At 39.9% G+C, this 72089-nt stretch overlaps 1 pseudogene; it reads right to left on the bottom strand.

Moving 5' to 3' along the window:
- Positions 1 to 34137: 34137 nt before the first annotated feature.
- Positions 34138 to 56142, bottom strand: LOC139165391 (mucolipin-3-like; annotated as a pseudogene).
- Between the last annotated feature and the right edge of the window lie 15947 nt (positions 56143 to 72089).

Genomic DNA, 72089 nt, shown 5'->3' with positions numbered 1-72089 from the left:
AGACGCCAATCTTGGGTGGCTGTTGACCCTAGCAACTGAACGACGCCTGAGCTTGAAGAGCCGAAAGAGGAAAAAGAAAAAAGAAAGAAAAGGCCAGTGTTAAAAGACGGACAACAACTTCGTAAGCGGTAAGTAGTGATCTCTGAGAGAAGGAAAAGTGGCGTACTCAGGGCCACCGATAGGGCGGTACTACTGGGAGTGGCGTACCGGGCCCGGGCAAATTGGAAAATGGGGGGGGGCGGTGCCCGCCAAAAACTCCCCAATCCAGATTGCGATGGGGAAAAGCGCGCCAAGGAAAGCAAAAGGACCAAGACACCTCACCATAGGCTATTTCAGGAACTGGGTTAAGCCGATTGTGTGGACTCGTCCAGGAGAAAGAAAGAAGCGGGAGTGACAATGGAAAGAAAGATCCTCCTGGCATCGGTCAGGCAGAGCGAGGCTTATTTACGGCTCCTTGGCACTTCTCCCTTCTTGTTGACAAAAAACCATGTGCTTTCTAGCGAGGGGAGGGGGATCCCACACCCGGCAGCCACCGGCGAGGAGCTGGAAAGGACGAGAGAAGAGAAAAAGCAGGCTACCAGCAGTCAGGCGGGTGTCTTGAGGGGGCACTCCCATCTGGAATGAAGGGAAGAAAGGCGAGGGCGAGCTAGGAAGGAAGGAAGGAAGGAAGGAAGGAAGGAAGGAAAGAGGGAAGGGACAGGAACAGAGGAAGGGTGCAAAGGAAGCAAGGAAAGGTGAAAGGGGAGAGTAAGAGAGGAAGGAGTGAAAGAAGGGAGTGAGGGAGGAAAGAAGGGAGGAAGGAGAAGGAAAGCAAGAAATGGAGGGAAGGAAGGAAGGAAAGAAAGGGGGAAGGGACAGGAACAGAGGAAGGAAGCAAGGAAACTTATGAAAGGGGAGAGTAAGAGAGGAAGGACTGAAGGAAGGGAGGGAGGGAAGAAGGTAGGAAAGAAAGAAAAAGAAAGAAAGAAAAGGAGAAAGAAAAGAAGAAATAGAGGAAGGGAAGGTAAAAGAGGGAAAGAAAAAGAGCAATAAAGAAAGAAAGAGAATGAAAGAGAAATAAAAATAGGTAGGGGGAATGAAAGAAATGGAAGGAGGGAAGGAAGGAGAGAAAGAAAGAAAGAAAGAGAAAGAAAGAAAAAAGAATGAAAGAGCAAGAGAGCAAGAAAGAAAAAGAAACAAAAGAAAGAAGGAAAGAAAGAAAGAAGGAAGGAAAGAAAGATAAGAAAGAAAGAGAATGAAAGAGAAATAAAAAGAGAGAGGGGGAATGAAAGAAATGGAAGGAGGGAAGGAAGGAGAGAAAGAAAGAGAAAGAAAGAAAGCAAGAGAAAGAAAAAAGAATGAAAGAGCAAGAGAGAAAGAGAGAAAGAAAGAAAAAGAAAGAAAAGAAAGAAAGAAGGAAAGAAAGAAAGAGAAAAGAAAGAAAGAGAATGAATGAGAAATAAAAATAGAGAGGGGGAATGAAAGAAATGGAAGGAGGGAAGGAAGGAGAGGCTCACTGAGCGGATGTGTGAAAAGAGGGACCTTGCCTCCCCCTCACACCTCGTTCTTCCCACCCGGCCGGCCACGCGCACTTACCTGCTCCCAGCGCCAGCAGCAGGAAGGCGATTGGCTCCGGGCGGCGGGCGGTGTTCATGCCCCCCCTGAATCCCCGGCCCAGCACCTCCGGAGGCCGAAAGGCGCTGCTCTCTTGCCCTCGCAATCCTTGGGGGACACACAAGGTTGGCGGAGAAGCCGGCCAGGCTCAGCCCTCTCCCGGCTTCCCCAGCAGCGCGGCTTGGCTTCCAGAGGGCCAAGTCACCCCCGCGCTTTCTTCCGCGGCTGCGATCGGGGCTCCCTGCCTGTATGCCGGCCTCCCTGCCTTCTTTCCTTGCAGGCGTGGGAAGAAGGTGCGGGCCTCAGTCAGAGAAGCTCCACAGAGGCATGGGGAATTCTGGCTGGGGAATTCTGGGAGTTAAAGTCCAGATATCTTCAAGTTGCCAAGGTTGGGAAACACTGGCCTATGGGACCGTCTCGCTTGGCGTGAAGCGGGAAATGATCCCCAGGGGATGGAGTGGCTTGGCGACTTAAAATAGTTTTAAAATGGCGGGGGGGGGGGGCGCCAGACATTTAGGCTGTATGGGGCCCCAAAATTCCTGATGGTGGCCCTGGGCGTACTGTGAAAGAAGCCCCCTCGGGAGTTATGAAACCACAAACAAACTTGTGCAGAAGTGAAGCATCCTTTCCCCTCTCGAAAACGACACGTTCACAAGCTGCCTTAACTGGGAATTGTGAGCGTTGTAGCCCTGTTCCAAAGGAAGGGACTCAAGACTGGCAAGCATGCTTTCAACATTTTATTTCCGTTGTGCCAGCACTGAACCTAGATATTTATTCATGTACCCATTGCATAGATAGGGAAATTGTGACTTCCTTCCACCTTAAAACAGTGTCAAACAGCTGAATGAACCCTGAGACTCGCTGGTAGTATTTTTGCAGCATTGCTAGCTTTTTGTCAATGGGACCCTAGGGCAGTGTTTCCCAACCTTGGCAACTTGAAGATATTTGGACTTCAACTCCCAGAATTCCCCAGGCAGCGAATGCTGGCTGGGGAATTCTGGGAGTTGAAGTCCATCTATCTTCAAGTTGCCAAGGTTGGGAATCACTGCCCTAGGGCATATAAACTGCTCAAAAAATAAATAAATAAAGGGAACACTCAAATAACACATCCTAGATCTGAATGAATGAAATATTCTCATTGAATATTTCATTTGCACAACTATTCCATTTGCACAACAGCATTTGAAATTGATTGCCAATCACTGTTGCTTCCTAAGTGGACAGTTTGATCTCACAGAAGTTTGATTTACTTGGAGTTATATTCTGTTATTTAAGTGTTCCCTTTATTTATTTATTTTTTGAGCAGTGCATAAGAAGCTGAAACAAAAGAGTTGGTTCACCTTGATCAGGACCATCCTAAGTCATTTTGCTACCTAAAGTAGAGCCTATTTGCTATCTAAAGTAGAGCCTATATGTCCTTCCTTTGCCGATGGAAGGAAGGAAGGATTATAATTATTATTTATTAGATTTGTATGCTGCCCCTCTCCGAAGACTTGATTATTATTATTATTATTATTATTATTATTATTATTATTATTATTAATAATAAACTGAGATTTCAAATTCCTGACTTAAAAGTGTTTCTTAACCACGGCAACTTCAAAGTAAATAAACTTCAATTCCCAGAATTCCCTAGCCAGTATATTCTGGGAACTGAAGACCATCAAGCTTAAAGTTGCAAATATTGAAAACCACTGATTTAGTGTGATGTGTGAACCCAGGTGTTATCTGACTCTGACGGAGTTGAATAAACTGACAATCAAGTGGCAATATTTAGCTGACTTGGGGCCTGGTGCGTATTTGGATGGTAGCCCACTGGAAAATCCCAGGGCTATATGTTTTTTCTAGGAGGTGGGAAAATATCTTGGAGAAGACAGGAACAAATCACTTCTCTATTACTGATGAGACCATTATATAGACATTTTCCTGGAATCATCAGGAGTCAAATGTGACTCAAAGATGACTTTACATTTTCCTTAATCGAATGCAATTGATTGTATTAAAAGTCCTTTCCTTCTGATTGCTTATTACCTCCAGGATGGAAAGGATTTGTGCAATTTCTAGATTATACTTTCATCTTCTTGAGGAAATATCTGGAGACACAGATGAGGGAAGAAATATGAGGAATTGGGCAAATTCTGCAGCATTTTATAGCATATTGAAAGCTACATATAATGAGAAGGAACAGTAATTTTAAGGTAGGAGACTAGAGTAGCATCCATAGGAGGGGTGGGTTCAGGGGCGGGCTACCAACCACAGTCCTACCGGAACACGCCGGGAGTGCACCACTGCAAGCGCACCCGGCGTGCACCCATGCCCGGTTCACGATTTGGCTCCTGTGCATGTGCAGAAGCTAAATATTGTGCAAAGACGTGTTCACGATTTCCGGGGGTTTTTGCTTCCACACATGCTCCCCTCGCTGCACCGCTTGTCCTCACTCCCTCCGCCGTGCCCCTTGCCCTCACTCCCCTCCCCTGCACAGGGAGCAGGGTGGGTGGCCCCAATTCTGGCCGCATGGCCTGTTCTGCGCTCTCCCACACTGCAGGCATCTCTCCTGTAAGCCAGGAGATCAAAGAGCAGGCCACGTGGCCAGAGGGACGCTTTTGCTGCTGGCCCCAGCTGTTGCTCTAGGTGTGGCAGCGAGAAATCTCTTTCTGCATGCAAAAAAACCCGTTAATTTTTACCGGAATCGCGCCATTGCGCATGCACACGCATGCGCATCCGACGGCAATGGAGCGAGCCTACACACTCCATTACAGTCAACGGAACGGCATGCCCCCCATTCCGCCTGGGTGGGTTTTTCCCGGTTCGGACCAGATCACCCAAACCGTTAGCAACCTGCTGGTAATGTAATTTAGGCGTCATAGATCAGATTCTGCCTCTGCCGGTCTCTGCTTTCCACCATCTCTCTTTTTGTGGAATTTTTGGTGATTTTTTGGTTTTTGTTTGCATGGCTTCTTCTCCTCTACTGTGGAAAAAATCCCCCCTCCTGCCCGCACATTAATACCCACCTATATTTCTTCATCCGAAGCACAGCTGAGTGGGTCCACAGTTGTGTTTCGGCCTGAAACCACCTTCTGAGCATGTCCGGAAGAGAAATTGCAGGAAGGGACACACGTGTACGAGTGTGGCACCTGCATTCATGCAACATCACGATGCGCACCGGTAGCGAAGGTAAGTAGAACCCGCCCCTGATCCATAGATATTCTTAGTTTTCCCTTAAAAAAATAATACAATGGTACCTCTATTTAAGAACTTAATTCGTTCCGTGACCAGGTTCTTAAATATAAAAGTTTGTAAGTAGAACATTTTTCCCCCATAGGAATAAATGTAAAAGCAAATAATACGTGCAAACCCATTAGGAAAGAAAGAAAAGTTCAGAATTTGGATGGGAGGAGGAGGAAGAAGAGGAGGAGGACAGCCACTGCCCAGAGTGAAGGGAGCATTTCTTTTCTCTGGGCGCTGGCAGAGGTTTATTCCCTGTCCAAGCGCCCAGAGAAAGGAAAATGCTTCTTTCACTCTGGACTGCCAAAGCCTCCTTAACCGCCACCGAAAGGCTCCTCTGGCAATCCAGAAAAGCCCGAGATGGCCAGGATTAAAGGGGGAAAGGCAGGAAAGTGGCCAGGCCTTCGTGCCGCTCTCAAATTTCCTGGGCAACTTTTCCAGGGTCGCGTTCTTAAGTAGAAAATGGTTCTTAAGAAGAGGCAAAAAAATCTTGAACATCCGGTTCTTATCTAGAAAAGTTCTTAAGTAGAGGCGTTCTTAAATAGAGGTACCACTGTACTTAAATGTTGGCATTTACTGAACGCCCTGGTAACCTCTACAGAACAGTTAAAGTGAACCCACTTACAAAATTGCCACCATTTAGAAGCAAAGTAAAAAAGTTTTTTAAAAATGTAAATGTAACAAAAAGCAATAATTAAAAGAACTTAATACTAGACCCTTTTTAGATTTGGCCCAAGAGCAGGTGGCATCTATCCAGTGGAACAAACAGGGAACCCTAAAGGCTGAAACATCTTTTTTTCCCTGAAGTTCTGTTGTTGTTGTAACTGGCTTTTAGGGTTAAGACAGGATTTATTTTACACCTGTGTCTTTTGATGATTCAGGGTTTTTTTTTTGCCCCAAAACAAATTGCAATCCTTAATCTTTAATGAGTAAAGTGCCTACATGGGACATTAAAACAGTTTAATCTCAGTGCTAATTTATCATTCTTCCTTCCTGGAACAAACAACATTCATGTCTTTGTTGTTAACTAATTAACTATCCCCATCCTTGCATACTTAGCAACATGCTGGTTCAGTTTTGTAAGGTTAAATATTTTACCCCATTAGCTCATTACAAGAATGTGCTCTTACTCTATTTCTCCCCCCTCTTTTTGGCCTCAGATAACTGTCAATTTTCTAGCACAACAACCATCTGTCAGTCATTTTTCAATACTGGAATGAGGGAAGTTGAGTGCACAAATCAGTCCATACAACTTTACAAAGAAAACAAAAAAGATTGGGTCAAATAAATGGTGATTGGAAAAGTGGAATTATATATTTGTTGTTCCAAAACATGAAATGTTGGCTTATAGCTGATGTGGAAATTGCCAGGAATTGCCATGAGCTTAACGATCATATATTTATTCAGTTTGTATAGTAGTGTAGCTCAACAAATCACTCTTGATGGTGAACAAAATTAAAATAAAAACGTTGCAAAAATTAAAATACAAAGCAGTTGAAAAACATCCAACCCAAATTATTAGTACAACAAAGAAGCTGGTTCCCTGAGCCCAGAACCAGGCTTTCATTGCTTTATAAAAGGCCAACAGGGTGTGGGGCCATCCTGATTTCTGGAAGAAGAATGTCCACAAGGTGGATGCTATGGCAGAAAAGGAATGTCCTCTAGGTCCAGCGATGGGCTACGAGCCGGAACGCTAAATTGCGCTCACCGCTGCAGCTTGTAAGTTCTTGCGGGGCCAGTGTAATCTTGCTGCTGCACCTGTGGAGGTAGCAAAATTGTGCACGGAGCTGCAGATGTACCTGTGTTTCGGCCAGGTTTTCTTGCTTCCACGCATGCCGAAACACAGACGCATGCACGATTTCCCCTCTCACAATTACTGTTTTTGAGCCAGGTTTCACCTAGTCTGTACTTGTACCTTTGGGGGTTTTTGTTGACATTAGCAGTGGTGGGTTCTAAATGGTTTTGTTACCAGTTCACATGCTCACTCACGTGCACAATCCTGGGTGGGTGGGCAGAGTCTCCCACTGCCACTGCTACCGGTTCAGACAACCAGGCCATTCTTTCCCTACCGTATCAATCCCGGATGCCGATGTGGGTGCACACACTCCCGTGCAAGAATTTGCTTCTGTGCATGCGCAGAAGCAAAGAAATCTGGGAAAATTGCCGAAATCTCGGGTGAGGACATTCACATGTGTGAGATTTCAGCTTTTTCTTTGCTTCCGCACATGCGCAGAAGCAAAGAAAGGTTGAAAATCGCCAAAACTCGCCGATTTTTGCCAATTTATTTTGTGCTTCAATGTGACGGTCTTTGGAAAAAGCAACTTTGAAAGGCAACTTTATCCTGAATAAATAAGAGTAGAAGGCAATCAAAAGAGAGATAAATATAGTCATAGAGGGGGAAAATCAACTAATGACTTATTTTTGTAATGACTACATAAAACCTCCAGGATTAGAAGAAATGGGATTTCAAATATGGGTATGGATTGCAAATATGGATTGATGGAGAATATCAGCAGATGGAACCTGTTGCTTCTGTGTGCTGCTTGCACAATACATTGAGAGGCTTCTGACTGGCCATAATGGAAACATGATCCTGGGATAAAAGTGCTTTTAGTCAGATCAAACAGGGCTCTTACGATTCTTTTTCATTTTCTATCTGTCTGCCTCACAGTACTGTAATATAGAGCAGGTCTTCAACCAGAGGTAGTATTCAGATGTGAGCGTTCTTCCAACATTTATTTACTATTTCCCCTTTTTCTGTTGTTTGCATGACTGTGACTTAAGTCTCGACTCAGACTGAATTTATTAATTGCACAAAAATCTGCCCTATTCTGTGTACCTAACCTGGGTACATCACTGGAAGACATTCTTGACCTTTTAAATTCTTCTCTTCTCTCCTCTTCCTCTATCTCAGGCTCCCTTATCTTCCCTGCATCCTCTTCCCTTTTTCCTGCACACAGAACAGCAAAACAAAACAACAACAACAACAAAACAACTCCATTCCTTTCCTATGCAAAGACACTGTTGCACATAATTCTTGTTTCAAAACCATTGTTGCACATGACGGTGACCCCAGGGTTGCTGGGTTTACTTTGAGACCACAAGTTGCACACAAATGCAGAGCATTGTATGTGTGGAGAAAGTAGCAGATGTTTGAAAATCACATGTACATGATCATATATCTTAGAGACTCCAGGTGCAGTCTATGGTGTGCTTTGTGATAGGAGTACACCTATTTTTGTTAAATACGTAAGCAAAACGTTCCAATGCAGAAAAGTAGATATATGTTGTGGCACGCACACACCCAGCAGCTTGTGCAGCTGGTAGCAGATCCCATCCGAGATGACGCCAATGAGGTGATGCGCAAGGGGCCTGTACAGCTGGCACCCGAGTTGGATAGTGAGGAGGCTGTTGACTAAATGGTGGCAAAATGAGATATTAGTAGAGGTACAAGAAATGGAAAATATAGTAGAAGATATAAGGAAAACTAAAAATACAAGAATTAGGGAAATGAGAAGGAAAATATTACATAAGTGGTATTTCACTCCCGTTCAATTCGCACATTTTCAGCAGAATGTCAAGGGGAATTGTTGGCATGGTTGTCAAGACAAAGGAGTGTTTATGCATATGTTTTGGGAATGCCCGATAGTGCAGGAATTTTGGCAAAAAGTGAAAGAGGATATCAATAGAATGTTAAATATACAATGGACAATCACTAAGGAAATGGCAGTACTAGTAAAAAGTAATGCGATGGGAGAATTTAGAGAAATAAAAAAAGCAGCAATAGAAAGCGCTCAGGCAGTAATAGTTCTGGGTTGGAAGGATGCGACAAAATGGACAATGGAAAATTGGTATAGGTACATGGTGGACCTTATTCAATTTGAAATTATGGAAAAAAGGATAAATTTGGATAATGAAACTGAGTTGGGACAGCTGATGGGACGGTGGGACAAGGTAAGATGATATATGACGAGCAGAATCCAAGACCAAGCTACAAGAAATAAACTGGAATCACTCTATAATATGTAAACAGATATATTGCTCTTGGGTTAAGTGGACTTTACAAGAAATACCCCCAATTTGGTGGTGGGGAATGTGTGTATGTCAGGGTGGTGGGCACAATTCACTACGCACTGTTTTATGTTGTGTGATGTTAAATCGTTAAAAATCAATAAAAAAATATATATATAAAAAAAAAGATAGTGAGGAGGCTGGTAAGGATTCGGTGCCAGTGGCAGAGGTTCAGCCAGGCCTTCAGAACCTCCAGCACCTCACAGCAGAGATGAGGAAGAAGAGGAGGAATCCCTTCTTAATGCACATGTGCTAAGTTTTCTCTGGTCTGTAGTTGAGGCGGAGCAGGATATTGGGAGCATTGAGAATCACCAGATTGAGAGCGTTGAAAATCACCAGATTGAAAGCGTTGAAAATCTGTTCTTCTAGGCTGATTGTGCCGTGGATATCTTGGAGTGTAGCCCCTTTGTTGGTAGCTGTGACTCATTGTAGGTTTGTAACCAGGTCCTGTAGTTTTGAGTCTACTTTGCATAATCACTTCTTCTTCTGTTAACAGCTTACATACTCTGGACGTAGTTCTTTGAGCTAAAGGTATGTTATTATACTTTGTTTTGCATCTTTCCATTCATAATTTAAAGACGTTATTATTGCGGTTGTCATCTGTATGTCGTGTATTTGATAGCCTCTCTCTATCAGATCCTTTTGCATTGCTAGAAGTTTAGATAAGTGTGGAGCAATTTTCTCTTCAGGCTTTAATTTTGAAGTAAAAAATTCAGTAAACAATAAGCATGTTCCTTCAGCTGAAACTGGTCTATAAAGTTCATCTAGAGCTGTGATCAGGTCATTTGCAGTGATATCATGTGGAAATCAAACTGATAGATCTGTGTCGAGAGACCTAAGTATCAAGATGGTCGCTCTAGTATTAAAAGCTTTCTTCTTCAGTCCACTGTCTATAGGGTGGATTAAAAGCCATATGATCTACCCCTTCAGCAAGTAAAATCAGTCTTATTTCGTGCAACCAAGTTTTATAATTTTGTCCATTATTTTTTAATCTTGACTCACCTTTCAATGGTGATAGAGTAACGGCTTGCCTTTGAGCTGCAGCTAGTACTGCTGCTGGTTGTGGCATCTGGGGTGCTTGGACCGGTGGCGGTTGAATCTGAAGAACTGGAACTTGTTGTTGGTCCTTTTGCATCTGCGCACCTTGGTTTGCTTGCGGTACTTGTGGCTTAATTGAAGGATAATGATGAACAACGTGTTGTCCATATTTCAAAGATTGATCTGGAATAAAACATGGTATTTGTTTGAGATGAGAAACAGTTTTATATTTAATATCTTGTATTCCACTAGGTGGTGCTGCAGGATAACTTTTAGATTTCTCTGAACTTATTTTCTGAACAGGCTGCATTTTTTTTATTTGGCCACCAGATGGTGCTGCAGGATACCTTTTGAGATTTTCTTCTTTGTTTATAAACGTGGCACTTAGACTTTCGATTTCTGGTTTGTTTACATTTACTGGTGGCTTGACAGAGAGAATTTCCAGCTCTCTCTCTAATAGGGTTATTTGAATATCTCTTAGTTTATTTAATTGTTTTCTATATTTACAAATGTCATGCAGACAACTGTGCATTGTTTGCTTTTCTTTTTCATCTAGATTAATTCCTCTCTGCTGATAAAAATCTGAGACACAGGCTTGGGTATCTTGGAGAGATTGTTCTAAGCGTGCTATTATGCTATTACTTTGTCAATATCATTGATTGAATCCAGACTGCTAGCTAAACTTCTTACAGACTCTCGGTCATCGGAATGTCTCAGTTTCATCTTTGCTTTTAGCGAGGCGCCATGGGACGCACTGCTTTCGGAAATTGCCTGGCTACATGACTCAGAAGGGATCATTACAGCCTGTAAGTTGCTTGGGTCATAAATCGGCTGACCTGAACTATCTCCTAGTTTTTCAGCATTCACAATAGCAGTTGAAATTGGGTTATAAATCTTACGCTTTGGAGTGTTTCACTTTCTTCGTCTCCTGCAGAGAAAAGTTCTTGTTCGGCTTCAGTTTCCTTTTCATCAGAGTTAAAGTCTGTTTGAACCTTAAATCATTCTGGAGGTGATGGATTGAGAGAGCAGACATTTGTTGTCAGAGCAAGATTTCTTTTTATCATAAAAGTAGAAAATTAAATATGTCATGAGAGACAAATAAAAAATACATCTTCACATTATGGCTGCTAACACAGGACTGACTTAATTAAAATGGAGAGGAGGATAAAGACGGGTGTGAGCTATAATGATGTGGCAGGATTTTACATCATAGTAGTAGGAGCTAATAAAACACACACGCAGTTAACTATTTAATTACTGAATGTCTCTGAATGTCTTTGGGGCTGTCAATATTCAGCGTGACAAAAAGGGAGAGGCTATGACTCCACGGGTAATAAATTCTTTCCTGGGGTATACAATCAATGGCAATGGGGGGGGGCAGACCAGATGGATCATCCTCACCCACTTCCAGAAAATAAAAATCAGGCTCTGGTTCAAGAGGTAAAAAATAAGTAAGGCCAGGGGTCATCATAGACACAGTTTCAGAAGCATAGAGACCAAAAGAAAGAAGCATACGCCCAAAATCAAAAATTTCAGCCTTTGGTGCGGGGCTAGCTGAATGCCCCCACTCTAGTTTCCCTGGTCCTGGGGCTGAGGTTGAGGCTGTATTTTACATTGATTTGCCCAATGATACCGTTTCTTGAATTTGGGACAAAGAGTGCGTGGTTTGGCTGTGCTAGGGTTAAAGCGTTGCTTTTGGGCGGCCCCCCCTCCTAGGGTCTGGATTGGTTTTTGAAATGACCATATTTACTGCAATTATAACAGTTGCCAGATCGTGGATTGGGGTTAAACCTTTGTAATGCCATATACAGTAATTGGTTCCGGACGGAGGTTCGTAAGGCGAAACGTTCGTAACACAAAACAATGTTTCCCATTGGAAACAATGTAAAAGCGATTAATGTGTGCAAGGGAAAAAAAATATCCCCAAATGGTGCTCCGCTTGGCGCCGCTGCCCAGCTGTCACCTTTTAAAACAGTCATTATTTCTACAATATTTTCTTCTTTATTTTCCTGTATGTTCTGGAACCTCAGAAAGAAAGCAGCGTTTTCAAGTTCCATGCTAAGTAAAGCTTCTTCCATATTTTTAATACTTGTCAACCTGTTAGTTTCTGTTTCTTGGATTCTTCTCTTCTATTTCTTTTATTTTTTGCTCACTTTGATAATGTTTATTGAATAGACTCTATTTTCCCATCCATTTTGACTACTCTATCCTCTACTCTTTTAATATTACCCCTCATATCTTTCTGTCATCTTTTCGTAATTTTGATTGATTGATTGCTGCATCCTTACCATGGATTGGAATGTAGTCGCTGAAGACATCGACATTTTACTATATTCTAATCCAAAACTGGCAAAAAGCCAGTTTTAAATTAAATATTTTAATTTAAATATAACCAGAATATAACTCCAATTAACCATATACGTCTACTATATTTATTTAAACTATTTCAAAAAAGAGTTGCTATGTGTCAGGTTTGTCTATTAATATCTCTGCCTCTCTAATATTGAATAGTTAATGTAATTAAAAATTAAAGATCTAATAATTAATAATAATAACAAGCAAGCAATCTATCACTATACTAAGTAATAAAGCAAATCAATCAATGACAGTTCATTTACAAAGCAATGTTAAATAAAGTAGCCAATAAATAGTTAAGTAATTTTGATTAATCAGGTTTGATCAGTACTGTATTTATATTAACTCTATATTTAATAGGGAGTCAATTTTAAATGAATATCAGAAGAGGAAAGAGAGAAATAGGAATTAGGATATACCTAGACAGTTTTATATTGATTATTAAATAAGATCAGTTTTGAACTCTTAATGTTATTAAGTTAGTTAAGAACCCAATTGTCTTCTAATTAATGTATCAGTCTGACCCAATCCTAAATTAATTCAACAATGTTCCTTATTGGTCATCAAGTTGATTATAGTTCTAATCCGTTTATATCCAAATTAATAAACCCGCTGAACTGGTGATACTCCCTTTATTTTCAGCGTGGGGCTTTGCCTAGTCACTTCCAAGTCTTCTGTTCTTTCAACTTGCACAAAACTTCATATACATTCAAAAAAACCACCTTGCCCTTTGCTATTCAAACAGCTCATCCGGAATGATTCCCAAGTAGGTCTAAATCTGGTATTAGGAGGAGGGAGTCTGTGACTGGTCTCCTATCTCCGAGCTCCGATCTCCAATCACCCGTCCGCCACTTCAACTCTTTCTCCTCACCCATCTTTCAAGTCCTCACTGTTCCTGATGAAATGCCATGACTGCTGCGTTGCCCCTTGGAACTCCCGATCAAATCAAATACAATCAAATCAATCCAACCAGACAGCATCAAGGGCTCCTCTCTCCAAGTCATTCTACTATTACCACCTCTCACTCGGAACCTTTCCACAAATCCACAATCCCCATCCGTTTTAGTCCCTTATTTAGCTTATTTTGGCTGTTATTTCTTGTTTCCCTTTTAAGTGTCAGGCAGCTGCATCAGCTGTGGTCCTGAGGGTATTTCTCGCTTTCTGGGGGATCACCTTAATGCCACAGATACACAGGAAGTTCCTCTTTAACTTGTGGAGGCTCTCCAAGCTGCAACCAAAAAAGCTCAAAAGCAGAGAACAGACCTGGAGTTCACTGGAGGCTGCCCTGCCATGATGCGATTTCAAGTTGGAAGTAAAAAAAAAAATCAGGACTTTTAAAAAATGCTGCGGGATGTGGGACAAATTGTTAAAAATTGGGACTGTCCTGCCCAAAAGTGGGACATCTGGTCACCTTACCTAAAGGTGACAGTAAATGTGTGATGGAACATATAGAAATTTTAGGTAGGTAGGTAGGTAGCTAGGTAGGGATAGATAGATAGGATAGATAGATGGATAGATAGATAGATACAGACAGTCAATCAGACAGACATATAGATAGAAAGAACAGTAGGTAGTTGGAGAAACACAGATAGACAGATAGATAAAATATGAATTGTGATTTCTGTTTATCCCCAGTTGAGTTTAGGTTTTTGTTTTCACCTTTGAAATGTATGTATGTATGTATGTATGTATGTATGTATGTATGGATTGATTGGATTTGTATGCCGCCCCTCTCCAGAGACTCGAGGCAGCTAACAGCAACAATAAAACAGTGTACAATAGTAATTCAATATTAAAAACGATTAAAAACCCATTAATATAAAAACCAAACATACATACATACATACATACATACATACATACATACATACATACATACCATGCATAGAATTGTAAAGGCCTAGGGGGAAAGAGGATCTCAATTCCCCCATGCCTGACGGCAGAGGTGGGTTTTAAGTAGCTTACGAAAGGCAAGGAGGGTGGGGGCAATTCCAATCTCTGGGGGGAGTTGGTTCCAGAGGATCAGGGTAGCCACAGAGAAGGTTCTTCCCCTGGCTCCCGCCAAACGACATTGTTTAGTTGACGGGACCCGGAGATGATCCACTCTGTGGGACCTAACTGGTTGCTGGGATTCGTGCAGCAGAAGGCAGTCCCTAAGATAATCTGGTCCGGTGCCATGAAGGGCTTTATAGGTCATAACCAACACTCCAACACTTTGAATTGTGACCGGAAACTGATCGGCAACCAATGCAGACTGCGGAGTGTTGGTGTAACATGGGCATATTTGGGAAAGCCCATGATTGCTCTCGCAGCTGCATTCTGCACGATCTGAAGTTTCCGAACATTTTTCAAAGGTAGCCCCATGTAGAGAGCATTACAGCAGTCGAGCCTCGAGGTGATGAGGGCATGAGTGACTGTGAGCAGTGACTCCCGGTCCAAGTAGGGTCGCAACTGGTGCACAAGGCGAACCTGGGCGAACGCCCCCCTCGCCACAGCTGAAAGATGTTTTTTTATTGTGAGCTGTGGATCGAGGAGGACGCCCAAGTTGCGAACCTTCTCTGAGGAGGTCAATGATTCTCCCCCCAGGGTAATGGACGGACAGATGGAATTGTCCTTGGGAGGCAAGACCCACAGCCACTCCGTCTTGTCTGGGTTTTTTTTTTTTAATATAATTTTTATTGATTTTTATAAAAAGATTACATAAAACAAACATATAACAGTGCACAGTGCATGTGCCCATCACCTAACAAACAAAACACCCCCCTTCACCCCCACCACCCATTACAAGGGGTTCAAAATGTTTCTGGTTTATTTGTCTGTATTTCCTTGGCTCTACCTTGCATTAGATATTACTGAAAGAGTGATTGCAGTTTATTTTTCACATTTACATCACAGATTCTACTCAACATATAACCTTTCACCTTATTCCATCGTACCATCAGCTTCTCCAATTTGTTTTCATCAAAATTGTTTAATCTTATTTCCAATTCTGTAATGTCCATTTTGTAGAGTCTTTCCAGCCCAATACCACTACTGCTTGAGCACTTTGCAATGCTGCAGTTTTTATTTCCTTGGATTCTCCTAATTTTCTTTGTTTAATTAAAATCACTATTTCTTTTGTAATTATCCAGTTAATATTTAACATTTTATTAATTTCATTCTGTACTTCTTTCCAAAATGTCTGAATTTCTACACACTCCCAGAACATATGCATAAAAATTCCCTTCTTTTGGCAACCATGCCAACAATTACCCTTCTCTTTCCCCTGGAAGTGTGCAAGTTGTGCCGGTGTGTAATACCATTTATGTAAGATTTTCCTTCTCATCTCTTTAACTCTTGTATTTTTAATCTTATATATATTTTCTACCATTTCTTTCATTTCACTTTCATCTATTTGTAAATCATTTTGCCAGCATCTTATCAAACTTTTAGTTACTTCCTCTTCCACCTGCAATAACATTCTATATATATTACTGGCTTGGGCTTTTATCTCATTAATCTTTTCTTTTATTATTTTTTCTAAACAATTTTCTTCTCGTAAAAAAGCTTCTTTATTCTCACTTTTATTTAAGTATTTACTTATTGCATTAATCTGCAGCCATTTCTGTTGACCAAGCCACCATTCCAACCGAGTTCTGCTAACTCTTCCGTCCTTCTCATATAATTGTTCAATTCTCATTATCCCTTTGCTATTTAATACTTTTATAATTCTGCTTAAATTAACATCATAACCTGTATTCAATACATGTAATGTTGATAATTTGGAATTTCTAGTTCCACATTTTCCCTGCCATTTGGACCATATTTCTAAGCATGCTTTCAGAGGGTCGGTTAAATTACTGATTTCTATTCTACTCCAATTTTTAAATAATAGCTCTTTATTATTTATATTATTAATTTCCGTTTCCAATTTCACCCACTTCTTTTCCCCCCGTAACTGTAATTCCATTAATCTTTCTATTTGAAATGCTTCTCTATATAGTACTAAGCACGGGCTCCCCCACCCTCCCTCTTTCTCGTGGGCAAACTGCCATTTTTTTCTTATTCTAGGCCTTTTGTTTCCTTCAATCCAAAAATTCAATTTACTATCCCATTCTCTCAGTTTTGCCCCAGGAAAGGTGCCTGGTAGAACCTGAAATAAATACATCATTTTTGATATTATCATCATTTTAAGGGCTCTGATCTTAGCAATTCTTCCCAACCTTTTTCCCCTCCAATTTTTTATCTGCTTCTGAATTCTCTTCCATATTAAATTATAGTTGACTGTCGCAATTTTAATCGGATTTTTAAACAACCAAATTCCTAAATATTTCATTTTTTTACATCCTAGTTTCAATCCTGATACTTTTTGTATCTCAATTTGCTCTTTAGGGCCTATATTTAAACAAATTATCTCCGATTTCTCTATATTAACCATAAGTCCCGATTGGTCTTTAAATTCCTGGAGCAAGATCATTATTCTTTTCATCATTTCAATAGGGGTTTCAGACATCACTATAGCATCATCTGCAAACAGATTTAATTTCAATTCGAGTTTTCCTAGTTGATAACCTCTCCATTCCTTGTCATTTCTAATCTTATTTGCTAAGACTTCAATTGCCAATGCGAATAACATTGGGGATAATGGGCAGCCCTGCTTAGTTCCATTCTGAATTTTAATCGTCTCTGTTCTGTTGCCATTTACTCTAATATGAGCTATATTGTCTTTATAAATTGTTTCTATAATTCTACAAAATGAATCTCCCATATTTAAATCTTTACATAATTGAAACAGGTAATTATGGTTAACTTTATCAAAGGCTTTGTACACATCTAACTTTAAAATACCTAGTTTTCTTTTGGTATTGGTAGCATGGTGTATAACATTAACCACGTTTCTAATTGGTTCATAAATCTTTCTTCCTTTAACAAATCCATATTGGTCTTCTCCAATTACCTTTGGTAAGATATTCTCTACCCTGTTTGCCAATATTTTCATAAATATTTTGTAATCCTGATTAAGTAAGCTGATAAGGTGATAGGAACTTGGGTCCATTAAATCACAATCTGGCTTTGGGATAGTTATAATTTCTGAGATTTTCCACGACTGTGGAGTTTCAAAAGTCTCAATTACATTATTAAACAATTTTTCCAAATGCGGTAATAATTCATTCTTATAAGTCTTATAATATTCACCAGTAAAACCATCTGGGCCTGGGGCTTTAGCAGGTTTCAACCCTTTAATAACTCTGGATATCTCATCATTTGTTATTTTTGCATTTAAAATTTGTCTATCTTCCGTTAATTTCTCATAGTTTGCAATGTAATATGTTCTTTTTTGTATAAATTCCGATAAAAATCACTCATTATTTTTTCCATTTCTACATTACTACGTTTTATTGCACCTTCCTTATCCTTAAAAGCAGAGATATGGGATTTCTCTTTTCTTTTTTTCAAGTAATATACCATTTGTTTCATTGATTTGTTCCCCCATCCCATGATTCTCTGTTTTACAATAATCTTCATTTTATTCCATCTCTCTTCATCAAGAGATTGTAATTTCTTTTTCTTGAATGATAATAATGTATTCCAAGCTCTATTTCTTGTAATTTTCAAAGTTTCTTGAATTAAATCTATTTCTTTTAAAAGGCTTTCTCTTTTAGCTTCCCAGGATTTCCTAATAAAAGCTTCAGTGCTAATACAATTACCTCTCATAACAGCCTTGTGTGCATCCCAAACTATTGTTTGCTTAGTTTCACCTGTTGCGTTAATACTAAAAAATTCACTCAATTCCTTTTGTAATTTGAGTCTATTTTTCTCACTAGCCGAAACCACAGGGTTATATCTCCAAATCCTTTGTTGCCTAGCAACATCCATTTCAATCACTGCTAACAATGGGTCATGGTCTGATAACCAAATACTTTTAACTTCTGCTTTCTTAAGCTGTACCTCCCGTTTTGTTAATTAATATATAATCTATGCAGCTAAATTTATTGTGTCTTGCCGAATAAAATGTATCGCTGTTTACTATATTTTCATGGAGGTCCATCATATTAATTTTATTTAAGTGTAACTTTTTCTTTTCTCCCCTCCCTGCTGTTAATTCCAAGTTGAAATCGCCTGCTAAAATCACTGTGCCTTCCGCAAAGTTATCTAATTTACACTTTACATTCATTATAAATTGTTTTGCATTTACATTGGGGACATAAATTACTGCTAAAGTTACTGGCTTATTATTTATTTTCCCCTTAATAAATAGCATTCTACCGTCTTTGTCTCTTTTAATATTAATTAATTGAAATAAAATTCTTTGGTTAATCAAGATGGCAACTCCTCTGCTTTTTACCGTCCCTCTCGACTCATAGGCCCGTTGCCACTCGCTATTGGTAACTAATTTATCTGATTTTTTCCTCCCTTTATGAGTTTCTGATAAAAATAAGACATGAGCTCTACTATCCCTAGCCAGCTTCATAATTCTATAGCGTTTTTCCTGTGATGAGAGACCATTTACGTTTAACGACAATATCACTGTTTCACCCATTTTACATAATTTTAAATGTATTTCCCCCTCCTGCAAAACAGAGCCTGTTGGAAAAGTATTTATTAATTGACATGAACCCCCACCCTAGTGCCCCTTCCCTTGCACCCCCCCCAAGGGGAGGCAATGAAAAGAATTTTCGTTATCCAAGAGGCACTCCTGAATTTGCGTTCCACTAGAGAACCCCCCATCTCTCCCCTTTTAATACAATAAAGAAAGATCCCCCCTCCTTCCCTCTTTTCCCCTTGTTGGTTAGCGTAAAATACACAAAGAAGAAGTTAGTTAAGAACAATAATACCATGTTGGCAAATCAGCTCAGTTCAGTTCAGTTCTTTATTTCTTCTTCTGGCGGGTGATTCTTGGTTCCTCTCTTTTTTCCTTTTGCTGGAGTAATTCAAGTTCCTTTTGAAGAGCTGCAATTTTTTCCTCTTTCCTTTGTTCTGCTGCACGAATTGGTTGGAGCGTAAACAAATCATCTTCTCCTCTTCCGTTTCTTCCCTCTCCATCTCCTGCTTCTGGCTTGCCCTTCGATGTTGATGCCTGGGAAATTACCTTCGAATCGATACCCAGCTGTTGAAGCAGTTTCTTCCCCTCATCCAGAGATCTCGCCTGGAAAACTTTGGAATCTTTGAAAACAACTACTGTAGCAGGATAACGCCATGTGAAACGGATTCCATTTTCATATAGCTGGGACGTGACGTCTCTCATTTGATTTCTCATCTTAAGTGTCTCTGCAGACAAGTCTTTTAAAATGCGTATTGGAATGGCTTTATAATGTAAGTTTGAAATCTGCTTTAGTTCTCTGAAAATTTCTGCTGCTCTCCGTTCCGAGTTGAATCTTACAATAACATCTTTTTGATCTCCTTGACTCCGAGAGCCGAATGCCCAATGTACTCTTTCAAATTCGCCTGGGTCACACTTAATGTTTTCACCCGTCTTGTCTGGGTTGAGTTTGAGTTTGTTGACACTCATCCAGGCCCCAACATCCTCCAGGCACCGGCCCATCACTTCCACTGCTTCGTTGGCTGGACATGGGGTGGAGATGTATAACTGGGTATCATCGGTGTATTGATGATACCTCACCCCATACCCTTGGATGATCTCACCCAGCGGTTTCATGTAGATATTAAATAGTAGGGGGAGAGGACCGACCCCTGAGGCACCCCACAAGGGAGAGACCTAGAGGTCGACCTCTGACCCCCCACTAACACCGACTGCGACCGACCGGAGAGGTAGGAGGAGACCCACTGAAGAACAGTGCCTCCCACTCCCAAATACATTGTTAGCTTGCATTAGCAACCCAAGAAAGCCAGTTTGGTATCGTGGTTAAGGCATCACCCTGCGCACCCAGAGACCGACATTCCTTGCCCCACTTTAGGTACAAAGCCAAGTGGGTGACCCTGACCCAGTCACCTTTTCTTCCCCTAGAAAGGAGGCAACACCAAACCACTTCTGAAAAATCTTGTTAGGAAAACAGCAGGAACTCATCCAACCGAGAAGAAACTACTTTCCTTTTTGTTTGTTTGGGGTTTTTTCGAAAATTTTTAGACCGTAATCCAAGAGGTTTCTTCAGTTTTGGAAGAATAGTAAAATGTTATTTTTTCAGTAGAGTGAATTTCCAGGCATGTGTCAAAGATTAGATGGCAGAGATATAGTTGGTACCCCAGATTTGAAGAGGAAACAATGTTTGACATCAACCCAAGTCATTTAGAATTGTTGTTAGAAAAATTAGTGTCTTTAATCACTGTCAATTTGCTTTTTAAAAATAGGGTATTTTGTCTCCGGAAGGAGAAAGTTCGAGACTTCCTCTTCTGGCACAAAGACATGCTGAGGTATATAATGTATACTTGTAGCTCACCTTAGAATATAATTATGAGAAAAATGAAAATAAATGATTTTATTCACAATTGGTAATGGTTAATAATGCATGTGCAGCATATTTTATGTAGTATATATGTTCGCTTTATATTTCTATTGCATATATGAAATCCATACAAACATCTATACAGACTAGTTTATTTGTAATTTCTGTGAAAGAATGGCAATTATTAGAGCTGATGCTAATTCTTGGTCAGTTCCTTCTTTGCTACATTAGCTAGTTTCTTTGGCCACATACAAAACCAATAGCAGTGAAATAAAATTTAGATGATTCATAATTGTTTTGAACCACTGTGTTTTACATTTCCTAAAGAAATTAACTAAGACTACTTTTTTTTGTAGCCCAGCATAAAGTTGCGTTCCCATCAGGTAAGGAATCTAGTACATAAGGAACCTGTTGAGTGTGCATGACCAAGACATAGTTCATATCATAAAAAGAGGGAGGAAAGCCCAGTGTGACTGATTGGGTAGTGAGTGGTAGCAAGTGGGCTGCTACGGAAATATATTCCTGACTTATGATCTATTTTGGCTTCTCTAGATTGTTCAGACAAAAGCGGAAAGAGCAGATGCTGATTTGAAGAGAGTGAGGGAGCAGAGTTATATGTAAGTCTTCACATAGTTTATCAAATCTTTGCACAATCCTATTAAGTTCACCCTGTCTGTATGACATTCATAATTTCATAACGTATTTTTAATGTGTATTTAATAAAAATTGAATTAAAAGGTTGATAATTCAAGTTAACAAAAACCATGGGGGCTAATTTCTCTCTGGTCTTCATTATTTGCAGGAAGACAATGGAAATTTCTAAACTCCTGAATGAAAAACAAGAATTAGAAATAAAAATTAACGAACTTATACAGGAAAATAAGCAACTTTGCAAAGAAAAAAAATGAAATTTCTGAGGAGTTTGAAGAAAAGTTGAGGAGGTGAGAAAATTTTAGATAGCAACCCTGACTTTCTCGTCGTTTCTTCAATATTTCAATTAGTTTTAATTTTAAACAAGTTTTACAATTTGAGTAAAAAAACCTAAGGGGGCTAACTTCACTCTGCTCTTGATATTTTACAGGAAAATTAGTTCAGAGAAACAAGAGGAGATTGAAAAAATTATAAAACAAAATGAAAGTCTCAGCTCAAAAATTAAAAAATATGCCATCGAGAAAGTAGAGCTCCTCCACGAAAATAATGAATTAAAAGAAGAACTGTATAGGTGAGAAATGTTTATTTTTATTTTATTTATTGGATTTATATGCCGCCCCTCTCTAAGGACTCGGGGTGGCTTACAACATATAAAAAGTAATACAATACAAATACAATAGCAAATCCAATTAAATTAAAACTATAGAGACAATATAAAAACCCCAATTATATTAAAAATCAGTCATATCCATTCAAACAACAGCCATACAAACATTTGGTCAGCCAGGGGGACTGAGATCTAACTGCCCCAAGCCTGGTGGCATAAATGAAGTGGGGGGGGGGGGGCAGAGCGAATCTCCAGGGGGAGCTGATTCAGAAGCCCCCACAGAAAAGGCTCTTCACCTACGCACCACCAAACGACATTGTCTAGTTGATGGGACCTGGAGAAGGCCAACTCTGTGGGATCTCACCAATTGCTGGGATTGATGCGGCAGAAGGCGGTCCCACAAGTATCGCCAAGTACCGATGCCATGTATGGCTTTATAGGTCATTACCAACACTTTTAATTGTGTCCAGAAACCAATCAGCAACCAATGCAATCCACGTAGGGTTGAAGAGAGAGGGGCATGTCTAGGAATGCCCATGACCATTTGCACGGCCACATTTTGCACAATTTTAATTTTCCAAACACTCTTCAAAGGTAGCCCCATGTAGAGAGCATTGCAGTAGTTGAATCTCAAGGTGATAAAGGCATGAGCGACTGTGAGTAGAGACTCCCGGTCCAAATAAGGCCGCAACTGGTGCACCAGGCAAACGTGCCCCTTGCCACAGCTGAAAGATGATGTTCTTTCCCCCCCAGAGTAATGGACCAGCAGATGGAAGTATCCTCTGAAAGCTTTCTCGGTCCATCAGGTGCCTGGGAAGGAATCCCCTAATCAGTTCCATCTCCCTGCAGAGGATTGAAGCCTTGAAATCAAGCCGTAGCAAAAAATGATCTGACCATGACAAAGGCAACATATTTAAGACCCTTAATTTCAGATCATTGCTCAACTGCTCTGTGGGGAATACCATGTCAGGAGCATGCCCCCCTCATGAGTTGCACCCTAAATTACTTCGGTCAGGTCCATAGTTGCCATGGTGGCCATAAACTCCTGCACCAATCCAGAGGATTCTCCGAGCAACAGGTTAATGTCCACCAAGACAATAAGCTTGGGGAACTCCACTGCCAGCCCAGCTACCTCCTCGAGTAGCGCAGGCAGGGCTGTTGACACGCAGCTGGGAGGCAGGTACATGAGCAACAAGCCCACCTGAACCCCTAGGTCCAACTTCACAAAGAGGGACTCACAACCCGTAATCTCAGGAGCAGCAAGCCTGCGTAGGCTGAAGGTCTTTTTCGCTATAATAGCCACTCACCCCACCTTCCCTGGGGTCGTGGCTGGTGCCACACCTGCAACCCAGCTGGGCACATTTCAGAGAGAGGGACTCCTCCTTCTGGGCCCAGCCAGATCTCAGTAACACATGTCAGGTCAGCCTCCTCATCTAGGAGTAAATCCTGGATGAGGGGAGCTTTATTTACAACTGACCTGGCATTGAATATCAACAGCCTGAGCCTAGGATCCGAGATTCGCTTGTCGCCAGTACCCCGAGCTAAGCTCATGGGGCCGGAACAAGGGATTGCTTTCAAGCAGCGAGCTCTTGTTCCCTGAGAGCAGCCTACCCCATGTCTCCCAACATATCTGCCTCTTCCCAGCAAAACCGGGATATTCCGGCCCTGTGCCACCCTAGATATGGGCTCCTCCACTCCTCCCGGCTCTATATTGCAAGAGGGCTAATATCTCTCTGGTCCTTATAGTTTACAGGAAAACGTCAGTAATTGAAAACTTAACAATAGAAAAAGAAGAAATGAAAATAAAAATCGAGAAAATCACATTCCAAAAAATGGATAAAATGAATAAAAATGAGGAGCTCTCCCGAGACTATTATAAATTGCAGTGGAGGTGAGAAAATTTTATATAGCCACCATAAACTTCCTGGTCCAGAATTTTATATTAGGTTCTCCTTAACTTAGAAAATTCAGAAAAGTCTCACATTCTCCTTATTTTAGAAAAAAAGAAAGAATTATAGCTCATTATAACTTTACATATATAAATATAGTAGATAGCCTCATTCAACTCCCACTGCCCAACTATAGATATATACTTTAGGAATGAGAGTTTCCTGACATCAAAGCAGTTCCCATTATTTTTAACTAAGAATACTTTGCTGTTGGTCCAGTTCATAGCTAACCTTTTGATTTTTTTCAGAGAGAAACTACAGAGGAAAGGCTCGTAAGTCTTCACATAGTTCATCAAATCTTTGCACAATCCTATTAAGTTCACCCTGTCTGTATGACATTCATAATTTCACAATGTATTTTTAATGAGTATTTAATAAAAATTGAATAAAAAGGTTGATAATTCAAGTTAAAAAAAACCCTGGGGGCTAATTTCTCTCTGGTTTTCATTATTTGCAGGAAGACAATGGAAATTTCTAAACTGCTAACTGAAAAACAAGAATTAGAAATAAAAATTAACGAACTTGTAAAGGAAAATAAGCAACTTTGCAAAGAAAAAAATGAAATTTCTGAGGAGTTTGAAGAAAAGTTGAGGAGGTGAGAAAATTTTAGATAGCAACCCTGACTTTCTCGTCGTTTCTTCAATATTTCAATTAGTTTTAATTTTAAACAAGTTTTACAATTTGAGTAAAAAAACCTAAGGGGGCTAACTTCACGCTGCTCTTGATATTTTACAGGAAAATTAGTTCAGAGAAACAAGAGGAGATTGAAAAAATTATAAAAGAAAATGAAAGTCTCAGCTCAAAAATTAAAAAATATGCCATCGAGAAAGCAGATCTCCTCCACGAAAATAATGAATTAAAAGAAGAACTGTATAGGTGAGAAATGTTTATTTTAATTTTATTTATTTTATTTATTGGATTTATATGCCGCCCCTCTCTAAGGACTCATTATTTTTAACTAAGAATACTTTGCTGTTGGTCCAGTTCATAGCTAACCTTCTGATTTTTTTCAGAGAGAAACTACAGAGGAAAGGCTCGTAAGTCTTCACATAGTTCATCAAATCTTTGCACAATCCTATTAAGTTCACCCTGTCTGTATGACATTCATAATTTCATAAGGTATTTTTAATGTGTATTTTTTAAAAATTGAATTAAAAGGTTGATAATTCAAGTTAAAGAAAACCCTGGGGGCTAATTTCTCTCTGGTCTTCATTATTTGCAGGAAGACAATGGAAATTTCTAAACTCCTGAATGAAAAACAAGAATTAGAAATAAAAATTAACGAACTTGTAAAGGAAAATAAGCAACTTTGCAAAGAAAAAAAATGAAATTTCTGAGGAGTTTGAAGAAAAGTTGAGGAGGTGAGAAAATTTTAGATAGCAACCCTGACTTTCTCGTTGTTTCTTCAATATTTCAATTAGTTTTAATTTTAAACAAGTTTTACAATTTGAGTAAAAGAACCTAAGGGGGCAAACTTCACTCTGCTCTTGATATTTTACAGGAAAATTAGTTCAGAGAAACAAGAGGAGATTGAAAAAATTATAAAACAAAATGAAAGTCTCAGCTCAAAAATTAAAAAATATGCCATCGAGAAAGTAGAGCTCCTCCACGAAAATAATGAATTAAAAGAAGAACTGTATAGGTGAGAAATGTTTATTTTTATTTTATTTATTGGATTTATATGCCGCCCCTCTCTAAGGACTCGGGGTGGCTTACAACATATAAAAAGAAATACAATACAAATACAATAGCAAATCCAATTAAATTAAAAGTATAGAGACAATCTAAAAACCCCAATTATATTAAAAATCAGTCATATCCATTCAAACAACAGCCATACAAACATTTGGTCAGCCAGGGGGACTGAGATCTAACTGCCCCAAGCCTGGTGGTATAAATGAAGTGGGGGGGGGGGCAGAGCGAATCTCCAGGGGGAGCTGATTCAGAAGCCCCCACAGAAAAGGCTCTTCACCTACGCACCACCAAACGACATTGTCTAGTTGATGGGACCTGGAGAAGGCCAACTCTGTGGGATCTCATCAATTGCTGGGATTGATGCGGCAGAAGGCGGCCCCACAAGTATCGCCAAGTACCGATGCCATGTATGGCTTTATAGGTCATTACCAACACTTTGAATTGTGTCCAGAAACCAATCAGCAACCAATGCAATCCACGTAGGGTTGAAGAGAGAGGGGCATGTCTAGGAATGCCCATGACCATTTGCACGGCCACATTTTGCACAATTTTAATTTTCCAAACACTCTTCAAAGATAGCCCCAGGTAGAGAGCATTGCAGTAGTTGAATCTCAACGTGATAAAGGCATGAGCGACTGTGAGTAGAGACTCCCGGTCCAAATAAGGCCGCAACTGGTGCACCAGGCAAACGTGCCCCTTGCCACAGCTGAAAGATGATGTTCTTTCCCCCCCAGAGTAATGGACCAGCAGATGGAAGTATCCTCTGAAAGCTTTCTGGGTCCATCAGGTGCCTGGGAAGGAATCCCCTAATCAGTTCCATCTCCCTGCAGAGGATTGAAGCCTAGAAATCAAGCCGTAGCAAAAAATGATCTGACCATGACAAAGGCAACATATTTAAGACCCTTAATTTCAGATCATTGCTCAACTGCTCTGTGCGGAATACCATGTCAGGAGCATGCCCCCCTCATGAGTTGCACCCTAAATTACTTCGGTCAGGTCCATGGTTGCCATGGTGGCCATAAACTCCTGCACCAATCCAGAGGATTCTCCGAGCAACAGGTTAATGTCCACCAAGACAATAAGCTTGGGGAACTCCACTGCCAGCCCAGCTACCTCCTCGAGTAGCGCAGGCAGGGCTGTTGACACGCAGCTGGGAGGCAGGTACATGAGCAACAAGCCCACCTGAACCCCTAGGTCCAACTTCACAAAGAGGGACTCACAACCCGTAATCTCAGGAGCAGCAAGCCTGCGTAGGCTGAAGGTCTTTCTCGCTATAATAGCCACTCACCCCACCTTCCCTGGGGTCGTGGCTGGTGCCACACCTGCAACCCAGCTGGGCACATTTCAGAGAGAGGGACTCCTCCTTCTGGGCCCAGCCAGATCTCAGTAACACATGTCAGGTCAGCCTCCTCATCTAGGAGTAAATCCTGGATGAGGGGAGCTTTATTTACAACTGACCTGGCATTGAATATCAACAGCCTGAGCCTAGGATCCGAGATTCGCTTGTCGCCAGTACCCCGAGCTAAGCTCATGGGGCCGGAACAAGGGATTGCTTTCAAGCAGCGAGCTCTTGTTCCCTGAGAGCAGCCTACCCCATGTCTCCCAACATATCTGCCTCTTCCCAGCAAAACCGGGATATTCCGGCCCTGTGCCACCCTAGATATGGGCTCCTCCACTCCTCCCGGCTCTATATTGCAAGAGGGCTAATATCTCTCTGGTCCTTATAGTTTACAGGAAAACGTCAGTAATTGAAAACTTAACAATAGAAAAAGAAGAAATGAAAATAAAAATCGAGAAAATCACATTCCAAAAAATGGATAAAATGGATAAAAATGAGGAGCTCTCCCGAGACTATTATAAATTGCAGTGGAGGTGAGAAAATTTTATATAGCCACCATAAACTTCCTGGTCCAGAATTTTATATTAGGTTCTCCTTAACTTAGAAAATTCAGAAAAGTCTCACATTCTCCTTATTTTAGAAAAAAAGAAAGAATTATAGCTCATTATAACTTTACATATATAAATATAGTAGATAGCCTCATTCAATTCCCACTGCCCAACTATAGATATATACTTTAGGAATGAGAGTTTCCTGACATCAAAGCAGTTCCCATTATTTTTAACTAAGAATACTTTGCTGTTGGTCCAGTTCATAGCTAACCTTTTGATTTTTTTCAGAGAGAAACTACAGAGGAAAGGCTCGTAAGTCTTCACATAGTTCATCAAATCTTTGCACAATCCTATTAAGTTCAACCTGTCTGTATGACATTCATAATTTCATAATGTATTTTTAATGTGTATTTAATAAAAATTGAATAAAAAGGTTGATAATTCAAGTTAAAAAAAACCCTGGGGGCTAATTTCTCTATGGTTTTCATTATTTGCAGGAAGACAATGGAAATTTCTAAACTGCTAACTGAAAAACAAGAATTAGAAATAAAAATTAACGAACTTGTAAAGGAAAATAAGCAACTTTGCAAAGAAAAAAATGAAATTTCTGAGGAGTTTGAAGAAAAGTTGAGGAGGTGAGAAAATTTTAGATAGCAACCCTGACTTTCTCATCGTTTCTTCAATATTTCAATTAGTTTTAATTTTAAACAAGTTTTACAATTTGAGTAAAAAAACCTAAGGGGGCTAACTTCACTCTGCTCTTGATATTTTACAGGAAAATTAGTTCAGAGAAACAAGAGGAGATTGAAAAAATTATAAAAGAAAATGAAAGTCTCAGCTCAAAAATTAAAAAATATGCCATCGAGAAAGCAGATCTCCTCCACGAAAATAATGAATTAAAAGAAGAACTGTATAGGTGAGAAATGTTTATTTTAATTTTATTTATTTTATTTATTGGATTTATATGCCGCCCCTCTCTAAGGACTCATTATTTTTAACTAAGAATACTTTGCTGTTGGTCCAGTTCATAGCTAACCTTCTGATTTTTTTCAGAGAGAAACTACAGAGGAAAGGCTCGTAAGTCTTCACATAGTTCATCAAATCTTTGCACAATCCTATTAAGTTCACCCTGTCTGTATGACATTCATAATTTCATAAGGTATTTTTAATGTGTATTTTTAAAAAATTGAATTAAAAGGTTGATAATTCAAGTTAAAGAAAACCCTGGGGGCTAATTTCTCTCTGGTCTTCATTATTTGCAGGAAGACAATGGAAATTTCTAAACTCCTGAATGAAAAACAAGAATTAGAAATAAAAATTAACGAACTTGTAAAGGAAAATAAGCAACTTTGCAAAGAAAAAAAATGAAATTTCTGAGGAGTTTGAAGAAAAGTTGAGGAGGTGAGAAAATTTTAGATAGCAACCCTGACTTTCTCGTTGCTTCTTCAATATTTCAATTAGTTTTAATTTTAAACAAGTTTTACAATTTGAGTAAAAGAACCTAAGGGGGCTAACTTCACTCTGCTCTTGATATTTTACAGGAAAATTAGTTCAGAGAAACAAGAGGAGATTAAAAAAATTATAAAACAAAATGAAAGTCTCAGCTCAAAAATTAAAAAATATGCCATCGAGAAAGTAGAGCTCCTCCACGAAAATAATGAATTAAAAGAAGAACTGTATAGGTGAGAAATGTTTATTTTTATTTTATTTATTGGATTTATATGCCGCCCCTCTCTAAGGACTCGGGGTGGCTTACAACATATAAAAAGAAATACAATACAAATACAATAGCAAATCCAATTAAATTAAAAGTATAGAGACAATCTAAAAACCCCAATTATATTAAAAATCAGTCATATCCATTCAAACAACAGCCATACAAACATTTGGTCAGCCAGGGGGACTGAGATCTAACTGCCCCAAGCCTGGTGGCATAAATGAAGTGGGGGGGGGGCAGAGCGAATCTCCAGGGGGAGCTGATTCAGAAGCCCCCACAGAAAAGGCTCTTCACCTACGCACCACCAAACGACATTGTCTAGTTGATGGGACCTGGAGAAGGCCAACTCTGTGGGATCTCACCAATTGCTGGGATTGATGCAGCAGAAGGCGGTCCCACAAGTATTGCCAAGTACCGATGCCATGTATGGCTTTATAGGTCATTACCAACACTTTTAATTGTGTCCAGAAACCAATGAGCAACCAATGCAATCCACGTAGGGTTGAAGAGAGAGGGGCATGTCTAGGAATGCCCATGACCATTTGCACGGCCACATTTTGCACAATTTTAATTTTCCAAACACTCTTCAAAGGTAGCCCCATGTAGAGAGCATTGCAGTAGTTGAATCTCAAGGTGATAAAGGCATGAGCGACTGTGAGTAGAGACTCCCGGTCCAAATAAGGCCGCAACTGGTGCACCAGGCAAACGTGCCCCTTGCCACAGCTGAAAGATGATGTTCTTTCCCCCCCAGAGTAATGGACCAGCAGATGGAAGTATCCTCTGAAAGCTTTCTCGGTCCATCAGGTGCCTGGGAAGGAATCCCCTAATCAGTTCCATCTCCCTGCAGAGGATTGAAGCCTTGAAATCAAGCCGTAGCAAAAAATGATCTGACCATGACAAAGGCAACATATTTAAGACCCTTAATTTCAGATCATTGCTCAACTGCTCTGTGGGGAATACCATGTCAGGAGAATGCCCCCCTCATGAGTTGCACCCTAAATTACTTCGGTCAGGTCCATAGTTGCCATGGTGGCCATAAACTCCTGCACCAATCCAGAGGATTCTCCGAGCAACAGGTTAATGTCCACCAAGACAATAAGCTTGGGGAACTCCACTGCCAGCCCAGCTACCTCCTCGAGTAGCGCAGGCAGGGCTGTTGACACGCAGCTGGGAGGCAGGTACATGAGCAACAAGCCCACCTGAACCCCTAGGTCCAACTTCACAAAGAGGGACTCACAACCCGTAATCTCAGGAGCAGCAAGCCTGCGTAGGCTGAAGGTCTTTTTCGCTATAATAGCCACTCACCCCACCTTCCCTGGGGTCGTGGCTGGTGCCACACCTGCAACCCAGCTGGGCACATTTCAGAGAGAGGGACTCCTCCTTCTGGGCCCAGCCAGATCTCAGTAACACATGTCAGGTCAGCCTCCTCATCTAGGAGTAAATCCTGGATGAGGGGAGCTTTATTTACAACTGACCTGGCATTGAATATCAACAGCCTGAGCCTAGGATCCGAGATTCGCTTGTCGCCAGTACCCCGAGCTAAGCTCATGGGGCCGGAACAAGGGATTGCTTTCAAGCAGCGAGCTCTTGTTCCCTGAGAGCAGCCTACCCCATGTCTCCCAACATATCTGCCTCTTCCCAGCAAAACCGGGATATTCCGGCCCTGTGCCACCCTAGATATGGGCTCCTCCACTCCTCCCGGCTCTATATTGCAAGAGGGCTAATATCTCTCTGGTCCTTGTAGTTTACAGGAAAACGTCAGTAATTGAAAATTTAACAATAGAAAAAGAAGAAATGAAAATAAAAATCGAGAAAATCACATTCCAAAAAATGGATAAAATGGATAAAAATGAGGAGCTCTCCCGAGACTATTATAAATTGCAGTGGAGGTGAGAAAATTTTAGATAGCCACCATAAACTTCCTGGTCCAGAATTTTATATTAGGTTCTCCTTAACTTAGAAAATTCAGAAAAGTCTCACATTCTCCTTATTTTAGAAAAAAAGAAAGAATTATAGCTCATTATAACTTTACATATATAAATATAGTAGATAGCCTCATTCAACTCCCACTGCCCAACTATAGATATATACTTTAGGAATGAGAGTTTCCTGACATCAAAGCAGTTCCCATTATTTTTAACTAAGAATACTTTGCTGTTGGTCCAGTTCATAGCTAACCTTTTGATTTTTTTCAGAGAGAAACTACAGAGGAAAGGCTCGTAAGTCTTCACATAGTTCATCAAATCTTTGCACAATCCTATTAAGTTCACCCTGTCTGTATGACATTCATAATTTCATAATGTATTTTTAATGTGTATTTAATAAAAATTGAATAAAAAGGTTGATAATTCAAGTTAAAAAAAAACCTGGGGGCTAATTTCTCTCTGGTCTTCATTATTTGCAGGAAGACAATGGAAATTTCTAAACTGTTAACTGAAAAACAAGAATTAGAAATAAAAATTAACGAACTTGTAAAGGAAAATAAGCAACTTTGCAAAGAAAAAAATGAAATTTCTGAGGAGTTTGAAGAAAAGTTGAGGAGGTGAGAAAATTTTAGATAGCAACCCTGACTTTCTCGTCGTTTCTTCAATATTTCAATTAGTTTTAATTTTAAACAAGTTTTACAATTTGAGTAAAAAAAACCAAGGGGGCTAACTTCACTCTGCTCTTGATATTTTACAGGAAAATTAGTTCAGAGAAACAAGAGGAGATTGAAAAAATTATAAAAGAAAATGAAAGTCTCAGCTCAAACATTCAAAAATATGCCATCGAGAAAGCAGATCTCCTCCATGAAAATAATGAATTAAAAGAAGAACTGTATAGGTGAGAAATGTTTATTTTTATTTTATTTATTTTATTTATTGGATTTATATGCCGCCCCTCTCTAAGGACTCATTATTTTTAACTAAGAATACTTTGCTGTTGGTCCAGTTCATAGCTAACCTTCTGATTTTTTTCAGAGAGAAACTACAGAGGAAAGGCTCGTAAGTCTTCACATAGTTCATCAAATCTTTGCACAATCCTATTAAGTTCACCCTCTCTGTATGACATTCATAATTTCAGAAGGTATTTTTAATGTGTATTTTAAAAAAATTGAATTAAAAGGTTGATAATTCAAGTTAAAGAAAACCCTGGGGGCTAATTTCTCTCTGGTCTTCATTATTTGCAGGAAGACAATGGAAATTTCTAAACTCCTGAATGAAAAACAAGAATTAGAAATAAAAATTAACGAACTTGTAAAGGAAAATAAGCAACTTTGCAAAGAAAAAAAATGAAATTTCTGAGGAGTTTGAAGAAAAGTTGAGGAGGTGAGAAAATTTTAGATAGCAACCCTGACTTTCTCGTTGTTTCTTCAATATTTCAATTAGTTTTAATTTTAAACAAGTTTTACAATTTGAGTAAAAAAACCTAAGGGGGCTAACTTCACTCTGCTCTTGATATTTTACAGGAAAATTAGTTCAGAGAAACAAGAGGAGATTGAAAAAATTATAAAAGAAAATGAAAGTCTCAGCTCAAAAATTAAATATATGCCATCGAGAAAGCAGATCTCCTCCACGAAAATAATGAATTAAAAGAAGAACTGTATAGGTGAGAAATGTTTATTTTTATTTTATTTATTTTATTTATTGGATTTATATGCCGCCCCTCTCTAAGGACTCATTATTTTTAACTAAGAATACTTTGCTGTTGGTCCAGTTCATAGCTAACCTTCTGATTTTTTTCAGAGAGAAACTACAGAGGAAAGGCTCGTTCCCATTCAGGAATGAAAAAGCTGAAGAGAAAAGAAAGCCACATCAGCTTAATAAAAAATGGTTGAAAATGTCAGTAGAAGAACTGAAAGCAAAAAATCTTAAAGAATCCGTTTCAAGTGTGCGAAACTGGCTTCTAAAAAAACATAGCGAGGATTCGTGTAAGCTGTCGGCGTACACCCTGCCCCCTATGGCTTAATGAATGCCTAACCAACCTGCCGAAGGAATGCGCCAAGGATGTGAAAGGTTGGTTAGGCATATTACTAAGTAATGTCCAAGAAGAAGGGCCAGAAACATGTGATTTAGATGTGCAGGGATGGATTGAAGCATCCATTATAGGCATTCAACATTTACAAAAGTCCAAGTCAGAGTTTCAAAGAAGCCGAAAAAAGAGATGGCTTGAAATATCAGTAAAAAGCCCCAAGAAGCAATGTCCTGAAGAATCTGTGGTCAATATATCAGAATGACTTCAAGAGTCCTTAGAAAGCCGCCCACTATCTGGAGAACCTACCATGTTTCCCTGAAAACAAGACCTCGCCCTAAAATAAGACCTAGTGAAGGGGGGGGGTTGCGTATGCGTCGAGGAGAGTAGACGCTCCGCTGAATGCTCCTGAAATGAAAAAAATAACCATTGGATTTTAAACCCCATTGAACCTCTTGGAGTCTCAAATAAACTGGACTAAGTAAAAAAGCTAAAACTTTGGAACCTGGAAATACCTTGGGCTTATCGGAGGAGAGCAGAAACAACGGGAAAACAGCCTGCTTTCCATTCAGAACTGTGAGTAAACAATAAGTTAAGAGAAGGGAAATGGCGGAGGCAGTTGGGGAAGAACTCACAGAGAGAATGGACGCTTTGATGAAAACTTTTGTTATGGTCGGTCAGCAGCTAAAAGAAATGCAAGATGTGGTGGCTAAGACTGAGACCGAGCTGCAAAAAGTGAAAATAGAACAGCAAGAAGTGAAAATAGAACAGCAAGCCCAGGGTATTAGGGTTTTAAAGATAGAAGAAGGAAGGGAACAGGACCGCCAACGTATAAATATGCTGGAAGAGATTAAGAAGAGCAAAGTTACGTCTGAGAGGATTTAAAGCAGATTTTGCCGATGGCAGAAATATGATCCAAAATATTCAGCAATGGTTTAAGGAGTATAAGATTGAAATTCAGGATCATCAAATAGAACGTGCACATTGGGTTTTTGGAGTGCGAAGAGACGGCAATCAACGAGACATCGTAATTAAATTCCTCTCAGAAAAAGCAGCTGAAACAGTCTACAAAGATTTAAGGAAAATTACTAACCTTACTTTTAAAGGAGCCTCGATCCGGGTTTTGGAGGATTTGTCGGTGCAAACTTTGCAAGCTAGGAGCCAGATTTTCTAATGACATTAATTAAAATGATGCATTTTAGAGATAAATTTAATAATTTTATAGAAACTATATATTCAGGCCAACAGCTAATATAATAATAAATGGAGATAAGACAGATATAATTAATATTGAAAAGGGAGTTAGACAAGGTTGTCCAATCTCTCCGCTACTATATATTTTGTACATTGAAATCTTATTGAACTTTGTGACAACAAATCCAGATATTAGAGGTTTGAAAATTAAGAAGCAACATTATAAGACACAAGCCTTTGCCGATGACCTAGTCTATATCATACCATTAAATTCGGGATTGGAATTGTTAAGGGAAATGGAAAAATTTTGAAAAGTAGCGAGGCTCAAAATCAACAAGGATAAAACAAAGATGTTAACTAAAAACTTGTCCAAGAAACATATAGAGGAATTAGAGGAAAGAATAGAAATTAAATCAGTTTAAAAAGTTAAGAATCTGGGGATTTGGCTTACAGCCAAATGTACTTTGATAAAAAAAAGACAACTACCCAAAATTTTTAAATGATATGCAGAAAGATTCAACGAAATGGTCTAAATTACAAATATCTCTGTTAGGGATCTCAGTAATTAAGATGAATGTACTTCCAAAGGAATTTTACCTATCTTCCTTGGTGACTTCAACCCACCTCACATTTCCCAGGGCAAAAAAAAAACAAGGAATATAAAATCTTACTGGAGAAGATTTGTCCAATGTCAGCTAAGTTATGGCATGCGCTGCACTCTTTTGGACTATTTTCAACGGATCTTCACTGTTGATCGTTTTGTTTGCTTGGAATCAAATCAGCTGAATGTATAAATTGATATAGAGAAACATGTGTATCTGGCATTGAAAAGCCAAATTGAAAGCTGGACATTTTGAAGGTGAAAAGGAATCAACCAAAATCAGGATTGCTTCCCTGACTGCAACATTGCTAGCATAACAGTACAGCCTTTGTGGAAGGGAAGGGCTGCCTTATGAGGAGAGTTCTCAGACTTCCATGGCCATCTCACAGTTATAAGCCGTGGTCTGGTCTTGCCATGACCCTGGAATTTGGGTGCCAAACTTTAATTAAAAAGTTGAAATTGGATTTCAACTGGATTTTAATTGAAGGGCCATAAAATTGCCCTTTCAGCTCTGAGCTTTGCAGTTGAAATCCAATTTCAACTTTTTAATTAAAGTTTGGCACCCAAATTCCAGGGTCATGGCAAGACCAGACCACGGCTTATCCAGGGCCTCAGAATATCTCCGTTGCTTGAACTGGAGTTCCCAGCAGCTAAAAAATGATCTTTGGATTTGATATTTCCTCCATTTAATTTGCCTCCTACAGGTACTTAATAAAGCTTGAAATCTCCTTATGAACTGGTGTGTTTGTTTGGTTTTGATTCTCAAAAAGCCATTTATTTGGCAGCTGGCCATTGCCTGACACTTGCACACACACACACACACACACACACATACACACACACACCACAGAAACATATCAGATTTATTTACTTTGAATAACAAGGTAAATTTACAAGTCTTCAGAGAGGGGTGGCATACAAATCTACTAAATAATAATAATAATAAAAATAAAAATAATAATTATTATTGTTATTATTACAAACAAACCAAGGACCCACCCACACATTTAATGTTCAGAAGCAATTGTGCCAAGAGAACAAGATCACTGGTAAACCAGGCTGTCACCAGAAATTCATTGTATCCATAAGGTACCTGGGATGGATCACCAAAATGGATCTGGCCTTGCATAGGCAGTCCAAAGCAGGCTGCAGCAATACCAAACCATCGAGCCACACCGTGCCAAGGATAGGAAGCTTTGCTTGCTTTCCTACGCAGTAACTTCCCCGGCTGAGCAAAGATGCTGGAGAGGAGCACAAGCCCCTTGCCACTTTGTCTGAAAGGGAAGAAGCCAGGCTTTGCTCACCCCTCCTGAAATGGAGCACATCATCTCCATGCCAGGAGAAGCCTTCCTCCCAAGTCATTTTTCTAGAAAGCAGAATTCTGGGCTGGCTCCTGGTTCTACAGCCATGACAGCTAGTATTTGGGCACCAGCAAAGAAAGCCTTCCATTCCTTTCATTCTAGGTTAAGCTGAAAGAAAAGAGCCCACAAGGGACCACATAATACTATACTACACCTGCCAAATGACCTCACCTAATGGTCTCATCTACTTTTAGTATTAAAAGGAGCAGGAACAAACCCTGATTGCTCAGACCATGCTATTCATGTGTTCACACAGTGCTTGGAAGCTTTGAATTTTGGATGAGGAGAATTTTGTGGGCATGGCTTAATTTGTAGAAGTTGCTTGTCGGTCATATAACTGGGTGGGAGTGGCTTTGTGGTCATGTGACTGCGTCAGGGTGGCCAACTTGACATCACTAACATCAAGGGTTAGTTAGGGTTAGGGTGTCTGACCTCTCCTCGCCTCAATGAGATACAATTTCCATATCTATTTACTATTACTGAGCAGGCAAACTATGTTATTTAATCCTATGTACATATGCCATATGTAGACTTACATATTACATACAGGCACACAAAAATATACATTATCTACTATGTGTACTGTATGTGCATGTACACGCACACGCACACACACAAACACACCTCTTCTGAAACTATACATATTCAATCTCACTTATTGCATTTGGAAAAAACATACCCAGAGTTCACGCTCTGCCACACATTTAACTCTGACTTCTGTACATTAAAACATTCCACATGCCTTCAGATTTACTTCCCTAGTTTGCACATACCACTATTAGAGCCAGGAGATGTCATGGGTTGAATAAAATGTGGCGAAACTCAATTGGGCTCAATTGTGGTCATCAGTTAAGGACTATCTCTGCCTTCCTCTGCATGGCAGCCTTGTCCTAGTAAACTCCTTCTTTCTGGCAATTGTTCTCTCTGTTAGAGGCACCAAAATAATCCAGACAGTGTAAGCTTTCCTGCTGCAGCAGGGGGTTGGACTAGATGACCTCCTAGATGTCTTCCAGCCCTAAATTGCTGTGTTGTTTCAAAGTGTCTTCTGAAACGATGTCTAGAACCACAGTTTGTGGTGCTTCCTTCCTCTTCTCTCTCTCTCTGTTTTCTCCCTTTCCCCCCTCCCCTCCCTCCCTTCCTTCCTTCCTTCCTTCCTTCCTTCCTTCCTCTATTTCTTTTTTCTCTTTTTTTGTCTCTCTTTCCCTTAATTCGTTTCTTTCCACTTTGATGATTTCTTACTGAATCTGTGATGATTGTCCAGCTCCAGAATCTCCAACTACTTTCAGCAATTTTTGACAATGTTTTTATTAAGACCTAAAGAAGGGGAAAAGGTACAGAGATGTTATCCAGCTGCACAAAAATATAATAAAGAAATCAAAATGGTCCCGTTTTATAAATCAAACAAGATCTATTGATCTAAAGAAAATAATTTTAATAAAAATAAGTCACCCTGAATAAGAAGTGCAAGATAAGAAACCGTACTGTTATAAAAAACCAAAGAATTAGTGGGGATAATCACAATTGCTCACTTTAGAAAAGTATAACTAATACCAAAGTTATCTTATGCACCATTATTTAAAAGGTCAAACTGATATCTTTATTCCTCAACCCTCAGAAAATTTAAAATAAATCAGTAATTGCTTTCACTTTTAACCATTTGCAATTCTGAAAAATGGGTATCTATCTATCTATCTATCTATCTATCTATCTATCTATCTATCTATCTATCCATGACACTGGGGGATCATGGGAATCCAGAGCAGCTTTCAAACCAGTGTAGGGTCACTAGGCTTATGAGGAAGTGCCTACAGTTTCACTAGATTCAAGACTGATGTTCTGTTAACCTGCTTTCTGTTCTCATAGCAGCCAACTTAATATTGAAGAAACCAAGCTGTCAGATGATGCATCTGTCACCCAGGCCTTTAGTCACCAACCTTTTACAACAACAGAAAATATTTATAGGACTCTCCTCTTCTAATCTGTATCTTCCAGAGTTTGACAGGTCTTTGCACTGGGCTATGAATGAATGAAGTTCTGTCTCTGGAAAGCCTTCACGCTGGTAATGCTAAAAAAAAAAGAGTTGTTGTGTAGTACAACTCCAGTGGATATTATATGGCTATGAAAAACACAATTTTTAAAGAGGGGTGAGGAAAAATAGGAAAGGTCAGGTTTCTCCTGGTGAGTTAGAAGCCATTAAATAAGTAGAAAAGTGAGGTTCTTGCACCCTATTTCTCATCCACTTTCCCCCAAGTTTCCACATGAGATTGGGAAATTAGGGTGAACTTGTAATCTGCATTTTATTGGTCTTTAAACACTGGTAGAAATGACAGGGGAACACAACTTTGAGCCTCAGGATTCCAGGCAGACTCTAGTAGCCTTGGAGGAAATATTCAGATGTCTTCCAAATGATGCTGCCAAATTATACTTTTTCATATGAGAGAAGAGGAAAATTCTGAAATCAAAGAGCAAAGCCATCTTCTCTGGCCCCTTGTGATTTACATGGATACATCCATTCAGTTTTATTGCCCAGGAATGGTAAGAAAGTGATGTGGTTCTGCCATCTTCCAGGATGGGTTTTCAACCTCCCACAGCACTAGATTTTTTTCAACTTCCAATATGAAAGCTAACCAGAGCCAAATCTGCTTTGTCAAATCGTACGTTAGCTACCTGAAGATGCTGACGGCTGCTAAGGCAATAATTAAATAATAGAGAGGGAGCAAGGCCTTTGAAATATGGTGCTGGAGAAGACTTCTGCGAGTCCCTTGGACTGCAAGGCGATTGAATCAGTCAGTCCTAGATATCAACCCTGACTCCCTTTAAAAGGCCAGATGCTGCAGATAAAACTCAAATACTTTAGCCACCTAATGAGAAGGAAGGACTCACTCGAGAAGAGCCTAATGCTGGGAGAGATTGAGGGCAAAGGAATAAAGGGATGATAGAGAATGAGGTGGCTGGATGGAGTCACTGAAGCAGTCAGCGTGAGATTTAATGGACTTCAGGGGATGGTAGAGGACAGGGAGGCCTGAAGGAATGTTGTCCATGGGGTGACGATGGATTAGACACAACTTTGCATCTAACAACAACAAAAATCATAGGAATTGTGTTGAATTAAATATCCTTGTAATTCAATATAAACATAACATTAACTTAAAATCTTGTCTTGCTCCTGGGGTCTTCTCACGTCAGTATTGCAAGAAGAGTGCTTGAGGGCTTTTCATATTTTTTTTGTCTTTAGGGCCTACAGAGGACATTGGGAAGTTGGAGCACCCAAACTATCTTCTGAAGAGATTCACTCATATTATAGGCAATGGGAAGGGAAAAACAACTGTTATCATAGTACATGTCCTCTTGCCCAAGGGAAATTAAGCATAGTAGTTCAGATTAAAGTAGAGTTGGGAAATTAAGCAATAGGTTATAGCCTTAAACTTCAGTCTTGGTTGTTCTAAAGAACTTGCTCAGTTCTTTAGAACCAGATAAACCATGCTAACAAAAAAAATTAAACACAAAACACTTATCACTCAGCTATGGAATAAATCGAACAGATGGCCTGTGATTTGGATGCATTATGGGCAGGCCAAGCCCACCCAAGTTCCGCAAAGGGGGGAAACATCGCAATACATCATAGGACGGTAACATGACTCTGTGAGTTTGACATAGACCGAATAAATGATGACACTGCATCATGATGTCATCATGCAATTGGCCCTTTTTTACTTACTTGCAGTAAATATGAAGTTATCAGAGCTCTGTGTCATTTGTATGATGATGTCATGGTGGAATGCTGAATTCTTGCAAAGGTGTAGAATATCTCTGTTTGCAAAAGAGACTAATGAAATGAACAAAATCATTTGATATTCAGAAAACTATTTCAGAACTTTTGGAAATTCACATTTTAAAAATTAAACGTAACATCCTATAGTGATGTTTATGTACCTTCACTGTTTCATACGTGTCTGTAATTAAGGCAATGAAGAGACTCAGGACCATGTAGATAAAAAGTCTAATGAAAGAGTAGAGATAGATACGGCTGAACCAGGTAGCTTTTCTGTTGCATTTTTGCAAAAGTAGCAAACATGTCATCTCCATTTATCAAAGAGAAAAGACATTCAGAAACCATATTCAAGGTATGGAACTAGAAGAGAACAAATATTCAGGAACAAACAGACAAAATAAAAGAAAATTATTTCCATTTTTTGCTCAAGTTGTTTAAAAAATACTGGTCAAATACAGTAAACTGCAAATAAATGTTACATGTTTTATTCAATACCAGCCCTTGAAAATCTCTGGATATTACAATATTTTATTAAGGTTTGCATCAATGCCTCAGATAATGCAGAATATATACCTATACGTGACAACTCCATATTCTGGTGATCATGTATAGTTACATAACTAAAGTGATAAACTGGCCCTTTCAGATATCTTGGCAGCGTGCTCATTTTGTTAACATTTGCGCAAGACCCTTCAGATACAAAACTAGATGACAAACATCCAACTCACAGTACCTTAGCATGATATGGGCCCAGCACAATCCAGCCACAGAAGCAATAACCCAGATAAATCATAGCCGCACAGGAGCACGGAGAGTCAAAATAAGCAGCTGAAAAACAAGGCCCAAGAAAAACCCAGAGATGCTCATTAGACTTTCCAAAGATATTCAGCATTGCCAGGTAATAACAGAAAAGAATACCAAGAGCATGAGTGTTCCAGAAGATCCTTACATTGTATTTCTTAAAGAAGCTGAGGTAGCGGATCACTCCAAGCCACACAAGCATGGTGGAAGTTCCTAACAGGATACTGCAGACGTCATAGCTTGTCAGACTCTATATGAAGATTAAGATGATGTTCAATAAATTACACTAACGGAATTTCAGGTGGGATGCCCATAAAAAAAGGACCTTTTATATTCATTTTAACTCTTGGGGATACCATATTTTCTTTTCTTTTGACACTGAGATGGGTGACATAAAGTTTTGCTAGATTAGGAGACAGTTCTTGGGAGGTGAGTAAACCTTATAACATTAAAAAGAAATGGGCTAAAAATGTCAGGGCTGTTTCCTGGTGGACAAAGAGCACAAATGCATTGCACAGCAAATTAATAGACTTTTGATGATATGCACAGATACTGCTCATTTCTAATTTCTAATGATATTACCATGGATAGGTAAAATATACAGCTAGAAAAATGCCTTCTCTGGAGCAGCAGTTTTCTCAATGTGACCATTTTCCCCAGTTGAAGACTCAAGTGAACTATACAAATAACAAAATTCAGGTTGGTCAATAAGATTTCGATTGGGACTTCCAAAACTGGAACACAGGTCATCAGGATTCAAGTCACTTACCTTAGCTTGTATCTCCATCTTTAATGTAGAACAAACTATGGTAAGAAGGTCACTAACGATGATCATGATATACCATCCATTGACAAATTCCACTAGATCAGAGAAAGATACTTCTTTCTTATAGTGATGTTGGAAAAAAGTCACAAATTCCTAGGATACGTGAGAGGGCAAGAAAAGAGAAATTACTATTGAGAAGCTGCAATTAAATTTATTAAGAGATACTGACAAACATAAGCTTACCCTTTGTAGATAAATTCCTTTAATTACAGATCGTGTGCAGAGAATCAGTGATGCAAGACATGTCAGTATGACAAAACCATCAAAGATCATCATATAATGGGTATTCTTCTGTACTGGGAAAAAAAGATTGATTTACTTCTCTATGCATAATAGTTAACCTGATACTCTCATAGAACACATACTCATTTGTGTCTGAGGGGAAATTTTCTTCGTGAGATTGCCTTGAGAGAGTGCTAATAATGGAGAAGAGGCCTCCATCTTACTTAATTTTTCAATACAGGGAGAGGTGGATAATTAAAGGATTCAAAGCCATCAAAAAGAATGAATGCTTCATACTTTTGGTAGTCTAAAGAGGACCCCTCCTCCCTCAAGTTATGTAGTTATTTGCACTTGGGGCAAATTTCCCATTGTGGGGAATTCCCTTCTAATATACTGTAAATCAGAAGTGAAATTCAGCAGGTTCTGACAGATTCGGGAGAACCAGTAGCGGAAATTTTGACTAGTTAGGAGAACCGGCAAATACCATCTCTGGCTGACCCCACAGTGGGGTGGGAATGAAGATTTTGCAGTATCCTTCCTTGCCACGCCCACCAAACCTCACCCACCAAACTGGTAGGGAAAAAAATTGAATTTCGCCAGTACTGTACATATTAACCATATAGAAAGAGACTTTTTTAAGGACTATAGGTGAAATGATGTAACACACATATTCAAATTGCGTGCTCAGTTGACAAACATACTTTAAAAAATATAGTTACTACAGATCATAGCAAATACTGTAGCAAATACTTCATGCATCATAGCAAATACTTCATGCATCACTAGGCCTTCAATAAACCCTAATAAGCACTAAATAAGTAATAACAAAAGTATGTTTTTTAAGCTTACTTGATCCAGAAACATGCCAGTCTTTACATTCCTTGATGGCAATATCATTGTCTAGGCTTATTTTAATTCTTCCACTATGAGCTTTGTTATCAAAGAGTATCTGCAGATATTGTGGAGATAGAAAAGATGCTATTATTCTTATTTCTAAACACTTGTTAGTTCAGATAGAATATGAATAATTATCACAAATGGCAACTCAACAAACATTAACTAAGTCGTTGAGAAGGGGTAATTTAACCTTACTATCACCAGCTGTGCAGAAATCCTCATCGACCTCCGATATTGTTGCAGGAGAGATTAAAGATCAGACACCCTCGCTTCAAAGTTTACAAAATTCCCTAGACAAAATTCAAGAATTTATGATAAAACAACAGAAGTCCTCTAACCAAACTCAAAAAACTATAATTAAAAACCATCAGGAGACACAAAAAAAAATTCGAGGAAGTAAATGAAAATTTTGCCAAATTTAATAATATAATAGAAAGTGTTAAAGAAGCAGTAGACCAACAGGAAATTAAAATACAGCAAGTGGAAGAGACAACCGAGGTGAATAAGTTAAGATTAACTAAAAACGAAGAAGACCTCAGGAGGGTAAACAAAGATTTAGAAGGGGCCATTGCTCAATTAGAATTTGAAAAAGCCTCATTTTATCTTAGGCTACAAAATATACCAGAAGAAAAAGGGGAGAACTTGTTTGCGACCGTAGTTGAACTCTTTGCTGAAGAGTTAAAAATAAACGAAAACGAACTAATTAACCACGTAGACGAGGTATATCGAGTGCAAACTAATTACGCACGTCGCCATCAACTCCCCAGAGAGGTCCACCTTAGATTCACTAAAAAAACCCTGAGGGATGAGATATATAGGAACACCAGAGGGGTCTTAACGTATAAAGGAAAAGACATCATTGTATTGAAACAAATACCTAAAAGAATTAGGGAACGAAGGAGGGATTACCATTACTTTACAAACAAATTAATAAAAAACGAGATACAATTTAGATGGTTAGTGCCAGAGGGGGTAATGGTAACGTGGAAGGGGAAGAAAATAAATATAGAAACACTAGAACAAGCAGACAAATTTATTCGAGAACATCTGAAGAAAGAAGGGGAAAGTAGCACGGAACTGGAGACAACAAGCCAAGAGGAGGGAGAGATAGAGGAAGAGAGAACAGACAAGATAAGCAAGGGGAAAGGGGAGAAAACAGAAAACTATAGAGAGCTTAGAAGCAGCAAAAGGGCAAGATAGTTGACGAAGAATGAATAAAGAAATTAAATTATTTTCGGTGAATATAAATGGAATGAACTCTCCTCAAAAAAGAGGACAAACATTTACAAAACTAATAAAACAAAATCTAGATGTAATATGCCTTCAGGAAGTCCATGTAAAGAAAAAGGATAAGAAAGTATTGGAATACCCGAAATTGGGGAAACTATTCACATCACTTGCAAATGAAAAAAAAAAGAGGAATTGCACTATATATTAAAAGCTGGTTAAATCCAAAAGTAATTGACAGTGATGAAGAGGGTAGAATACTTATAATAGAAATCGAAATTAATTTAAAAAAAAACAAATTTAATTGTGATTTATGCTCCCAATAAAGACCAAAAATCTTTTTATAAAAAGTTGTACCAAAAAATAATAAAAATTGAAAAAGGAAACATTTGTGTGATTGGGGACTTTAATATAATAATAGATTACGACAAAGACTATAAAGGTAAAGAAAAGAGTAAAAAGAAAAAAACTATACCAGAAAAACTCAAAGATATTATAGAAGAATTTAAGTTAAAGGATACATGGAGGGAAAGACACAGGGATGAATGTAAATATACTTATTATTCACACCCACACGACTCATGGTCTAGATTGGACATGATATGGACAAACATAGAATTACAACAAGAGATAATATCAGCAGAAATAGAACCTAACTTTTGGGCAGACCACAATCCAGTAAGTATTGTAATTAGAGGAAACCAAACCAAAAAAAATAGATGGACAATGAATACAAAAATTATACAAGAAAACAAATACAAAGAATTTTCAAAAAAAGAATTAGATATCTTTCTAGAAAAAAATTGGAATAAAGACACAACCATACAAAATATATGGGACACAACCAAAGCATATATAAGGGGGATAACCATTGCATACACTAGTAAAAAAAATAAGGATAAAAATAGGGAGATGAGAGAAAATCAAAAAGAATTAGAACAAATAGAAGCCGAATGGATAAAAGATCCAAAAAAAATCGAACTAAAAGAAAAAAGAGATGTAATTAAACACAAGATTAACTTGATAGCACAGGAAGAAATAGCCCAAAAAATCAAAAGTGTAAAACAAAACTACTTCGAACACGCAAACAAACCGGGAAGGTGGCTTGCCTATAAAATTAAAAAACAGAAAGAGAAGAAATATATCCAACAACTGGAAGATGAAAAGGGGAAAAAACAAATTGATATAGAAGAAAAAAAAAGATAATACAAAACTATTTTCAACAGCTATATAGGAAAGATGATATAAAAGAGGAAGAAATAGATCAATATTTGAACGAGATTGAACTACCCCAAATATCGGAGACCAACATAGATAGAATGGATAAAACCATAACTATGACAGAATTAGAGCTAGCAATTAAAAAACAAAACAATAACAAAACCCCAGGAGTAGATGGAATACCAGCCGAATATTACAAAGAAATATACGAACCAGTCAAAAAATTATTACTACAGATGCTGAATGAGGTGCTAGATAAAGGAGCAATGCCTGAATCCTGGAAGGAAGGGTTAATAACACTAATACCAAAAGATTTGGAACAAAGATATTTAATAAAACAATACAGACCAATTGCATTACTAAACTCAGATTACAAAATTTTCACAACAATATTAGCAGAAAGGTTTAAAGGGATAATTAACGAAATCATACATACGGACCAGAACGGTTTTTTACCAAACAGAAATATAAAAAATAATCTGAGAAACATTATAAATATTTTAGAATACTATGAGGCAAACCCAGGAAAGAATTTGGCATTAATATTTTTAGATGCGGAAAAAGCATTCGATAATTTGAATTGGAATTTCTTTATTAAACAACTGACCAAAATGAAATTTAAAGAAAAATTTATAAAAGCAATCAAGACGATATACTCTACACAATCGGCAAAAGTTATAATAAACGACCAATTAACGCAAAATATAAAAATAGAAAAGGGAGTACGGCAAGGATGCCCCCTTTCCCCATTAATATTTATTTTGGCCATAGAAATCTTATTAAATCAGATAAGGTTAAATAAAAATGTTAAAGGATTAAATTTGAAAGGACAAGAATACAAAATTCAGGCATTTGCCGATGATCTAGTATTCAATATAGAAGATCCAATTGAATCAGGGGAAGTTTTATTAAAAGAGATTACTGAATTCGGAAAAGTAGCAGGACTTAAAATTAATAAACAAAAAACCAAAATACTGACAAAAAATTTAACAAATACAGAGAAGAAAATATTAGAAGACAGATTAGGCCTACAAATAGTACAAACAGTTAAGTATTTGGGAATAAAATTAACAGCAAAAGCAATCACAATAAAGGAAGATAATTATACGGTTTTAATAAAAAAAATAAAAAAGAAATTAGAAAAATGGAACAAATTGCCTATCTCGCTCATAGGTAGAATCTCAACAATAAAAATGTCCATCTTACCCAAGATTCTATATCTATTTAGGACGATTCCAATTATATTAAGAAAAGACTTTTTTCAAAAATTAAATAGAATGATTACAAAATTTGTCTGGGCCGGAAAAAAACCTAGAATTAGAATACAATATCTTCAAGATAATATCAAACAAGGAGGATTTGCACTACCAGATTTCGAATTATATTATAATGCAGCAATTATGGATTGGTTGAAAGATTGGTTTAAATTGGAAAATAAAAGACTATTAATACTGGAAGGACATGATATGAGAACAGGGTGGCATGCTATCCTCTGGGAAAATAAAGAACAAATACATAGTTATTTCAAACAACATATAATAAGAAACTCGCTATACATAACTTGGAAAAAAATCAAAAAAATGTACTACCACCAAATCCCCAAATGGTACTCGAGCTTAGAGGCGACGGTATACCCAAACTCAAGAGAACTAAACAAAATGTTAAATTATTATCAAACATTAGAAAAAAATGGGGAATTAAAAACCAGGGAACAATTAGAAAAAATTGGAATCAAAATTGATTGGTGGGCGTATAACGTAATTAAATCAAAATATCAAGAAGGGAAAAGGAAGGAAATACAAATAAAAGAGATAGAATTAGATAAGATAATTTTAGGCCAAGAAAAGAAAATGATTTCCAAAATATATAGATATATGCTACACTACAAAATGGAGGAACACATAGTTAAAAATAGTATACATAGTTGGGGCAAAAATTTTGGTTATAGCATAAATTTAGATAAGTGGGAATCAATTTGGATCAAAAACTATAAATTAACAAAATCTACAGCTTATAAGGAAAACATATACAAAATGTATTATAGGTGGCACCTTCCACCGGCAACGTTAGCCAAAATGTATAAAGGAACAAGCCCAAAATGTTGGAGGTGTAAAAAAAATGGGGACCTACAACCACATTTGGTGGACCTGCCCAAAAATGAAAAAATTCTGGAACAAAATGCAGAATTGGATAGAAGAGATTTTACAAATGAAGATAAATAAAAAACCTGACGCCTTTCTCCTGGGAATTATAGATCAAAAAATTGAAAAAAACAAACATTACTTATTAATTCATATATTGACAGCAATTAGAATAACGATAGCTCAAAATTGGAAGCAACCCGAACCACCTGAAGACGATTTGATAATTAAAAAAATATTAGACTGTGCTGAATCTGACACACTAACAATTAAATTAAAAAATAAAGAAGATTCCGAACATGATAAAACCTGGATACATCTTTATAACTGGTTTAAGAAAAGAAATAAAACTCAAAAGAAAAAACCAAATTAACAATACTTTATATCCTTTTTATTACATAGAAAAAAAAATACAAAAGACATATATACAAAAACCCTTTTTATAAAGAAAGATCTGTATGATATTAAAGAAATTGAATGAGAATAAAAGAAGGCGGATAAGAAAGAATTAAATTATTTAAAGAACAGTGACAACCTACAAGAGAAAATGGTATACGCTGAGGACACAACATACTTCACCAGAAAATAATTTAAAATCAAAAATCATTAAAAACTTACCTCCTGAAGGGAATACAAGTACAAATATTATAAAATATGCTAAGTGAATAGTTATTGTTATTAATGTACTTAAATAAGCAATTAGATCTTTTTTTAAGAATATTTTTTTTTGTTTGTCATGTTTGTTTGTTTGTTTATTTGTTATGCGTTGATTTAGCCTTGTATTAATATAAAACATATATTGTATGTAAATGTGTATATATTTGTAATAAAAAAATTTCTAAAAAAAAAAAAGAATATGAATAATTTATGCCAAATGCTTGGTAATAAAATCTATATCTATATCTATATCTATATCTATAACTCTATCTATCTATCTATCTATCTATCTATCTATCTATCTATCTATCTATCTATCTATCTACCTACCTACCTACCTACCTACCTACCATCCATCCATCCATCCATCCATCCATCCATCCATCCATCCATCCATTTATCTATCTACTATTCTTCTCAAAAAAGCCATAAAGTCTTATAGTTAGCTTGAAGTATAACTTTGAAGCAGTGATGGCATATAAAAAGCATGTTTTGTAGAAAACAGAAAATGCTTGGAGTTAGTTTAGTTCTGTAAGTGTACCATTCTGAGGAGTATTCAAGTTGACCGCCAGCCATAGTCAACCAAAAATAAATAGAAACAAATTTTAAAATGTACAATTACAATATACTTACACGCATAATAAAAGTATTAATATTATTGTTAATATTATTGTCAAAAAGCTAATACTATACAGAATTATGTTTTGAACTTAACTAAAAGGAGTATAGGTGAGTTACCGCGAGAATTAATGTGAATTGCAGGACACACACACACACAAAGAATAGCTGATTTACCAAATGGGTATTTGCAGCTGTGGGCAGGCAAATCTCTGGTAGCAATAAATCATTGGTGCCTGCCTCTTGATTAGCTTCAGCGTTATCATTTCCCTTCATTCTCTACTTCTAAGTTGCTAATGTATATACTGCAATAGTCCACTTTAAGAAGACGCTGACACAATCTAGGCCCATTTCTCCCATCCCAAACCTGCCCTTCAGAAAATGACTAACTACAAGTCTTCATCACTTCAATTTTTTTTACTTGCTTCCTAGTTTATCTGCACATAAACAACCAAGCTCAGAAAGTTCCAAGGACTCCACCTTTGTACTTACTGTTAGTGTGAAATCATAGCAGTCTGGGAGTTCATGTTGTCGAATGGTCTGGAGATTAATGGCCTTCAGTTTGAACGTGAGTGTCAGAGTTACAAGTCTAGAACAGAGACCGGAGCTTTATTTCACCATTACCAAAAATGTTCAAGAATGCCAGCAACTTTTATTTCTCCTCACCTCTGGAAGTCCAAAGTGAAATTGAAAGGAGTCTTCCTCAGTGTCCCATTTTCCAGAGGTAGTATTGGCTCCACATAAAGACACTCTGTGGGAAGACAGATGCTTTACGGCATATAGAAAATACTCAATATTTAATACGATGAGGAAGACATAAAATCAGTAATAAGGAAATTAAATTGTCTGGTCACTAGTAGTCTTATCTAAATAATACGAGATGTAAAATCTTTCTTCATACTTGCAAGAAAAAAGCAGCTATGTTTTTTCATTAATTTAATGCATATATTTACTGAACTTCTGCCTTATGGGAATTCTTATTTGATAAAGAATCCCTGGAAATATCTGTTAGTTAAAAATTAACCCAAAAAGGAAATTTTATACTTGATCCACAGATCAGTACCCTAATACTCTAATTTCTATGGTTACAGGCCCTTCTACTTATGACTGTAGAATGATGTTTCAATGCAGTTATAAATTACTTCCATCTGAATAAAATGAAGAAACAGTAATTCAGAAAGTTCTTGTACTGTAATTATTTGTATATGTTACACATTGGTTCATGTAATTGCATACATATATCAAGAAAAGACCCTCAATCTTTCAACAGTCCTTTAATATCTTTCAAACCCAAGAGGTTTAAGCTAAGATATCCTTACAGAATTCAGCTTTTGGTATTGTTTGGAAATGTTGTGCACATATGTTTACTATTTCCAAACTCTACAAATAAGTCACAATGCTTCTGAATTCTCATAACAGACACTACCAATAATTCTCTATGTTCAGTAATCAATATTCATGTTGAACAGTTAAGACTGTCCACTCAAATTTATTCACAAAGTTTCAGAGGGCAGTAGAGTCAGCAATATATTTCGGTATTTGCCTAAAGCACATAAACATGAATGGCTCAGGCAGATAAGCTAACTGGATTTGTAAGTGCATTGTAAGGTGACATTTTCTTCAATACTTCAGGGCAAAAGTAATAGCGCAAAATAATCCACACAGCAAACATTTATGTCATCCAACAGGTTACTAATGCTTTCTATCACATGTCTACAGTCTGAGGGCACTGCCTCACTTTTCCTAATAGTAAAGTTCACCCTGAACCTGAATCACCAATTAGTGTTGGTAATGTTTGCAACGTTGAGTTGGCAAGACACTTTTGTGGATGAGGGACATCAATTGCTTCAATTTTGATTATACTACAGTATCTTGCAAGTAGATGCACCCTTAACTCTTTTCAATAATTACCAGTATGAAGAACCTGCTTCAGATACTATAAAGTCAACACACTGGGCTATGAGTCAGCCATTTTTATCAGCAGGGTATCAGGCCACTTGGAAACTAAGCCACGTACACCCTAAAGGTGCTTTTTTAAAGAGGCACCTGGACTTTCTGGTTTTTCTTTGAAGATGTTCTGTTTCTCATCCATGAAGCTTCTTCAGCTCAGAGTTGAAGAAGCTTATTGGAGGAGAAGCAAAACATCTTCAAAGAAAAACCAGAAAGTCCAGTTACTTCTTGAAAAAGCACCTTCAGGACAACCATAACCTGGATGACTGAGAATCTCCATAGACATAAACAATGTACATCTATATGGAATATACAAGGTCTGACTGAAGCTGACATCATTTGAGTGAAATGGGGCAAGGACTTAAATGAAGCACCACTACTGCAGTTTTCATGACTTAAACAAGACTCTAATGTACAAGTAGTCCTCACTAATCACAGTTACTAAGTGATATAGTCATAAAGTGAAACATCACGACAGTTCCACTGCAGTCATTAACCAAATCACCTCAGGTTGTTAAGCAAAATGGCATGTGGCTTTTGTGACTTCCTGCCATTTTCCACAATGATTCTGCTTGTTGGAAACAAGCTGAGAAGGTGACAATGGATTTTGCAATACCTGCAAGTTCAGGGATTGGTCTTAAATATACCTTTTGACTGTTGTCGTAACTCTGAACTGTTACTGAATGAAGCAATTGCTAAGTGAGGACTATCTGCAGTAGTTGAGTTTCTTCCTGTACAAATAAAATATCTGAAGTGTCTACCCATTATATTGTAATGATACTGGAAATTACTATGTGTTTGCTTTTAAACACTATGACTTTGCTCAAGTTGTCTCTCTTTCTGACCTCCGCCCACCCCACTCTCATTCCCTTTTCTCTCACACACACAGAAACAATCTATCTGCTTTGAGTAGTTCAGTATATCACCAGTTTCAATTTCTGGGTCAATATCGACAGTGTCATTTCCTGTGCTGATAATTCCTCTCTTGTAGAAGTACTGACATATTGCCATGGGCGTCTCTTCTGATCCTTTCTTTTCGTAGGCGTGATTTCCAACCGAATTAGCACGCAGCTGTAAGAACTAAGCGACAAGGTACAACCAGTTAATGGAGCTGCCTGATAATTAAAACTGAACTAATTGGAGACGCAAGAGAATGTCTGCGATGGAACATACTGCTTTTCAGATTTATTGATCTCATGAATAGAATTACAGACTAAGGTTCAAATAAAACTCGGTGAAATGGATTCAGTCATAGAAAACCTCATTTTTATGGGCCAATTGCCTGTGTTACCTTTATCTCATGAGGTTATTATGGAATTAAAAGGTCTGCATCTCTTGCCTCATTACAGCCAATGCAAGCTCCATGGTATAGGAAACCAATGTGATTTTCCTTCCATTCATATCTGTTTACATATACTGACTTGGCTTTTTTCAAGCTTAGTTTAAGTTCAGTGTACAATATTTTATAAAATACTAGCTGAAAACCCAGCGCTACACAGGTATTTATAGACGTCAAAGCATTTGTCTGACAGGGAGCCATTGAGAAGGGTCTTTTTGCCCCCTACTCCCATGCCTATCACCCCTGCCCTCCCCCTTCCCCCTCCCATGCGATCTTCTTTCCCGCTCTTTCTACTATCTTGGCACTTTGCCCCAAATCCACCAGGGGGCACCGTCTGCCTCTGACAGGGAGCCACTGAGAGGGGCCTTTCTTCCCCCTACCCCCATGCCCATCACCCCTGCCCTGTTCCTCTCCCCTCCAATGCACTCCTCTTTCCCACCCTTTCTACAATCATGGCACTTTGGCCCACCTTCTGTCAAGAGAAGGGAATATCAAGTGCTTTCCCATTGGTCCAGTGGAGGGCAAATGTCATGGCTGGATTTCCAGAGGAAGCTGTGATAGAAGTGACATCAGAGACAATGTCCTCTCTAGGACGCTGCACTCGCTCTCATTAATGGCCCAGGTGTTTCAGAGTTATGCAGGAACACATATACACACTAAGGGGTGCTAGGGTGTCTTACTCCCACAGTATTTGTTTCCAGAGGGTAAATCATCTGTGTACCAAGTTTGTTTAAAATTGCTTGAGCCATTCCCGACTTATGCTGGAACATACAGCCGATAGATAAATGGATGGATGGATGGATGGATAGATAGATAGATAGATAGATATTACCTGGTTTATAGCGAAAGAGATCTGGTCATAGACCTCTGTTTGCGTGTACACTGCATAGGTGTCATCCATGCTGTCCATATAACCTTTCAGGAATAGATGCTTAAAGGATACGTGTTTTCTTCTTTAAATGTAACCACCATTTGATTGCTTAACCCCAAAACTACAAGCTGAAAATATCAATAGAAAGGGAATTCTTCAGCTAAAATACTCAAAAAATCCATTCTGACCACAAGTACATTAAATTTTTTAATTGATGGAGCATTCGTAGCTCCCGTATCTTTCAAAGTATAAGACACACTGGAGTATAAGACGCACCTTAGTTTTGGGGGAATAAAATAGGGGGGGGAGAATCAACCTATCAGGTATTCATCTGGCTTGTGTTCTTAGTCAGTTCAGGTTCAACACATTATTTTATCTCCTGGTTAGGGCTGAAAAAGCCTTTTTCAGAGGGCATAGGAAGCAGAGAAGATTGTCAGCACCTTGCTAGGGCTGGGGGAAAAAGCTTTCAAAAAGTAACATTCAAAGTATAAGTCACACCCAAATTTTCAGCTTCTTTTAGGGAGGAAAAGGGTACCTCTTATCTGTATATTCCAAAAAATACAGTAGTTCTACCAACATTCCCTACTCATTCTCTTGGTAGTTTCATTTTACTCTGAGAGTGTGAAAGGTAAATAAATCAGGAATTGAAAATATAGGAAAAAAGAACTGGGTACCATCCTTCCGATTTTACAACTTTTATTTTCATTCAGTGGTCAAAGACTCCTCCTATATTTATGTAACTATACAGTATTCTTGTTACACAGTTCAATATCATGACTATTTTATTCTTTTTGATCTTGGATCTGTTTTGCTGAATAATAATAATGAATCGAGGCTGCAGTTCAGTTCCAAGTCCAGCCCCGCTCCGGCACACGTCACATTAACGCAGTTCGCAAATGCTCCTCTTCCAGTTCTAGTTCAATATTAGTATAGTTCATATTGGACATTTTCATACTATATTCTGAACACACAGATTTCCTTATAGTTGGTGAACAATGAGCATTTAATTAGTAGAAGGCTGAAGAGTGACATATATAATACTGAAATGAAACTGCAGCTATAATCTTGATATTGTTCATTGTCTCCACTTGACTAATAGCCTATTCTGTTCATTACCCCAATCCAGCATCCATCAAATATTTGGACTAAAGTTCTATAATTCCTAAACGAGATAGCTATGTTAGCTGGAACTTATGAAAGTTCTTCCGCAACACAGAGGGAGAACATATGATGAAGATACATATAATATTATTAAATTTGCCAATACTAAATACAGTAATACCTCGTCTTACGAACTTAATTGGTTCCGGGAGGAGGTTCATAAGGTGAAAAGTTCATAAGATGAAACAATGTTTCCCATAGGAATCAATGGAAAAGCCAATAATGCGTGCAACCCCATTAGGAAAAACCAAAACATTAAGGCTTTTTAAAAAAAACAGCTGTGGGCAAACGAAGCTGAGGCGAACGGAGTGGGGGGAGGGACAGCGAGAGGTGGCAGTCCCAACGAAGCAAGGCGAAAAGAGCCTCTCTTGAGCTCCATGGGTCTTTCCATCCTGTTTTTGCCCACCCCGTTCTGCTCATTTTCCCCACACCTTTCTCCTCTTGAGCTCCATGAGTCCCTCCCGTTTTTTGCCCACCACTTTCTGCTCATTTTCCCTGCACCTTTCTCCTCTTGAGCTCCATGGGTCCCTCCCGTTTTTACCCACCCTGTTCTGCTCATTTCCCCACCTTTCTCCCCTCTTGAGCTCCATGGGTCCCTCCCGTTTTTACCCACCCTGTCCTGCTCACTTTCCCCACACCTTTCTCCTCTTGAGCTCCATGGGTCCCTCCTGTTTTTACCCACCCTGTCCTGCCCATTTTCCCCACACTTTTCTCCTCTTGAGCTCCATGAGTCCCTCCCGTTTTTGCCCACCCTGTTCTGCTCATTTTCCCACCTTTCTCCTCTCTTGAGCTCCATGAGTCCCTCCCGTTTTTACCCACCCTGTCCTTCTCATTTTCCCCACACCTTTTTCCTCTTGAGCTCCATGAGTCCCTGCCGTTTTTGCCCACCCAGTCCTGCTCATTTTCCCACCTTTCTCCTCTTTTGAGCTCCATGAATCTTTTCTTCCCGTTTTCCCCCACCCCACTGTCCTAATCTCCCCCACACCTTTCTCCTCCCTTGAGATCCATGAATCTTTTCTTCCTGTTTTTGTCCCCCCAACTCTGTCCATTTTTGCGATCCTGGGATTTCCCTACAGCATCGCGTTTTTGCGGAAGTCAGGAGGTGGGGTTTCCCATGGAGGGGAGCCTCGGGGGATCCCAGGATTGCAAAAACTTGGAACTAATGTCTGGAGGCGGGGCATCCCAGCAGCTGTGGCATGTTCATAAGGTGAAAAAAGTTCGTAAGAAGAGGCAAAAAAATTCCAAACTCTGGGTTTGTATCTCGAAAAGTTCGTATGACGAGGGGTTCCTATCATGAGGTACCACTGTACTTGACAAAAATATTTTCCTCCAAAATACTCAGTGTGTAAGAACACAGGTCATTTCAATACTTACAGATGATCCTTGATTTACAATCACAATTATGACCAAAATTTCTGTTGCTAAGCAAGGCAATTATTACATGAGTTGTACCTGATTTTATTTTTTAAAATGGGGGGGGGGAGCATGGTTTTTAAATGAATCACTGCAGTAATTGATTGAATTATGCTAAATAAATCCAGCTTTCCCTATTGACTTTGCTTGTTGGAATGACTTTGCTTGTTGGAATGACTTTGCTTGTTGGAAGCCAGCTGGAAAGATTGCAAATGCAGGTCACATGTTTCTAGGATGCTGCAAGCATCATTAGTATATGCTGGCTGTCAAGCGCCCAAATTCTAATCATGTGACCATTCCCTTGTAACTTTAGACAGTTGCTAAACAAATGGTTATAAGTCGAGGACTGCCTGTATTAAGGTCTGAAAGTTTCAAATACCAACCGTACAGATGGTTCTAAAAACACAAGTCTCTAAAGCAGCAGTAAATCAGAGGTTGTCACTCAACTGGTTATAATTTCTTGAATTTATATAGCAGTAGCTAAAAATGTGTAAGTAATAATTGTACTGCAGCTGTGTATCTCACCTGGATAGTGACCATAGCTATTTTCAGAATTTGTATGCCCAGCTTCCACGGTTTCCTTCCTCGGGCCCAGAATTTTTCACAGGGATTCATAAAGAAAAATTTAAGTTTTCTTCTTAACTGATCTTCCAGAAGCTGGCACATTGATGCATGATGTTTTACACTGTATAAATGCTCATCATCCTGAGTACTGCAGCTGCCTACAAGCACTTCAGGATTTTCCATTGCTGGAACAGAAAAAAACATTAGCAATATTGGAATGATTAACCAAAAATGCTATGCATGTATTTGTGAGCATATCTAAAACTCAAGGTGTGATTGTCTCCTTTAACAATGAGAGTTTCAACTCTAAACTACAAGTATTACAGCACATTCCATGCCAACTTATAGCCCATCGATTTTATTTCATCAACTAATCACAGCAGTGAAAAAGATATTAACAGTGAAGAAAAATGAGTTCTCCCACAGTTCTCATGTTCCTATCATAAAAAGCACTATTTTTGGAACCAAACATAAGAAGGTTTTTTCCATAAACACATTATTTTGTTTATCAGTTTTCCTGTTAAGATTTTACAGGATATTGTTTCAAGAGTTATTGCTCAAAAAAATCTTCCACATTTCTCCTATCCTCCCCCTCTCTTACGTGCACATTTATCCTTGGCTCTTGCTTGATTTCTGCGCCATCATAAAATGGCTGAGAATCACAGCTTCTGAATGGTCTAGAAGTCCAATAATGAATAACTGTGGGTTCTTTAAGACATGTGTATTATATGGAACTCCATTCTATGTCTTACCATCATACAGATCACACTTTCAGAGAAAAGTCACAGAACAAACAAAGAAACTTTAGCACATTGAGGGAGTTCCATAAACAACTTCCTGGGGTTTTTAGTATTAGGAACCCTAGAAATTACAATATATTCAGTTTGTTCTTAGAGTACAAATGTCACAGAATCTGCTTAAACTTCCTTCTAGTTCTATTGACCCTCTAGTTCCACAGAAGGCATGTGAATTATTTAGTTCTGTATTTGCAACATTGGCCTTAATGTATCACAAATTGTTTGTAGAGGACAACAACAATACTGAAGATACCAGAAAACCAGGTTAACTAAATTCAAAGAATTTATTATTGAGAATTGTATGGTGCTCAAGAAATATAATTGCATTATTGGTATTGCTATGAAAAACAAAAGAAGCAATATTTGGGAAACAGATTCCTGCACATATGAAGGACAAATAAGTTAATCTATAAAGCAGTAGCTCACTTCTCTTCTCTTTCTCTCTTCTTCCCTGGTTCAGGATCTATATTATAAGTGGCAGATTCCTCAATTCATCTCTTTCTCTCTCAAAAAGCACCAACGCACAATTGATATGTTAAGATAAATGGGAGGAAAATCATTGTTATCTCATTTGACACTGGCATTTAAATGGGAAGTGATTTTGTGCTCATTCTAAAGCAGTACAAAAATATTTTCATATATTAAATTATTTTGTGGGACCTATCATATTTGTGCAAGGTGACTGTCTATTCCACAGAATTATTAATGTCATATCGATCCTGTAATACTGCCAACCCAACAGGGATGCTCATAATCTCATAAGATACATTAAAACCCATGCAAAACTGGGGCTAATTTGGGCCGATCCCAAATTATTTATATAAATGTTGCAGTCAACTTATCAAATATAATGCTAAACATTCTCTTTATTGATTTCAATTGCCAAATCAGAGCCAGAGGAAGTAACTGTATGCAGAGTTAATTAGTGAATATACAGTCAATTTTTGATATCATCATTTGAAAGTAATACGCCGCTTCCGAACTGATTTAACTGTTGCTCATAAAATCATACATCACAATGTACTCCCTATTGGCGACTACTTCACCTTTAACCACAACACCACAAGAGCATGCAATAGATACAAACTAAATGTAAATTGCACCAAACTAGACTGCAGAAAATACGATTTCAGCAATAGAGTGGTCAAAGCCTGGAATTCACTACCGGACTCTGTTGTTTCTTCCCCCAATCCCAAAATCTTCAACCTTACATTATCTACAATAGACCTCTCCCCTTTTCTAAGAGGCCTGTAAGGGGCGTGCATAAGTGCACCTTTGTGCCTATCGTTCCTGTCCTAATGTCTTTTTATCTTTTCTATCTCTACGTTATACTTATATTATGTTAAACATACTACAATACAATACAATACAATACTACATTTGTATGACAAATAAAGTAAATAAATAAATAAATGAACGAACAAACAAACAAGCAAACAAATAAATAAATAAAATAATCAGAATTCAGAAAAATCTTCACAGAACGGGAAGGCAATAATGTACCGGTAATCAAATCCTTGAGTTGAATTTTATTCCTGATGACAACATAGGTAGATTCATAAAGTGGTAGATTTAGCTGGCCATCTATGGTTCGTCAACACTACTATACGAGTGTCTCATAAAAGCAGAATCTAAATTTCTGACACTAAGTCTCAATTCTAGCCACTGATGATTATTATACCATACCCTATAACTAAAATCCATTTCAAAAAACTGAACTGTTCCAAGCTAAAATTAAAAAGCCAGATGAATTTGAAAAAGGGGCTATGATTAACTTGCATCACTCAGTTGAAGTTAAAAACAAAGTTCTAGAAAGCTTTTGTTCATTCACTTAGATATGCAAGTACAGTATTTTAAGTTTTTCCACAATTTTGAAAATTATTCAACTATCCTTCAAATAAAAAATAGCCTCCAGAAAGATGTGGATTTTTTTTCTTTGTAGTTATTCAGCATCCTCATGTTTGTGGGAATGATAAATAGCCATGATTCATCTGCATAACCAATAACATAGTGTCATTCATTAAAATGATTTCAAAGAAAGGACATATAAAATTAACATTACCTCTATAATGTAACATAAGGCAACAATAATTCCATAACAATTTTAATCTGAATGGAAGGAACATATTTTAGAATCATCCAGAGTTTTTTTTTAATTTAACAACTCTCTAACTCAGTGATGGCGAACCTATGACACGTGTGTAAGCACTGACACACGTAGCCATTTTCGGTGACATGCGGCTGGAGAAACGGGGAGCTTTAGGGCAGCGGTCCCCAAACTACGGCCCGCTGAGGCCATTTACCCGGCCCCCGGCAACGTACGAGATTTTACCATAAGCTCCCGAATCTCCCCTCCACTCTGCTGCTGAGCGTCTGGCGGCGGCAAGGAAGAAAGCCAGGGGGCGGGGAGGAAAGCATCCTATGGCAGAGCAGCAGCAGTTCCTCTCCCTGAAGGCGAGAAAGAAATTGGCCAATTGCAGGCCCGCTTTCCTCCCCGCCCCCTGGCTTTCCTCCTCCTCCTCCTCCAGACGCTCAGCTGCAGACCGTCTTGGTCCCTCCAGTGCCGCTTTTTTGCTTCTTCGCCGCCCCGCGGGAAGCCTGGAATCCCTGCAAGAGCGGCTGGAGGGGGCCGTAAGCAAGCCATCAGGACCCCCGCGCACTAACTTGTTGACGGCCATGCCGTCCCGGATCGCGGGGAGGGAAGCTCTTCTCCCGCCAAGCGACGGCGAGGCCCTCCCAATGCTTGCCCGCCCAGGCCTCGCACTTGGAGCCGGGGCGACGGGCCTAGCCTCAGCTTACTTGGCCCTGGTGCGGCCGAAGTGTGGGGCGGAGTAGGCGGCGGCTGTTTCAGGCCCGCCCCCGAGCTCAGCTTCCTTTGGCTTCCTTCGAGGCAAAGCTGCAAAGCTCACCTGCTGCCTCGAAGGAAGCCAAAGGAAACTCAGCTCAATGAGGATCGGCTGTTGGTCTCTTCAAGCTGCTGCTGCCCACTGCGGAGATCCCTTCGCCCAAACAGAGGTGGCGGCGGCGGGTTCAAGGGACCAACAGCCGGTCCTTTTCGGGGCTGCGTTGTTGCAGCATCTGAGGCCGCCGCCACCTCCGCCTCCAGGCGAAGGGATCTCCGCAGTGGGCGACAGCGGCAGCTTTAAGGGACCAACAGCCGGTCCTTTTCGGGGCTGCATTGTTGCAGCCTCCGAGGCCACCCACCGAGGAGATCCCTTCGCCTGGAGGCGGAGGCAGCGGCGGCCTCAGACGCTGCAACAACGCAGCACCGAAAAGGACCGGCTGTTGGTCCCTTGAACCCACCGCCGCCGCCTCTGTTTGGGCGCCCCCCCCATTGCCCAGGAAAGAGTTGCAGCAGGAAAGCAGCGCATTTGAAAAGTGTGCTGCTTTCCCGTAAAGCCGGCTTTCCTGGCTGGCCCAGGGCTTTACCGGGCAGCTGGCTTGAGCCTTGTGCCGGTTAGCAAAGCCGTCTGCCCGCCAGAGACGTGGAGAGAAAGAAGGGAAAAAGAGGGAGGGAAAGAGAAGAGGAAAGAAGGAGGGAGGGAGGGAGGGAAGGGAGAGAAAAGTGAACGAGAGGGAGAGAGAAAGGGAGGAAGAGAGGAAGGAAGGAAGAGATAAAGGAGAAGAGGAAGAGGAAAAATGAGAGGAGGAGGAAGAGGAGAAGGAAAAGGAGAGGAGGAGAAAGCGGAAGAGGAGAAGGAGAAGGAAGAGCAGGAGAAGGAGAACCAGAAGGAAATGGAGGAGATGAAGAGGAGGAGAAAAAGGAGAGGAGGAGGAAGAGGAGGAAAAGGAGAGGAAGAGGAGGAGAAAAAGAAGAGGAGGAGGAAGAGAAGGAAAAGGAGAGGAAGAGGAGGAGAAAAAGGAGAGGAGGAGGAAGAGGAGGAAAAGGAGATGAAGAGGAGGAGAAAAAGGAGAGGAGGAGGAAGAGGAGGAAGAGGAGAGGAAGAGGAGGAGAAAAAGGAGAGGAGGAGGAAGAGGAGGAAAAGGAGATGAAGAGGAGGAGAAAAAGGAGAGGAGGAGGAAGAGGAGGAAAAGGAGAGGAAGAGGAGAAAAAGGAGAGGAAGAACAGGAGGAAAAGGAGAGAAGGAGGAAGAGAAGGAGGAGAAAGAAAAGGAGAAGAGAAAGAGGAAGAGGAAAAATGAGAGGAGGAGGAAGAGGAGGAAACGGAGAGGAAGAGTAGGAGAAAAAGGAGAGGAGGAGGAAGAGAAGGAGGAGAAAGAAAAGGAGAAGAGGAAGAGGAAAAATGAGAGGAGGAGGAAGAGGAGGAAAAGGAGAGGAAGAGGAGGAAAAAAAGGAGAGGAGGAGGAAGAGGAGGAAAAGGAGGAAACGGAGAGGAAGAGGAGGAGGAAAAGGAGAGGAGGAGGAAGAGGAGGAAAAGGAGGAATAGGAGAGGAAGAGTAGGAGAAAAAGGAGAGGAGGAGGAAGAGAAGGAGGAGAAAGAAAAGGAGAAGAGGAAGCGGAAGAGGAAAAATGAGAGGAGGAAGAGGAGGAAAAGGAGAGAAAGAGGAGGAGAAAAAGGAGAGGAGGAGGAAGAGGAAAAGGAGAGGAAGAGGAGGAGAAAAAGGAGAGGAGGAAGAGAAGGAGGAGGAGAAAGAAAAGAGGAAGAGGAAAAATGAGAGGAGGAGGAAGAGGAGGAAAAGGGGAGGAAGAGGAGGAGGAAGAGAAGGAGGAGGAGAAAGAAAAGCAGGAGAGGAAGAGTAGGAGAAGAGTAGGAGAGAGGGAGAGGGAGGGGAAGGAAGGAAAAGAGAGAAAGAGAGAAAAGTGGAAGGAAGAGAGAAGGAAAGAAAGGAAGAGAGAGAGTGAGAGAGAGCAAGAAAGAAAGAGTGAGAGATGAGAGAGGAAGGAAGAGAGTGAGAGAGAGTGAGAGTGTTATTCTCGGTTTTTTGGCTAATTTTGACACACCAAGCTCAAAAGGTTGCCCATGACTGATCTAAGTTGTCCAGTTGAAGAAACTTAACACCATTTACCTAAAAAGAAATCTACTGTACAAAGAAAGGGCATATAGATTTAATATTACCTCCACAATAAAACATACGACAGCAATACATTCATATAACTTTCATATAATTTATTTGAATGGGAAGGAAGGGATTTGATTATAATCCAGAAGACATCCAATTGAAGAAACTTTTTAAAATGTTCATTTATCTAAGGAGGAATTGAAAGCAATGCCCATCTATCTAAGAACTTAACCTTAATTAGAATAATGAATATTTCCATTAAGTCAACATAGGCTTCCAGTGATGAATTAAATTCGTTTTTAACAGTCGATCGCTTCTATACACATTACTATTGGAGTGAAAGTATAATTTCTGAAGGAAAAAAGGATGCCACCTTCATGTTTAGATGGCATATGCATTTACGCCCAGAGTCCTTCAAGAGTTGGGCATCATATTATTTATTTCTTATTTATTAACTGGACTTTTATGCCACCCCTCTCCGAGGACTCAGGGTGGCTCACAACACATAATGGAACAATATATAACGTCCCAAATCCAGTTAATTTAAATTATAATCTTAAAAAAACCCCAAACCATAAAAAGTCAGTCAGTCAGTCTGTTAATCAATCAATGCAATTTTAGAAAAATCGTTCCCTTCAGGTAGCAGCAAAAGTGGGAGGATGCAAACTTAAGAGTTTGTCCCAAATAAAGCATCCCTTTTGAGAAAAATGAACAAACATGATATTAAATAAATATTAAATTATTCTTATTCTTATTTTAAAAATACTCAAAAAATCACCCAATTAAGAGGGAGAAGAGCTTTTTTAGTTCAGCAGAAAGGCTTGGAAAATTTAAATTCAATTCAATACGTTGCTCTCTTCCTCCTTCCAGCCACAACTCTCAGTCCTGGAATTTTACCGCTTCGTCCTTTATCGGTCCTTCGTCGAAAAATTATCGGGGCCACCACAAAAAAGCTAGCTCCGTCGCCGGGAAGGGTCTGCCTTAAAAACACGGCCAGACCCTCTCGATGGCCTAGATCCCATCCGAAGCAGCCCCATTTTTTTCGCCTCTCTCTGTGCTCAGGAAGCCTTTTCCTCCCGCCATCTCAAGGAAGGACAGAAGCGCCCGCCGACCCCAGACTCACCTTCCCAAAAGAAAGGCCGCCCTTTGAACCCCTAGAGCCGGGCAGGGGAGGGCCTTTTTTTAAAACTCCTACTTCAGCCCCAGCAGGTGAAGCTGGTTCCTCGAAGCGAACGAGGGAGCGAGCGCCGGGGTTGCCTTACATCGCCGCCGGGCAGAAGAGTCACCTGAGCCGCGCAGCAAAGGCGAAACGACGCAAGCCGTTGGCCGCTTCGGCCTGACTGCTGCCACAAAGCCGCGCCTGGGGAGCATCCCCAGAAAAAGCCGGACGATGAGCAGCCGGCGGAAAATTGCAGGCGGCAGAAGCTGCTCCTCTGCGCCGGCACCACGTGACCGAGGCCGGCTTCTGCCGCCCGCCTCGTTGGCCGCCTCGTCCTCCTCCTCGCCCAAAGGCAAGGAGAAATCCGAGGCCAGTCAGCCGCCCCGCCCGGGCGCAAACCGCAGCAGGCCTAACGGGTTGTTTGGAGAGAAGGCGGCATCTGAGTTCCCTCGCCCCGATTCTCAGCTGCCTTTGTCTCTCTCCAGACCAAATCTCAACCAACAAATGCTCTGTCCTACACATTGGCAAAAAGAACGAGATCACCAAATACAAGCTGAATAAACAAGACCTTGTAAACAACCGTCACTCGTTAAGGACCTTGGAATACAGTACTCATATTCCAAGGCTAGTATGAAAGGCTAGTATGAAAATAAGGAACATAATATCAGTCTGTCAAATATAAATTGAGTGAGGATAGGAGCCACTCTGGAAATGGACAAAATAAATAAATAAAATAAATAAATATGTCAAAGCTCACTGCAAGGACATCGCCAAAAAGGCTTCAAGAGTTGTTAACCTAATCCTACATAGCTTCTGCTCCGGTAATCTCACACTACTAGCCAGAGCATACAAAACTTTTGTCAGACCAATCCTTAAATACAGCTCATCTATCTGGAACCCGCATCACATTTTGGACATAAACACTCTAGAAAATGTCCAGAAATACTTTACTAGAAGAGCCCTCCATTCCTCTACTCACAACAGAATACCCTACGCAACTAGATTTACAATCCTAGGTTTAGAAAGCTTAGATCGATGTCAGCTAAAACACGACCTAAGCAGGGCCACCATCAGGAATTTTGGGGCCCCATACAGCCTAAGTGTCTGCCCCCCCTCCCTTCTTCCTTCCCCTTTTCTTTCTTTTTTTCTCTTTTTGTTTTTCTTTTCCTTCCTTCCTTCTTTCCTCCCTCCCTCCCCATCCCCTTCCTTCCTTCCTTCCGCTTTCTCTCTCTCTTTCTTTCTTTCCCTTTCTTTTTTCTCTTTCTTTCTTTCCTTTTTTCTCTTCTTTTTCTTTTCCTCCCTCCTTCCCCCCCTTCCTTCCTTCCCTTTTAAATTTTCAAACTGTCTTCTCCATATTCCTGGCTGAGGAATTCTGAAAGCTGCAGTCAACTGTCTTCAGCCATTGTCCAGCCCTGCGCTACGGACCCCTCCCGCCACCCCCTGAAGAGGCTGGGGGCTTCTTTCCAAAGCCAGTGGCAGTGATGCCAGAACCCCCTTCCCTGGGGATGGGAGCGGGGGGGGGTCTCCCTCGACAAGACCTTCAGCAATACATCAGCCCTGCTGGACAGGCCTCTTAGCCCCGCCAAAGAAATGGGGGTTAAGGAAGACCCCCACCCCTCACCTTGCCCCAAACACTGGCACTCTGCATAACCCATGCGGGGGCTTTGGCTTCCCATCTGCAGAACAGAAGCTGGGGACCTCTCCCTCCACATACACTGGATCCCTATGGCCCATCCGGGGGCTGGCAAAATAGGTGTGCCCCCCCACCTGCTTTTCTCTCTCTCTCTTTCTCTCTCTCTCTTTCTCTCTCTCTTTCTCTTTTTATCTCTCTTTCTCTCTCTCTCCTTTTCTCTTTCTTTTTCTCTTTTTGTCTCCCTTTCTCTCTCTTTTTCTCTCTTTCTCCTTTTCTCTCTTTCTCTCCCTCTCTTTATCTTTTTCTCTCCCTTTCTCTCTCTCTTTCTCTTTATATCTCTTTCTCTCTTTTTTCTCTCTCCCAACCTCTCTCTTTCTCTCTTTCTATCTCTTTCCCTCCCTCTCTCTTTCACTTTCTCTATCTCTTTCTCTCCCTCTCTCCCCTTCTCTCTTTCTTTCTTTCTCTCTCTTTCTCTCCCTCCCCCTCTCTCTTTCTCTTCCTCTTTTTATCTCTCTTTCTCTTTTTTCTCTTTTTCTCTCCCTTTCTCTCTCTTTCTCTCCCCCCCTCTCTCTTTCTCTTTTTATCTCTCTCTTTCTCTCTCTCTCTCTCTCTTTCTCTCCCCCTCCCTCTCCCTTTCTTTCTATCCCTTTCTCTCTCTCTCTCTTTCTCCCCCCCTCTTTCTGAAGTGGGGAGGGCCGGGTTGGCACCAACGGAGCTCGAGACGGGTGCAAAAGCAAACTACTCTGCCGGCCCGGGCCCAGATCGGAAGGAAGGAAAGAAGGAAGGAAGGAATTGTAAAAGGGGCGATCAAGAGAGGAATGGGTGAATGAATGGATGGAGGGTGGGAAGGAAGGAAGGAAAGAGGGAAGGGACAGGAACAGAGAAAGGGTGCAAAGGAAGCAAGGAAAGGTGTGAAAGGGGAGAGTAAGAGAGGAAGGAGTGAAAGAAGGGAGTGAGGGAGGAAAGAAGGAAGGGAGGAGAATGAAAGCAAGAAATGGAGGGAGGGAAAAAAGAAAGAAAGAAAGAAAGGGGGAAGGGACAGGAACAGAGGAAGGAAGCAAGGAAACTTATGAAAGGGGAGAGTAAGAGAGGAAGGACTGAAGGAAGTGAGGGAGGGAAGAAGGTAGGAAGGAGAAAGAAAAGAAGAAATAGAGGAAGGGAAGGTAAAAGAGAGAAAGAAAAAGAGCAATTAAGAAAGAAAGAAAGAGAAAGAAAGAAAGAAAGAAAGAGAATGAAAGAAATAAAAAGAGGGGGAATGAAAGAAATGGAAGGAGGGAAGGAAGGAGAGAAAGCAAGAGAAAGAAAGAAAGCAAGAGAAAGAAAAAAGAATGAAAGAGCAAGAGGGAAAGAGAGAAAGAAAGAAGGAAAGAAAGAAAGAAAGAAGGAAGGAAGGAAAGAAAGAAAGAAGGAAAGAAAGAAGGAAGGAAAGAAAGAAGAAGGAAAGAGAAAGAAAGAAGGAAAGAAAGAAAGAAGGAAGGAAAGAAAGAAGGAAGGAAAGAGGGAAGGAAAGAAAGAAAGAAAGAAAGAAAGAAGAGAAACGAAAGAAAGAAAGAAAAAGAAAGAAAGAAAGAAAAAGAGAAATGAAAGAAAGAAAGAAAGAAAGAAAGAAAGGCAACTCCAAAGAAAGGCTCACTGAGCGGATGCATGAAAAGAGGGAAAGGGATCTCCACTTGCCTCCACCTCGCACCTCGCCCTTCCCACCCGGCCACCCGCGTGCGCTTACCTGCTCCCAGCGCTAGCAGCAGGAAGGCGAGTGAGTAAGCCGGCGCACGCCAAAAAGAAGCCATTGGCTCCGGGCGGCGGTGTTCATGGCCCCCCGGAACCCCCGGCCCAGCACCTCTGGAAGCCGAAAGGCATGGCTCTCTTGCCCTCGCAATCCTCGAGGGAACACAAGGCCGGCGGAGAAGCCAGCCGGGCTCTGCCCTCCCCCCATTTTTCAATTTGGAAGCCGGTCGGGCGCCGGGGTCCCCCCCATTTTTCAATTTGGCCAGGCCCCTGACGCCAGTCCCAGTAGTACCGGCCTATCAGTGGCCCTGGACCTAAGTATAGCCCATAAAATCATCTACTACAATGTCCTTCCTGTCAACGACTACTTCAGCTTCAAACACAACACACGAGCACATAACAGATACAAACTTAAAGTAAACTGCACCAAACTTGACTGCAGGAAATACGACTTTCATAACCAAGTAGTTAATGTATGGAACTCACTACCTGACTCTGTAGTATCATCACCTAACCCCCAAAACTTTACCCTTAGACTATCCACTGTTGACTTCTCCTGATTACTAAGATATCAGTAAGAGGCGTGCATAAGTGCACCAGCATGCTTTCTGTCCCCTGTACCAATGTTTCTCTCTTATTAGTATCACGTATATAAACATTATTATATCTTTGTCTGCTACCAATATGTACATGACAAAAACAAACAAATAATAGAATAGAAAAGAAAAGAATAGAATAATAGAGCTCCACAAGAAATGATAATTAGTTAAAAAAATTAAGCTATAGCAATATTTTAAGAATAAAAATTGAATTAATTGGTGGTTGGCCCAGGAGACAAAACTAGGGGGTTAGGTGACATTAGAGTCATGTAACATAAGCCAAGGTTGTACAAATTATAAACATAGCAATGAAACAAAAATAATAATTTGAGAAGTGGCACCGCTAGTATGAAAATAAGGAACATAATATCAGTTTGTCAAATATAAATTGAGTGAAGATAGGAGACACTCAGGGAACAGTATTAGAGGGAGGAAGAGGAAGTAGAAGGGGAAGTTAGAGGAGTGAAAAGAAGTAGAAAATAGAGTGTTAATAGAGGATGAATGGAGGGAAGGAGAAAGGGGAGAGAAGGAGTAAGAAAGTAGGAAGGGGATGAAGGTTGAGAGAGAGGAGTGTTCGGTCAGAATGAAGAATAAGAGTTGAAAAAGGTGCAAAATAAGATATTGGTTTATGAAATATTGAAAATGTATATATATCTTATTGATATATTTTAAGGCGTATATGTTTTGTTATAAAATGGAATTTGTGAAGAGAAAAATAGAATAATAGAGCTGGAAGGGATCTTGGAGGTCTTCTAGTCCAACCTCCTGCTTAGGCAGGAAAGCCAACACCACTTCAGACAAATAGTTAACAAATCTCTTATTTAAAACTTTCAGTGTTGGAGCATTTACAACCTCTGGAGGCAGGTTGTTCCATTGATTGTTTTAGGTATCAGGAAATTTCTCCTTAGTTCTAAGTTGCTTCTCTCCTTGATTAGTTTCCACCCATTGCTTCTTGTCCTACCGTCAGGGCTTTGGAGAATAGCTTGACTCTCTCCTTTGTCACAGCCTCTGAGATATTGGAACACTGCTATCATGTCACCCCTAGTCCTTTTCATCAGACTAGATATACCCAGTTCCAGCAACCATTCTTTGCATGTTTTAGCCTCCAGTCCCCTACTCATTTTGTTGCTCTTTTTTGCACTCTTTCTAGAGTCTCAACATTTTTTTAAAATTGTGGCAACCAAAACTGAATGCAATATTCCAAGTGTGGCCTTACCAAGGCATTATAAAGTGGTATTAACACTTTGAATGATCTTGATTCTATCCCTCTCTTTATGCAGCCTAGAACTATGTTGGGTTTTTTGCTCACTGTAGCGCTCTGCTGGTTCATATTGAAGTTATTGTCCATTAGGACTCCAAGATCCCTCTCACAGTTACTACTGTTGAACAAGGTACCACATGTACTATACCTGTGCATTTTATTTTACTTGTCTAAATGTAGAACCTTACTTTTTTCACCATTGAATTTCATTTAGTTAGATAATGTCCAAATTCAAGTCTATCATGATCCTTCTATATCTTAAGCTTATCTTCTGGCGTGTTGGCTATTCCTGCTAGCTTGGTGTTGTCCGAAAATTTGATGAGTTCTTCATCTATACCCTTATCCACATTATTGATGAATATGTTGAAGAGTACTGGGCTTAAAACAGAGCCATGGGGTACCCCACTGTATATTTCCCTCCATGTAGATGCAGTTCCATTGAGGACTACACGTTGAGTGTGGAGTACTGGATTAAAGTGACTTGTCATTAAACATGCGGCTAACCCTGTTTGGCTAGCCTTACTAGTGCCCATCTGAAATTTGCCCCTGGTGTTTATGGGTTTTCTGCTCTATTGCTCAGTGTTGGTAGACTTACAGAATCCACAACAAAGGAGTACACTTTCAAGCAACTAATGAAGCCTAGGGGTTTTTTTTAGAGAAGCTGTACCCAATCTGGTGGCCTCCATGTGCACTGGACTTGTAACTCCAAGACACATCATACATGAAGGGAATTCTCCACTGTAGAAGCCTGTTCAAAAATATTGAGGACTTTCATCTTCCTGAAATGCCCAATGAGCCATTGAGACTCTGAGCTCTTTTATGGATGAAACATCCCAAAGAGGCAGATCAGAGAAATGCAAGGTAAATAGAGTTGACTTTTTCCTGTCCTGTCCTGGATTATAATTCCCATACTCAAATGAAAATACAAATTATAAAAGTGGAATTCTTCAGGCAAAATAGATGGTTTTGGGGACTATTTAACCTGCTCATATTGCATTTTAGGAATTGAATGTTTGACTCATAGTGCCCAAAAAGTTCCATATAATTCCAAGAAATTTTATTTTATTTCAGATCTTTGGAGCTAGACTTCACAATGGTTATTGAATTATAATGAAAGACACATTATATTATAATTACTATTATTTTCTTTGGATTATCACATTAAACCAAACCAATATCTGTGCCAAAGAGCTTATAAACATTCAATCTTGAATCTTGGCAGAGTTAAAAATTGTACAAAGATTCACTTCAAATAAATCCAATAACTCATCAACAACTTGACCCAGAACTGGGCATATCTTCTGCTCGGATTAGGATTGATTGATAGATGTGTTCAATGAGGGGCTACCAAAATTTTTACTACCACAATATGGGCATGGTTTATGCAGAACACCCTGCATTTTCTTTCAACGTCTTTCAGTGCAAATTGGGTGCTCTGGGGTGGAGCTCCATTTTCACTACCCCACTGTGTCCCTCCTCTCCCCGTCCGGGCAATAGCCCACCCCTGGATGTGTTGCCCATCTCCTTCCACTCTGTTGTGCAATCAATTGTGCAGACTGGGGGGCGCTGTTAGATTTGCTATAGCTTCTGGGTGTTCAAATGATAGCATTGTCTATTTTATATAGCAGATTACTCAACATAATCTTACACTTGAAAACTATAGTTATGGCAAGACCTGTGAATTAAAGCCGTATGTTGTGAACTGTAGTTTTTCCATTTTTTTCTAAATCCAATTGAGAATTCTAGTTCTTACTAATACAATTATAAATATTTTAAGACTAGAATTTCTGAAAAATTGTTTCCACACATTTGAATCTGAATGTAATTTGGAGCCCAGTTGCATATATCAATTACCAAACTGGCTAAATTGGGATTCGTGGAAAACACCTTGTTGAAATTTCCTTCTCAGGGATGATAGATAATTAATGATAGGCAGCCCAGTTACTTCTTGGCTACATAAATTTGGTCAATCAATCAATAAAATAAAATAAATCTTCTTTCTTCAAAAGGACTTGTATCTTGGCACTTTGATTTCTCAATTCCCAGCATCAATTTCTGACAATGTGTAATTTAGCCTTTTAAATATAGATTATTTCAAGTGCTAATTGAACAGAAAAGCAATTTTTATAACAGCTCAAACATTACAAAAGGGTTTAGAAAACAGCTTCATTAGCATCACAAATCATCTTGTTAATAGGGAAATTTGTGAAATTTTTTTAAAGAGAATTTGCCAATCTTGATTGATCATTTATCAGTGATCTCTTGTGGCTGTACTATGTTGCATAGCAATTTGTGAGTCTAATGAAATCTTGTTTTAGCACTGAGAAAGATCTACTGTACTGTACTGTACTGTCTTTGACTGTATCACAAGTGAAGCCAAAATAGAGCCAAAGTGTACTTAAGTTATTAAAGTGATTAGATCGGTTTAAAGGAAAAAGACAGCCATGTATGTGAAGAGATTTCCCCCCCCAAAAGAATTATTTAAAAACTTATTATAAAGTTTTTTTATGATTCTTTTTATTATAAATTATATATATAAAAAAATTTAAACTAAAAAACTTAAAATATTTTTTATCCTATATCCTATATCGAGGGCTGGCAACAGAAAACGGCGGGTGGCCGGGCGAACGGCGGGCGAGCGTGTGCTGGGGGGGCTTCGCCCTCCTGCCAGCAAGAGGGGGAAGACCCAGGGAAGCCGCCCAGCAGCTGATCAGCCCGGCGCCATCTACACATGCGTGCCCATAGAAAAAAGGGCACGCATGCGCAGATGGTGTTTTGACTTCCGGGTTGAAAAATCGCAAATTAGCCTGTTCACAATGGTCGGGGATGCAATAACCGGGGGATCACTGTAAAGGGAACACTCAAATAACACATCCTAGATCTGAATGAATGAAATACAGTGGTACCTCAAGTTACGAACCCCTCGTCTTACGAACAACCCGTGATACGAACCCGGGGTTCAGAAAATTTTTGCCTCTTCTTACGAACGTTTTTCATCTTACGAACGCCAAACCCGAACTTCCGGGTTCGGCATTCCGGAGGCTGCTGGGAATCCCCGCAGTCCGGCTGTCACCTTTTAAAACAGCCGGGGGGCTTCCCAGCAGCCTCCCGAAGCTGAACCCGGAAGTTTGGGTTTGGCGTTCGGCTTCGGGAAGCTGCTGGGAAGCCACCCGGCTGTTTTAAAAGGTGACAGCCGGGCTGCGGGGCTTCTCGGTGGCGGCAGCAGGTTGGTAAGATGGAAAACGTCCGGGAGGCCGCTTTGGGTTTTTGGCTGGGAGGGAAGGCAGGAGGTCCGGCGCTGGGGAAGGGAGTCAGGAAGGTCCTCCTGCTCCCCCCTCAGCGAAAAACACAAAGACGGTCTGCCGCCGCATGACAGGCAGGGCGCAGCAGCATGGAGCAAACGGAGTCTGAAACCGCCAGCGGCTTCAGCTTCCCATTGCTCCGCGGGCGGCGGTAGACCGCCTTTGTATTTTTGGCTTGGGGGGGGAAGCAGGAGGCGCAGGATCAGGCGGGCGGCGGGCGAGGCGTGACCGAGCGGGTCCGGCTCAGGCTCCGGCTAGGACGGGGCGGGCAGCGGCTGGGCGCGGCAGCGAGGGTGCGTCCGACTCGGGGCTGGCGGCGCCCGACGCAGCGGGGAACATCAGTGTGGGAGGCAGGAGAGGACCAGGCAACCGGAGCAGCGTCGCCGTTACTCCCGACTTGGTTTCCCTCGCCGCGGCAGGCAACGTGCCTTGCGATCTTTCGGGCCGGCCAGGCTCAGCGGATCAAGCCGCGCCTCCCGGGCCTTCCGTCACTGAGCCTTGCCGGCCCGGAAAATCGCAGCCCCTGTTGCCTGCGGCGGCGAGGGAAGCCAAGCCGAGAGCAGCATCACCGCGGCTCCTGGCTCGGTTTCCCTCGCCGCCGCAGGCAACACGGGCTGTGATTTTCCGGGCCGGCGAGGCTCAGTTACGGAAGGCCCGGGAGGCGCGGCTTGATCCGGGAGACGCGGCTTGATC

This window comes from Erythrolamprus reginae, chromosome 3 (genome assembly GCF_031021105.1).
Source record: "Erythrolamprus reginae isolate rEryReg1 chromosome 3, rEryReg1.hap1, whole genome shotgun sequence".
Taxonomy (NCBI): domain Eukaryota; kingdom Metazoa; phylum Chordata; class Lepidosauria; order Squamata; family Dipsadidae; genus Erythrolamprus; species Erythrolamprus reginae.
This window is presented reverse-complemented; position numbering and strand designations above follow the sequence as displayed.